Source organism: Anguilla anguilla, chromosome 11 (assembly GCF_013347855.1).
Source record: "Anguilla anguilla isolate fAngAng1 chromosome 11, fAngAng1.pri, whole genome shotgun sequence".
NCBI classification, from domain to species: Eukaryota; Metazoa; Chordata; class Actinopteri; order Anguilliformes; family Anguillidae; genus Anguilla; species Anguilla anguilla.
This window is the reverse complement of record NC_049211.1, coordinates 20,748,361-20,809,308: the sequence shown is the minus strand read 5'-3', so window position 1 is coordinate 20,809,308 and position 60,948 is coordinate 20,748,361. Positions and strand designations below refer to the sequence as shown.

At 40.0% G+C, this 60,948-nt stretch overlaps 1 protein-coding gene across 1 annotated transcript; it reads left to right on the top strand.

Moving 5' to 3' along the window:
* The first annotated feature begins 11,521 nt into the window (after positions 1-11,521).
* opn7b (opsin 7, group member b) lies at positions 11,522-45,535 on the top strand. The gene is made up of 6 exons (XM_035381196.1): positions 11,522-11,837; positions 34,186-34,267; positions 34,664-34,826; positions 35,339-35,466; positions 41,648-41,982; positions 42,336-45,535. Exons 2-6 carry the CDS (start codon positions 34,186-34,188, stop codon positions 42,822-42,824), a joined length of 1,197 nt encoding a protein of 398 aa, XP_035237087.1. The 5' UTR covers positions 11,522-11,837; the 3' UTR covers positions 42,825-45,535.
* Positions 45,536-60,948: the final 15,413 nt, after the last annotated feature.

The window sequence follows — 60,948 nt, the reverse complement described above, 5'->3', positions numbered from 1 at the left end:
TCCAGTACATTTATGGTAATTGCGATTTACATTATGGTAAATATTGGAGTATAAAAACAGAACGCACATGGGGTTCCTCTAGATTACATATGCTGGCATAAAAAATTATATTTAATTACCATTTTAGCTTGCTGAAACTCCAGCTCTTGCAATATTCTTTTCTGTCATCTCTGATCTCTTTGGTTGTTATGAATGGTAATATTTTATTGTTTAATTTAAATATAATTTTACATATATTACTACATTACTTCCTAACATGATTAAGCTCTTCCAAATGGTTTCTTGCTTGTTTGCTAGTTTTATTTTAGAGCCACTTTGAATGACAAATTGGCAAAACATTCCACAGAATATACCTAAATTAATGTGTGTGTATGTATGTGGATGTATGTTTATGCATGTGTGCACACATTATTGTCAATCAACATAAATATAAAATCATTTCCAACATGAATGTATCACGTAAAATAATTGTTTTTGAGTCAGGCTTGCCACTGGGTGTCCAGACCAAGGGGTGGTCCAACATTTTTGGTCATATAATGTACATAAGGTGATTGGCTCACTTGAATGAGGATGGTTTTTGGAATGTGTGTCATTTGATTGTAATAACCCACATCACAGTCTCTGTAGGGGTACTTTGAAATTTCTGGGATTTGACCTTGAAGTTTCTTGGAATACAAATATATGCTGTTTTTGTCTTCCCTGTTGCCAGTGAATGCACTTGAGTTGAAGAAAAATTATTAATCTCATCCCAACCACATACTCATTGTATTTCATACTCCTGAGCCGAAGTTAGCAGGTGCAATCCAATTAAATCAATTATTCCCCAGGTATGACAGCTATGTTATGTTTGAAATTAAATCCTATAACCATCTAGGCATGAGTCCAGTATGCTCAATTCTGCACCACACTGTTCACTGTTTTCCTGGGGGGGGGGGGAGGGGGGAGTGTATGGAATGCTGTAATGGAATTTTCCACATGGGTAAATAATGGGTTGAAATTCATTATTATCAAGTAACAGTGAATAGCGCTCGTGTGGAAATGATGTTAGTGGCTGAGGCACGCCTGTCAGACGATGGAAGTAATGAATGAGGAAGAGGCCTGAAATCCCTGACTGTTCACATGGCACCCAGCTTAAGAAGGATAACCACATAAAAGAGCTAAATTTGGTTGACTGGAACAACTCTTGGCTGTGTGTTCCTACTTGTTTTTTTTTTCTTTTGCAGAAAAGGAAAACACTTTTTCGTTTGACTCTAAATGGCAACAGAAGACTCCATCCTGGTGTGCTCTCTTGTTCACCTTTGAGGTCCTGTAAGACATACCTCTCCCTGAAGCAAGGTGATCAAACCCACCAGAATGGCTTTGATTCTTCTTGTTACTCCAACAGGAGAATATGCTGGAGGCTGGAGGAAAAATAAGGTCTAGGGCTTGCAACCATGTGGACGTTGCTGCTCAATTCAAGGGAAGCAGGTGTATGTTTTTATCCAGTGGAACCTTTCATGGATACAAAAAGTGACTAATCCTTCAGAGTAGATCAACAAAATGAAATAAAAGCCACAAAATAGAATAATACCAGATCAGTCAGGTGTATCATGCACATCTGTATTCTGAAATCTGAATTCTACTCCTGAAAATATGAATAGTCTGTTTTTCTTCTAGCTAGTAAAGGTAGTGATGCCAAATTTAGTGCCTTTTGTTGTACTTCGGTTGTTTGTTGCTTGAATTATGCACCATACTCTGCAAGAAAGTGAGCAAATACATGCAAAATAAAGACCCATCAACAGCATCTTCTGACGTCGTTTGCTGTGGCAAACTCAAATTTCAGCATGTTTTTAGCGCTTCACTTAACTACTGTCCTCAGCTTTGAGAATCTGTCGAAATGCATGCAGTATAGGATAAGTTAGGAATGTGTTTTCATTTTAATTAGTATTTTACAGTATTTATTAATTTACAGTAGAGTGAACACGTAGGACCAAAAATGCAGGATACATACAAGTAAATTTCACAGGAACAAAATTATATACATAACGCAACAAAATTAGTAAAGCATTTGCTATAGCAGTAGCTACAGGCAGTCAGCAGCACAGGCTGACAATGGTCCATTTTATATTAAGAATAATAAAAAAGTGATATGTGAAGTATTGCACCAATGTATGATTAAAAATAATATACTCCGTCCATAACCAAAGAACCCCCGGGGAATTTTTATTTTAGTCAGAGAACTGGAAGCATCTGACATAAACAAGACAGATTTGTAATGGCATTTGCTGGGGTTCCTGAATCCATTGACATTAACCAAAGCCCCGGGACCAGTAAATGCAAACAATCTATAACATCAAAGATCCACTGCCAAATTTCATCATAGGTATGAGAATCTTTTCACCGTAAGTATCCTTCTTCCTATGGCAATCCAAACAAAGATGTGCATTCAAAAAGTTCTATTCTGGTCTCACGTGACTATGATACCCGTTTCAAATCAAAGTTTCCATGCTGATTGGACCCAGGTGCCATGTTAACATGAATGGAGTCACTGAACTCCAACAAGTACTATGACATTTTGGCCAAAAACTTGGCATCCCCCTGCCAGGAAGCTCAAAGGTACCCACAAATGAATCTTTTAGCATGACAACAATTCCAAGCATGCCTTAAAATCAACCAAGAAATGGTTAACTGACCACATAAATATTTTTTGAAATGGCCATCTCGGTCTCCACATAAGCCCAACTGAAAACTTGTGGTTTCAATAGAAAAGAGCAGTCCAGCAAGTGCACACCAAAGGATCTTGAAAGATTCTGTAAATTGGAATGGTCCAAGATCCCAAGATGTACAGCAATCTCATTAAATGCTATAGAGGACAGGAAAAAGGAGTGTAAATCTTTGGAAAGAAAGGGTGCACAAAATACTTAAAACAGGGATGGGAATATTTGTGTCATCCCATTTGTTTTTGGAAAAGAAAATACTTGTTGATATATTTTTCGCTTCACAATTTCATTAACAAAGAAGGACAGGATTTTCCTATTTTAGCATAAAATACAACTTATTACCTGTTTTGTTTATTTTATGCAGTCTTTTATTGCTCCTCTTTATCAAGAGATGTGAATAATTTTGGCAATCCCTGTATGCACCTTCAAGCCATGGCTATGTACACAGTTACAAAGACTTTAATGTCTTTAGGCTCTCATTTGGAATCATTTGCAAAGAGATGCCTCACCAGTTTAACTGGTTTAAATCCTGCATGTGGTCATGCCATATTAAAAAGTCAGCATTGATCATGGATATTACTCTGTCTGTCTATGCAAACATGACCTGCTTTCGTTCACAAAGAAATAACACACATGCACACACAAACAAGTGAATGCAGAGTTATTATTGTATATTGCACTGCTTTTTCATCAGAAGTTACCGTTCTGACTTTGTGGGTGTTTTTCTGTGCTATTTCTGGTGAATCCACACTCAGTTGAAAGAAAAAGCACCTAAACATAGGGATATTGCACTGGATGATGGCAGTGGGTCCCGACATCCCTTTTAGTCAATGGAAATAATGAGAGTTTGGCCAAACAACCATATTTACCCAAAATTGGTTTGTCACTTGAATTTTTTTTTTTTTCCAGAACATACACGGCCTTCAGATCCTTTTAAGAGGATAATTCATGCTGCTTCAGTGGCCATGGAGAAAAGCCAATTATGCACATATAAATAACAATTATATGAGGCTTTTAGTGACAGATTTATTTTCCTCACTAATGAGAAAGGGTGGAAGGCATTATATCAGCTGTATATATATATATATATATATATATATATATATATATATATTAGTTGTAGCTCCCTTCAATAATGGCATAGTGTGGCTGTGCTTAGATGAGCAAATAAATCATGATAATAAATATAATACAGTAAATATAATATTGTGGAAACTCACCCATCAAATTAGATTTGAGCTTCTGCTCACCTATATTAAAGAGTCTGTTCTGCAAGACAAATTCTCTTTAAGTCTCTTTAAAATCTTTAGAAAATGTATAGTTGCAACATCCAACGAACTATAGTGACGTTATGTGGTGAGTGGTGCCAATTTATTTTTCAAGAAACAAATTTTTTATTAAAATGCACTACGATAAATTTAAACAAATGTCTATGATGATACTATGGTTATCCTATACTTTAGTTTTGGGTATGATGCAGTAGATTGATTCTGACTGTTGCCACCTTATTATACATGAACAAAACAACACAGTAAATACACACACACACACACACACACACAATACATGCTACATTTTTGCTTGAACTGGCACTGTATTCAAATATTTTAGATTTTCAGTGACAATTCAAATGCGGTTATCATTCACATCCTCAGCATTTATTAATAGGCATTTTGGTTTCAGCCTGTAGAAATGATAGCACTTTTTATAGTCAACCCCACTATGTTTAAGGATTCCGTCATTCGTAGTGTAACCACACATTCTGTGGGATGGAAATTCAATGAATAGATACAAATTAGTTTTGTGACCAGGTTGTGCGTCAATAGTTTGTTCCCTTTAGCGATCTCCTTCACAGTTTAAATCATCTCCTGAAGTAGGAGAATCTCACGTTTCAGTTCCCCATTTACTCTCCCCAAAGGTCATCATTATCATTGAGTGAAGCTCAGCAGAATTATTAATAAGGGTGGGAGGGTTTCACAGGGGATGAAAGCAGTGCTTACCCAGCAGCTGCCACCTTCATAAGCCCTCCTTCCAACCCCAGGGTGAGCAGAGCAGGTTTGCTTCCCTCCAGGGCAAGGGCAAACGTGCATGATGACTGGGTTAGTGGTGCTTCATCGTGAGCTTGGTGTGACTGTATCATGAGCTTCACTGTCCGAGCTTCACTCTCCCGTTGTGGTATTGAGATGTTCTAAAATGCACCTGAACAGCAGTTGTCCACTAAGTAAGGAAGTAAAAGAAGACAGACAGCCCATAGATATATTAAATGCAACAATAAATAATGTTTTCTAGTTAATACCTCTGTGCCTTCATTTAACCTACGTCAATGGGTGTTTAGCTGATTACACAAAAACATGGCACACCTATTTTAATAAACTGCACCCTCTCTAAAGTGGTGTCATTATGTACTGAAAAGATCAGCCACATCAGAACAGGGCATTTGGAACCTCATCACCTCTGATATGGCAATGATTATTTTCATTGTTATTGAATTGCTTACCTACCCAGTTTGTGAAAGGGGTTGTTTGAATGTGGATCAGTCCGGTCAGCAAGTTACGGCACATGTCACCTGACCATGTCGCCTCTATCACCATGCACTGCATTTTTTTTATATTTTCGTATCTATATATTACCCTCTGCACCCAGTTAAGTAAAATGCAGCACACCTCCTGGCAGCCATCTTTAGTTTAAATGGGCACTTGATGATAGATTCAAATACAATACAAGCCTAAAAAAGAACACTGTTGGACAGGGGCTACAGATACAGGCCACACACAGACTATGTGTGCATAGATATACCACCATTCACACATAAATGCGCGTGCACACACACACGCACACACGCACTCACTCATGCCCTTTCTTTCCTGTGACCTGCTCTCCTCTCCTTATATCCACATGTAAATCATGCCTTAAAGTAAAAGGTCAATTCCCAAATTCACTGGAAATTGCAGTCTGTCATGTAAAGTGAAGTGTAATTCAGACTCTAAAGGTACATCTGTAGGACGAAGGAACTAAATCTACACGATTGATTATCCTATTGGCCCCAGGCTCTGCCAGTGACAAGAATTCCCAGATGTATAGTAAGCCGATCCACGTCAACTACAGAGTGATTGCTGGAATCAGTGCAGGTGCAGTAGTGTGTTATTAGTGGTTAGGGACAGAAGCTTTATTCACTGTGTTCCCTTGTGCATCAATGAAGTTGGATGCTTGAGTGAGTCCCACCATACATATCTTTGAATTTTTCACTAATAGCATTTAAACTCATAGAATTGTGATATTTAAGCATCATGACAAGCATTCTGTGCCATTCTGCAGCAACACTTTGCCAGGATTGCCATACACATTTAAAAAGCAACAAAACGTTGGTTATTAGCTAAAGGTTATTAGCCAGAGAGGCTAAACACATGGCCCTGAAATACAGCACAGCGTGCATACCCCTACTGAAGAAATTCACTTAACTTTACAGGTTTGATCAGCCAGCAGTACTTTCTGAAGATGTGCCAGCAGTGCCGGAAATAAATAAATAAATAAATAAATAAATTCTGTCAGCTGGAATTCTTTCATATTTATTCAGTGATGAATAATGAACATGCTGAATCTCTTGCTGTCACAGGTTCGTTCAGATATCTGCCTGCCTGTGCGAAGCTTTTTCAGAATGAGTCTGATTGAAACTGAGTACACGCTGTTTATTATTTTAATACCACTCCATCGTTGGAGGGCATAAAAAGGATAATCAAACATGCATATGTAGCAAATAGTATAACTGAGAAACTGTAATGCATATACGCACTGTAAATAATGGTTATAGTCATCACTAAAATGAAAGCAGAACTTTTTCTACTTCATTTATTTTAACAAGATGAGCTCTGTTTCTCAATCATTTGACACAAGTCAGTAAGATCACATTATATGTTATCACATGTTATAACAGGTTTGCAGAAGGTGTAGCCCAAACAGTGGTGACTAAGATGGCAGCACGTTTCTGCTGTTCTCTGTGCGAATGAAAATGTGACTCTTTTCCTTTCCTGTTCCTTTGCACCTTTGATGCATTTGCAAGGCTTGTGAAAAGCTTGGGCTGATTTTCCAGCACTTCTTACGGTAAGTGTACATGAGTTAAGGTGTGTGGTGGGGGGGTAGACCAGGGGAAGACTGCATATACACTATAGAAAAGAGACCCCTGAATGATGTGTGACTGTAGGCACATATTTCAAATATCTGTTACTTTTATCTAAGATGGGAAGCCGAACATAGTTTCACCCCTATGGACTTCACCTACCATATCCCTCAGTTGGGTCTGCCTGTATTTAGCAAATAAAAACAATTTGTGTCATGGTTTCTGTGCAGGGTAGATCATTTTTCCGTGCCTGCACCGGCTCAGTGGTAAGCATTCCGATTAGCCACTCGGCTAATCGTTATTTTGGTGTGTGGGGACGATTAGTTTCGAGCTTGCAGATTAGCCACTCGGCTAATCGTTATTTTTGGTTCCTGTGGGATGATTGTTCCTGCTCTAACATTCCTTGCATTCCTGCAGGATTACCTCTGATCTGTTTCACCTGTTGGTTGCTCACATCTTCCGCTGATTACCAGCCACACCTGTGGCTGGGTATTTAAAGCGTCAGTAGGCAGTGGAACGGTGCTTGAGTGTAACGTGTTTTGCTCCAGCCAGTTCCTGTCGCTTCTCTGAGCAAGGTGTAAAGATTATAGGAACCAAGGAATTTAAAAGAATTCAGACTTCAGTTTGTTTTTTTGGGGGGGAAAAAGGTATTAGGACAGGATTTGTCCACATTCTGAGGTTGGCGGTTTTAAGGGGTTATTGTGTCACCTTCGGGGCACAAACCTTTCTGCCTCTTACTAACCAGTTTTCCCCCTGGTTTTAGTTGGCCTCAGAACGTCTTCTGTTTGTTTTTGAAAAGACATTTTCTTTTTCTCAGCTTCGGTTCGAAGTCGTTTATTCTTCATTTCTCATTTCCCTGTTCCTTTATTTTCTTTATATACTCCTTCTTCCTCAGTTACCCGTTTAGGGGTTTATTATTCATTATTTGGGATACGTCCCTTAGGAGTATAGCACCCCCTTATTTCGTCTCTCACGAGACTCAGTGGTTACTGGAGTGCCCTTTGGTAATTTATAGATCCCCTGTTTGGTCGCGTCTGGTCTTCACACTTCCCCTCCCTCACAATTTGAATGTCATAGCAAATGGCATCTGATAGAAGTCAGCTTCTGCCCCTAATTAAATAGTTTGTCTTATTGTTTTTGTAATAACTGTCTGGTAGCGTCACATTCCACAGCTTTTCCCTGGAATACAAACACAAGTCATTAATATTTCACTTCGGTAACACACCGATCACATTATTTCAATTGATTGATCCTTCATAATCTATTCCTTGTGATGTTCAGTCAAGATAAAGTCAAGCCAGGCATTTTTAAAAGCACTTCAATCTCAGCTCCTTATGTGTAACAGTTCAAAATGCCTTTGTTTTTATATGCTAGTTTGAATAAATATCCTTTGAAAACTTTGATGCAATTTTCAAGGGTTTTATCCATATCAGCTTGGCTCATCTACATGTCCAGCCGAGTCACCTTTTCATACGACTCAAAAAGACCACAGAGCAAAAAGAATGAATCCAAAAGCAGCACTGAAGCAGCAGGCTCTTTTCAGACACCGAGGAATTAGCCTGAGTAGGGCTTTGGTGCTTGATAGTCACACCGGCTCACAAGGCACATGACAGTGAGTGAGAAGTGCATACATATTAATAAGGCATTTGGACACATCACGGGTGGCTCTGCACCTGTAAGTGAGGCTCACACTGCCACTCTGAGGATCATCGGGCCTGCGTGGTCCTGGGGCAGTCAGATTGTAAATGACCCCTGATTTTTCCAGTTTCAGGCTCATTCAGCCCTGAGTGACGGAGAAGGGTGCCTGCTACATCCCACTCTCTGCTGATCCTGCACATTGCTTCTCCTAGGACTGTGGGAAAGCAGGTGAGAAGAGACCCATCACTACGCCATGCAGTCAGCTTGTACTTGAATAATTGGTTCCAGTACCCTCAAAGGTGTCTGTGTTCTCTTACTTTACTTTTAAAGTGACTGTTATGTGTGATCTTGTGCCTATTCTGGTTATTTTAAAATGTTTTTTTTATTGTGGCAGTCATTAGTTAAAGATGATTTGTAAATTTCAATTGTAGTCCAGCTCCCATTGTTTCCTCTTGGTGAAAAAATATCCAGAGACAGGCACACTGTGGGGTTGCGGTCTATTGTACAGCAAGATGGAGTGTACATATGAGGCCAAGTAGAGGTTGTTCTTGAGCATGTGGTTAAAGCTATATAATTATCTGATAAAAGTACTGATCCAAACTTCAAAATTCAAGATGACATTCAATTATTAACCTTACTAGAGTGGATGGATATGTTAGATAAAATAGAGTATCAAGTGCAGATAATACTAAATTTCCAGAAAACACTCCCCTACTCTGTGAAACTTAATAATGAGGTAAACTATTAAACTAGTAAACTATAAAATATTACAGCGCTGTGACATGCACCAAAGATTCTGTCTTCACTGTCTCTACCTGCACGTCTCAATAGTAACCCTTATCAACAGAATGTAACCAAGCTAGCTCACACAAGTAGCATCTTCGTGACGTAATTGTAAGAAAGTATTAGATCTAAACATGTCTAATAAATGTAAAGGGGGTTATGCTTTGTCAGGGCAAATAAAGAAGGTTAGACTGTATATGGAGAGCTACCTTAACGTTGGCTATATGGAAGAACAGGACAGGTCTCGACCAGAAATGGGTCATTTGTGGTGAGAAACTAGCTAATGGTAGCAAAACGCAGAGCAAAAATCACATCAGGAAATAAAACATATTTTCAGACATCAGAAAATTGTTTGAACCAGGCAATGATTTACACATAGCTAAGGAAGCGTCTTTTGATTGTTCAATCTTGATAGCCAAGGCTAAAAAGCCACATAATGTTGGAGAACAACTTATCAAACCTGCTTGCATTAAAATAGTGAAGAGTGAACTGTGTAGTGGATAAAATGAAGGCCGTCCCACACTCTAACAACACTATCAAGGACAGAATTGATGGAGATTGACAAAACCAATTTCACAAGAAGCGTAGGAAAGTCCCCTTTGCTGTTCAGTCGGATGAAACAGCAACAGTGACAGAGAAGGTCTGTGCTCATCGTTTATGTGCAATATATTGACTGTAACGACTTGAAACAGGACATTCTTATGCCTAACAATTTACAGGCAAAGATAGCATTTTACCATGTATCCTTGTAACAATCTGCCCTATGAGAATCTTGTTGCAAGCTGCACTAACAGGGCTGTGGTGATCATGGGAAATAAAGGGATTTAATAGCCACTTGAAGAAGAAAGCCCCGGGGTGCATAATTTTCCACTGCATGATATATCGTCAGGCACTGGCCAGTAAAAGAACTGTCCGAAGACCACAGCGACACCCTAGCAACTGTAGTCAAGGTTGTAAACTTCATAAAGCGTTGCATTGTCAACAAGAGACTCTTTCCCCAGTAGTGTGAAGATGAAATGCATCAAAGCCTGCTGCTACACAGTTTCGCTGGTTATTGCATGACCAGGTGCTTGTGTGTTTCTAGGAACTGTGAGAGAAATACAGAAATCCAGCAAGACCACAGTTACACACTGTCAGAGCAGCGTTTTGGATGAAAACAGCATACCTAGCTGATATATTCACTCTACGATCAAATAAATAAGCGGCTGCAGTGTTATGAATCCAACATTGTGCAGTGTAAAGATGCTCTTGACACTTTCATGTGCAATAATTATAATATTTAAGTGCATTCATGGATAAAAAACTGTTGTGTCTTTAAGATATTCATAGTGGCAGTGGTGAGTATATGGTAGGTAGTTGTAATAAGTAAACCTTTATTTGACTAGGAAGTCACATTGAGATTAAAACCTCTTTTACAAGTGAGACCTAGCCAAGACAGGGCCAAAGCAGTATAAAACAGCATACAAAACAACAACGACAACAGTAGCACACAGAATAAAACAACCAACATGATAAAATACATAAAATAGTTGGCACTGTAACTGAAGCATGATGGCAACTGTGCATGTTCCCTGTAAAATACCCACATAATCTGATTGTTTATCAGTTAATAAGCCAGTCTGGTTTGTGATTACATGGAAGCAGTGTTCCACCTATGTCGCTGTCAGCTACTGTGGGGAGTAAAGTTTTGCAGTTAAAAAATGGCCGTATGAATAGTTCATGGGCTAAGAAGTGAAAGTGGAGATGTGAGACATGCATGCCATTGCTTTGTGGTGACATGCCACGTGTCACTGCTGGTGGCAATGGCAGCCGCTGATTTGCCAAGATTAGCCCTGACATTTATTTTTGCTCCTGCTTCAAAGGCAAAAGCCCCCAGTGTCTCCCAGTAACCCTCAGCCCCCAACACCAGTGCGACAACCTAGTTTCTTTCCTCCTTCTCTCTCTCTTCTTTCTCATTTTGAACAATAAAGATGTGGGGTTCCAGAAAAAAATAATAAAAATCAAATGACGTTGTGTAAAATTTCCAATGGGAACGTTTTTTTGTGGAAAGGAAAGATGAGGCAGTGCAAATGTTTTCTGTCCTGACCCATGGGGTTTTAGGGGGTTAAAGTGCCTCTGGGTGAACTTGCCACTCCTTTTGTCAGATTATTTAAAACATCAGAGTTATAGAAGGGGGCAGAGAGAGAGAGAGAAAGAGAGAGGACAGAGAGGGAGTGGGGGTGGGGGTGGAGGGGAAAAGAAAGAGAGAGCAGGAGAGAGAGGGACAGATATGGTTCTGTAGCAGAGAGCAGCGTGTTCCTTCCAGTGTTTGTCCCTGCCCCTAGTCGGACTGCCACTGAGCTTGGCTGAGCTCTGCCTGTTTGCTACTCCTGGATATACAGCCCTACCCTGTATAAAGTGTCTGTGTGCATGTGTGTTTGTGTGTAGGTGGCTGACAGGATTCTGCAGCATGAATCCTTGCCCTTCTTTCATTTTTTCTCTTGTTTCTGTTGTTTCTGGTGCCCCTGAAATGACACTTTCACCCAAGGGCGAAGGCACACAAGTTCTGGACACTGTCTGTCATCCACTTTTGCATAAAAGGACCCGCATCTCCTCGTTGTAAGGTAGGCACCCCAATTTGCTTTAAGGTATTTTACTACCAAGCCTTTTTTCCTGCAACACCTGGTCTGTCCTCTGTGAGAAGTTTTTTTATGAAAGGCCAATGTTGTTTGATCATTAAATTGTGCATTTTTACTGCTTCTGAAGTCAGCTTTGTGAGATAGGAGATTAGACTTAGTAAAACTAAGCTTTTATTAATCAATTATAATTATACATTGTTCCATGTGGCTGAAATTTGCTGAGAGAATTGCCCAGAGTTTTAATTATGATGTAGCCTATAAGTAACAAAATGCATATTTGGCTGTATTTATTTGTATTGTAATTTCACGATAACACCAATTTTAACTGGAATTGGTAAAGTGATAATAACTGTACTTCCTTCCATGGTTCATTAGAATAAACGCGATCCGTAATGTAGTACATATAATAAATAGTACCCTTCTTACAAAGCATCGACATATGGAAGGTGCTGTTGTTACTTGCAGTCTGACAATAACAGTCTGCAATATATGAACATCACGTAAGTTTTCTGAAACGGTGAATTAACGGTGCTTAGCTATCATCAAACAGCTCATACGCTGCAGCAGCCTTAAGGAGGAGAAGGAGAAGAGGAGAGGAGAAGGGGTGGTCTCCGTCCGATTTAACAGTTACTACTGCCAGCTATAGATTTTTTTTTTATTTTTAAAGTGGGATAATGGTGTAACGTACAGATCGTTCGTCGTCCCAAATGTAGCTGAACAGCTTGAAGCCGATCGAAACCCGTTCTCTCTACCGTAGCTCTGCAGCTGGCGAGCAACTCTGTCCAGATCCAATGGACGGTAGCGTTTGTAGTTCGAGCGATTCATCCCGAGACTCCTCGTGGCGCGCGCGTGTGAAGTGTTTACGTTATGTTCGATATTAAAGTTGAGTTATACTAGATACTAGATATACCAGTGATGCCCTATCTACGACAGTCCAGAAAATTATATTTGAGAACCATTCAAAAAAAGCCATTGTCAGGTTATTGCAATATCTATATACATGCAAATGTATATAGGGTTTTGCATGTGCCAGCCGTGAAAAAGTCAGCTTTAATCTACATAGATTTATCGATTTTATGGACAGTTTCAAACAATCCACTATTTTATAAAACATTTTATATTGTGTTGTTCAGGTGGAATCTACCTGCTTGGTGACAACTATATATCCCTGCTCAATGCAGTTATGCCTACTGTACATAATAAGCTCATTTTAAAAATGCAGGCTATTTCCATCTAGTCAGCTAGCTTTATAAAAAAATTAAAATATATAATCTGCTGTGACAATACATCATTGCATGCAAGAAGAATAAATTAATCAGGTGTGAAATACTGTTTGTAGCTCATTGACAGACTTACTTATATGCAGTATTTCAGTATATTTTTTTCATTGGTGGCTAGAGTGCCTGGCGTATCAAAACATTTTCAGTGTGACTTTGTTACCTACAGCAGATACCTAGTTGCTGTGACTGAAAATACTTACCAGCAACTGTATGCTACCAGTCGCAAAACCTGCCCATGATGGTCAGAAACACGCCCGCCCCACAGATGAAATTGTTGACCGGGGTGAGGTTGCAGTTGGAGGAAGGAGATCTGAACAAAAACTTTCTAGTTTTCAGGCACCTATTGTACATTACAAGTGTCTGAAATGACAATACACATTTTTTTGCACCTTACATTGTGCCTGAACATAGAGTAGTATCTGACTGCACAACTATTACTGCAAAAAAACATCTTCACCCACGGGTTCATCTTCAAAGTAGCCCAGGTGGCACAAAAAATCAACACTAAATGTAGGTTGAATGGTATTGTCATTGCCTATTGCTATCTACATAAGAGAATGACATTAATCTACACGTTACAAGTAGCTAATTTAATTTTAAACCTTTGCGGTAAAGTACTGAACAGATGGATATTCAAAATAATTACAGCTATATTTTTGCTAAAGTATTTATAGGATAAGTATTTTATTATTTTATGTAATTAGGGGATACATAAAATAGTAAAAATTGTATTATTTTATATTCATTTTGTGTATGCTGAATTTCAGATGGTGTTTTGCTAGTAACTTTATAGCCTGTCAAAATACAGAAAGTTTCTGACTGATATTGGCCATATGCCAGAGGCAGTCTTTTTCTTCACTCTACAATTGGGAAAATTCCTTGGAACTGAAAAGTGTATTAGCTGGAAAGCAAAGTTTTAAATAGCATTTTAGCTTTTGTGTTTAGTATATTCATTTATTTATTGAGTAGCCTATACTCTTATGAATTTATTTTGTGTTTCATGTTGGTGGATGACATATTGTTATTAAGGTAATGCCTAATGCACATTATACAATTTTAGCCAGGATTCTGTAGTCAGGCTAATTTTCCGGGTCTTAAGTTAATCTCAACAAAATTCCCCAGTCTTTGCTTGATCAGTGCACGTGCCCATGACCTACAGTCCTTCAATGGGACATGGTCAGAGACTCACCTGACACAGTCGTTAGCTCGTCTGCAACACTTGCAAGAATATCAAACTAGTTAGATTTTATCTTAAGTCTTTAGACATGGTTCGTGCAGTGTGTGATACACAAACACTCGTTTTTCCATGTGGAACCGTCAACAGCCAATGAGCTTTCGGCATCACCACAGCTTCAGGAAATAAACATGGCGAAGAGGACGAGCACGCCGTGTAAACGAAAGTAAGCGATAGATAGCCATAACCTGGAGTGAAATTTATTTACAGTAAAATGACTCCTTGTATAGGGGAGAAGGGGTTGAGCCAGCAGCCATGTGATGTAGCCTATAGTTATTGGGTTACATGGTGAATCAACTAGAGACATAACTGTTTTTGCCATGTGGAGTGATTTTATTGAGCTTTAATATAATGATTCTTGTGTCTGAGGGGACGTTAAGGTGATATCATATCATTGCTGTAGCCTATAACATGGTTAGTTCAGATGTGATATTTTATGTTTACATCAGCACGTCTGGGTTTCTGACTCTTATTCCACAACATCTGTGGAGCAGTATGTCAACCCTAACTCCATCAATTCCACCGACAGAAATAGTTTTCCATACGTGGTGTTACTGTTGGTTTTTCACTGCATTGGTTGGCTTTCACGCTAGATTAAAAAAATAATACACTGTGTTCTAGTAACCAATACCTTATGCTAAATCCAGCTTGGTCATTCAGAAAATATGTAGGTAACTCAGTAAATAAATAAATAAAAATAAAATAATAATAATAGTAATAATAATACAACAACAATAATGTGATTCTTGTAAATTATTGTTTTGGTTTGGGTCATTCAGCGTACCCTAAACATACAATATGTGCTCATGTAGTTTTGTGTGTCCATGGAGTGTTTGTGTCTGTGAGTAAGCCTGTACTCTTGTAAGAGAAAGGGAATTCATATGTTTTCCCAGTAGTTTTAAGCAGTGGTTGAGGTTTATGTGTAGATGCCATGTGATGATTTTAATGAAGAGTAAAATTGACTGTTCATGATGGCAGAAGCCTCTGCAGTGAAAGGTAGTGACTTTTACCCACATTCTCCTCCTTTCATTTTATTCAAGACAGGGTTATATGTAATATCACATACTTCAAAGACAATACAAAACAAACAAAAACAAAATATAGGATTTAAATGTCCTACCTCTTGACAAAGCATACCCAGGTGCCTTCTGGGAAATCTCTCCAGGATAAATGGCAGAAGTAAATTGGTTACAGGTGAGCAAGTAGCCTCCCACCTCTGGTTGTTAATAATGACTAACGCCAGATGAGTACCAGGCAGCACTTGTCAAATATGCATCATTGGCTTTTCCAGGTTGCACTTTGATCTCTCAAAAGTGGTTCAATGCTTTTGGCTTAGAATTTTGAAATCCTGAAATTACATTGTAATAGTGATCCCAGAAATGAAGAAAAATGTATTACCCTTGCTTTAGAATAGGTAGGACATAGATAAAAGCTATTTAAAAAAAATTCCTTAAAACTTATGAAAAGCATGCAAGCTTGTAAAATATATTGTGGACGCTGAGGGGCAACAACACTAGTGACTACTCAACATGATATCCCCAAAATAGGCTTATGTTCTCATGTTCTGATGCCACTCCCCCACCCCCTTGGTCTGTACTGTCCTGGTACTCTGATTGGGTCAGTGCTGAGCTGGTTGTGGCCGAGAGTCCTGCAGGGTGATGGATAATTAGCCATATCATCACCCAGGAGGGGTTTCAGCAGGCTGTAACCCATCTGATTATTAAATGATGACTCTTGTATTGCATTTTAACTGGATATTGTACTCACGTATTTGTATTGTATGACAGTTGTATTTGTTTTTATTCTTGTGTTATTGTTGTAACAATTTTTATGCTGCTTTCTTGGCCAGGTCACTCTTGAAAAAGAGATTTTAATCTCAATGAGACTTTTACCTGGTTAAATAAAGGATATATATTTAGGGTGATCGGATGCCCACTGTCTGCCTGTGGCAGTTCTGCAATAACTCAGCTGCTGGATTGTGAAGTTAAAATAAGTGGGTGTTGGTGTTTCAGTGGATGCACATGTTCTGCACCTTCCCAAATTATTGGGTGCACATTATTGAGGGTTATTGGGTTGTGAAGTCAAGTTGTACAAACAATATTCTGCCCTTCAAATTATTAAGCCTCAAGTTTCAGGATTGTGTTCTTGAATCTTTTCAGATTTTTGAATTGAATATAGCAATGGATAAGTGAAGTGTGAAGTGCAAAACAATATGTATTCTCCACAATGTTTGTTTACAGCCACATAGACTAGTGGTTCTCAAGCTGTTCTCTTACATGGGTAAGTTGTAGCTAGCCAGTTTGTTGCAAGGCTTTATTTGAGCAAAGGGGTGATTACTAAAAATTTTCTATTATTATTATGAATTGTATGTATGTATGTTTTGTTGAAATATAACTGTTTGGTGGTCCAGTGAGAGCCATCGTCTCAACTGACATGGGTGGACTTTTTGACCTCTGGATGGACACCATGGGGAGAGATGGTTTATTGTGTAAAACAGAAAAGGAACAGAAGCCACTTGTATTGGTGTAGTTCCTAAACATAGCCCCTGGGTAAGGTTGCTTTTTCACAGATAATGACCACTAGGAACTGACTTAAGAGAAAAAAACACTTATCTTATAAACTATTGTAATGCTGGTAATACATTTTCTTTAGGGACATCATGTGAGAGCATTTACTTTAGTGACGTCATGTGAAAATTGTAGCGGTATGTGTACAGGTCAAGGTGAGAGGTCAGCTCAGTCAAATCAGCTGTTATTGTAGAGAGTACTATCTGCTCACACATGCATTCAGTCTACTCCAAACCCTTATCCTGGTGTTGTATACTGTACATCCTTGGCTATGATTGGAAAAAGAAATCTGGTTTCGCCCAGTAGCAGAAGTACATGTAACCACTACAGGATTTCTATGTTGTTTTTCAGAATACGTATGTCCTGTTTGTTTACTGAGTGAGACCCCTGTAGGGGTCAGGGGATTTGGACCTATTTCCAGCTTCAGGCCATGTCTTTACTGAACATAGTTTTGGAGATAACAGAATTTATTTAAGACAGGGGATTCTTACAAAAAGCCCCGGGTTTTAAGGGGTTAATTGCATGGCTGTTAATGTGCAGCCTGCAGGTGCATTCATGCACTTACAATGTCATGGAAGCCAGAACACTTTCGCATTTATGTTCCCTCTGTCAACTAATAAAATATCTTTATAGGGGCAATCTTGAGGTTTGTTCAATATTTGTTAAGTATCATATTTGATCCTTTTTAAACACACAAAATGTTCCTCAGTTACATAAAAAGCAGCCCTTAATATAACATTCTAACATTCCTCAGATTCCACCCTCCTCAACAGAAAGTTAGCTGTTGTCTGATGCCATCTTGGTCATATGACAGCAGCCGGGTAAAAAAACAAGCCAGTCCAGGCAGGTGTTTGCACCCAGAATAATCATGGCTTTACTGAGTTAACTCCTGCCATGTTGGCCGATGGCCTTGCAGCAGAAAGCAATGCAACAGCTGCTATTTTATGTGTTTTCTTGCTTATGCTTGCTTATGCTACTGGACAGTGCTTAGTGCTTTTGCTTTATTGGAGAATAGAAAGAGTTGAAAGAGGTGTATGTGTATACACTTTATGCACAGTGTCTGTGAGTGCAAAATGGCTTAAAGGTCTATTTTTTCTACCTTTCTGCTTTGAATTGGGTCGTAGGGTTCTTCCTTTTACTTCAATTTAGATACCTCAGATAAAGTTGTACTTATATATTGTAGTGATTCAATAGTGGGGCTTCCTAACCGCTCTGCTAAATGGGAATTAATCTTTAGCGTAGTAGTTTACGTGTGAGGGGACCCAAGTTTGAGTCTTGCCTGATCATCGGTCACCACTATTATGGGGGGACTCAACACAGAAACAGCTGTTCCTGCAAAAAGGTAAAACATAAATGCATGTACATACCATGAAACAGAGGCTGATAATCAGTATTTTTTTTCTCATATTCATCTTTTAAAATTAGAGGCCAACAGTCACTCAGTTCAGTGGCTGAAGTGGAGTAAAAGGTGCCCCAGTCAACAATATTAAGAGCGCTGCACAAAACTGGCTCTGTATGTACCATGTAAGAAGCCGCTAACCTCAATTTAAAATAAAAGTTACACTGACATACTTCCTGACACTTTTAAAAGGATACAGTACCCCTTTTCAAGAATGAATGGCTGGTGATTTGAACCCCTAAAATTACACTAAAATACCATGCATACATTTATGCTTGCACATTAATGACAGCCTAACACTTACTGAGATTCATTTTGCAGCATCTGTGATGATGATACTTTGTAACAGTGCACGAAAAGTACCAGCGTAGATAAATGCTGAATTATGGTGAAAGGTCAGGTCAGCTTTTGCAGGTATGCCATTCATGCAGAGAGGAGATTGCTGATCATAATTCTTCTCCTTAAAACCCACTCAAAATGAGCACTCTCTTTATGCTATAAAAAGGGCATAAAAGGGCATTACTTAAAGGGCACCTCAGTCTCTTGTCAACACTATAATGGCATGTTGAGTCTATTAGAAAGAATGACTGCTGCAACAAAGTAGAATGAATGACCACCACATAAGGTGGTATTCTGTGTTTTGTGGCTATTGTGAGAAGGTCTTTGTGCAGGCACCCAGGGAGTTCACCCATTAAACATTACATTCACTGAAGAATGACTACTACAGCAAAGCCCATAGTTTCCTCTACCTCTGCTCTTACACAGGTAACATTACTAATCATTCATACAGAATGCACTCCTAATACACTGAGACACAAGCAATGGCTTCAGTCTACAAAACCTGCTGTTTTCATCTTAGCATATTCTGTTTATTTATCACTGTACTAGCTGAAATATCTCTCTCTCTCTCTTTCTCTCTCTCTCTCGCTCTCTCACACACAGACACACACACACACACACACACACATCCACATCTAAACCGGCCACCCCATACCATATCAGCATTCTATTTCATTAAAAAACATATAATTAAGAGGGAGACACTAAGTCATTCCTGGCTGACATCCAAAATTCAGCCGACTTAATAAGCCCCACATCAGCTCATACTTTCATTTCATTAATAATGTTTCTGTCAGTCATATGCTGTAAGACTCCAGGGACACAACCACAGAGCAGCAACCCTTTCATGTGCCTGGAACACACGGTGGAATGTGATAGAACCGAGCCCTCCTTCGTTAGAGTGATGTGCTCTACCTGTCAATGAAACTAAAGCAATGAGATATGCAAATGTTGTCTTTTGCATTTATGATGTCACTGATATTGCTGCCTTGCACCCGATGTTGTCTTCTGCCTGGCTTACACCAACATTTGGAAAGCTGCCCAGCGACAGAATGGTAACAGATTGGGTATTGAATCATTATGATCCCACCATAGGGGACATTATAGAAACGGGATCTTACTGTCATTCACTAATTTTTAACCACTATGACGAACACAAAATTGCTTTTTTAATGTGTATGTAATGCCAGTATGTTGTAACAATAATATTGGGCATAATTTGGAAAGTTAGCTGGTTTTATACACCGTGTTGATCTATCCCACAATATCATTAAATAGTTAGTTCAGTCACGGAAACCCACGTATTTGAACATTTAAATTCATATGCAATGTGGTTATTTAGGTTTGACGCTGAATGGATCTGCTTGGGTACTTGTGTACGCATCAGCGAGCACTGACCTGTCAAACAGAGAGCACAATACGCCTCTGCTAGTAAATAGGAGATATACCAAAGTACCCTAGTACATGTAAGCTGATCCAAACACAGCTGCTGTGCGCATGTACATCATTCATTGATGAACTGGTGCTAAGGACAGTTTTTATTTTCCATGGGAATGATCACTTTCAATTTAGCATTAATTGTATCCTGGTGATGGAATTCAAAGTTGAAAAATATAACAGGACATTTTTTAGTTTTGGGGGACACAAATGTCAGCATAAAAAATGACGTTTGGCAATAAATCACTTGGCTATAAGTCTATATTGCTCCCCTTTTCTTTGCCCTCAGGTTGGCATAAATTAAAAATGTTAGTGAAAATGAGAAGTGCCAGAATGGCAAAAAAAAGACCTGCAAAAAATTCCATAACTGTCTTTTAGTGAAAGAATGCCATACCTTAAGTCACATGTGAGTGTACGTTTGCGCCTGAAACTTTTACAGCCATATGGCTTGCAGAATCAATTTCATGCACTGCAACACACACTTTAAGAGTACATAACAGAACAGAATAATGAATAAACCCCCCCCCCCCCGCCCTCCCCTGTTCCTTCTCTTCCTCGGTGACTGGTGGGTGTGGAATCCCAGACAAGTGCCTCCTCTATTCTATGGACAGGGTTCAGTAGGAAGGTATAGAATCTGAGTTGGTACACTGAAATGAAAAAGGAAGGAGAACTTTCCTTTAGAAGCCATCCACACACAAGGACAACAACCTGCATTAAAACAAGGGGGTTTCGCTCCTGTTGTTTCATGCATCAGGTAGGGAGCTGGCCTTAGCTGATCAAATCCATAGGATCATATGGGATGTGTTAGGACACTGTACTGTGACTCATTAGCAGGATCCCTTCTGACAGTTGCAGTGAATCCTGACTCCAAGGCGAATGCTGATATAATCAGCATTCTGTGTATTGTGTTTTATCTCCTTGTCTGTTTGTGCAATTTGGTGGTATTTGATGAGGAGGGTCTGACTGGAATGAAGGAAAGAGGAAAACATGTTATTCTAAACTTTCAGTTTTTTCCCCCTCATTATTTTGGCCTATTAAACATATGCAGTGCATGCTTAATGAAGTGAATATAGTCCCCCCTCCTTTGTCATATGCAATTTCTAGTGTAGCGTTGTCTCAAATGTCATAAATATTTACAGAATATTAATTAAAAATAAGTTCATGGCCATTATAAAAAGTATGTAAAATATGTAAGCCATGTAATATATTTAGTAGTGACAAAAATGGCACACAATTACATTTCTTCATATAGAGCACCATACAGTGTCTGACTAGATTATATTTGTTGTTCATATTCTGACACTCCAGACTTAATACAGACAACTGCAAGGGAATATTTATTTATCTAGTATGCCTATTAATTTAATTAACTAAACAATGTATCTGAATTTGTGTTAAATGTTCCTGATGCATTATTCTATCAATCTATTATTTAATTGAGGACCCCAGTAGAGTCACATGTTGAAAACAAATTAATTTCCTTTTCCAAAAATATTTACCCTAAACATCACAACAACGGAATCAAACTTTGGAGCAATTGCAAAGAGTTCTTGCAGGCTTGCTATGCAACATTTGCCAAACTAAAGAGCAAGGTGATACTGGAATGCATCTGTAAGAATCTGACCGGCCAGTGGCTCTCACAGCCACATAAATATAACACTGGTGTCTAAAAAACTGCGGCTTTCTTTGAGAAACAGCCATTAGCAAGCACGTCACAGAGGTGCCCTCCAGGTGTCCAGTGGGGTCACATCCTTGCAGTACACTTCAGCTTAAGGGCAGCTGGAGGGGGTAGAACGTTGTATTTGTCTCTAAGTGATTTGGATCAGCCTGAATGTCAGTGGAGGACACGCCACATGGCATTTCCGAGCTCCAAATGAAGCTGATCCAGCAATGTGTGATGTTAGGGCTAACATTAGGGCTATCTCTGATTTGCGGGTTTGCCTTGAGGGAAGCTTTGTCAGCCGCATCTCCGGCTCCTTCATTGTAACTGGCATGTTCCGGTAAGATGGCCTTGAAGCCAAACGCTCTGCAGTTTTATTTGTTTTACACCAGTAAAAAACAAATAAAAATGAGGCAACTTTTAACGGCTTGTCTTCTCCAAGCCCTTGACACAATAATTGTCTTTTATTTTGTGCAATTGATTGGGCACTTTCTTACAATGCATTCCATGCACAGTAATGAGCGATCAATAGGAGACCTGCTGTAAATCCGCATGGCAGGCCAGTGTGAGGTTGTGAACAGAGGGTGAAGAGAATAATTGAATATGTCACCCCAGCCTATCAACTGTGAGTGACATTTGGGGGAGGGGCAGGGCCCATGTGCTGCACGACAAGCTGAGTTAAACTGGAGAGACGCACGAGTGTATTTGTGTGTGTTAGTTTGTGAATACCGGACTTGGATCAAATACGTATTTGTTTTAGATTAAAATACTTTTCTGTGCTCTATTGATCTTGCCTGGTGTAATTGAGCCTGCCAGTATGACCAGAAGGCGGGGTTTGCACTTTTTGGCAGTATTTAATTGGTTTCAATACACCAGACAAATACATTTCTAAAGCGTAGAAGAGTATTTGAATGCAAAACAAATACGTATTTGATCCAGGTCTGGTGGATACATGTGAGTATTTTTGTTTGAGTCCTATTCTACATCTAATCCAAGGATTTCAACATGATTCTCCTCACCCATAATCACTGTTATATGAAAGAGCTATTTCTTACTGTACCCAAACCTAGAACACCAGTCGAGATGTAGCCATTTGATTTGGTTACCTACTGTAGCTGAGACAGCAAAACCATAATTCGTACCTCCTGTCTGCTCTGTTCAAAGAGGAGATGCTCAGCCATGCCTCCCGCGGACATCCTGGCATTTAAAAAACTCCATAAGATACTAAAGGGCGCTAATAAAAAAGTTTAACAGAAAACATACAGGGAGAAATACCATGGACCCAGTCACATTCTTTCACCCTTCTTCTAGTTTTGGGCCTGAATATAAGAACACTAACAAGGTTCCTTTATGATTGCTATTGCATGTTTTCTCCTAAAGTATCTGCCCACCTACAAGAGCAGCTACTCACAGGCCCTTTCATAACAAATCCAGCATCCCAAATTCAGGCCAGAATCCCAGGATGGAGACATATGTCTTCATAAATTAATCAGCTCATGCCCTTTGACAAACCAAAATGGAGGTTAAATGTTAAAATGCCCATGCGCAGGCAAGAAGGGTGCTGACAGCAGTGAGCCCAGCTTCCACACAAATGATAAGCAGAACCATTAGTCAGGGTCAAACTCATTAGAGTCCGCAGGGCCAGCAAGTCATCATGCCTGAAGAACTAGCCGGCTCCCCTGTGAGGCATTACCACACATCTCCAAGCACAGTCTGATTCACCCCGCCCCACACTGGGAAGGGAGAATGTTTCTCAGGCACTGCCTGTAAAAGGAAGGTGAGAGGGGCAAGAATCAATGCTGGCTTGTGCCTCACTACTGACAGCGAGAAGCCAGACTTCTGAGCAGGCTTACAATCCTGCCATTGATTGCAGATTATGTGGAATCCCCTACCCGGGCTGCCATTTCAAACTTGATCTTGATCTTTCAGCTGTTGCCTTAGGTGTTTTCATCCCAGAAAAGAACATTTGGACATGCAGAACAAATGTGGACAAAAGACCGCTGAACTCTCAATTAAAAGATCATGCCTGTAAACAGGGGAGCCTCTGTCCCCACCCGTCTCATCCTCAGGGGTCCTAAAGGACCACGTGTCATCCCATGGTCTCAAGGCCTTCTCTGAGTCACATGGTGACTGGAACGCAGGCAGCCCTGCCCCTCCCCTCCCCCCTCGCCAGGCATGCCCCCCTCCCCCCCCTCCATGAGAAAGGTCAGGCAGTCGGGTACTGAGGAAAGCACTGACAAGGCTAGAGCCAGCATCCCGGATACGTCCCATCCCCTGGCTCGCATGTGCAACAAGTGGCACTGCACTCACCTGCTGCAAGGTCAAACGCTACAACTTCACAAGCTTACACGTCCGGACAGCATGCATGGCACCAGCCGCAACTTAACTGCCAGATAACGCAGCAGCTGCATTTTAAGAGGACTGTGTGCTGTCTGGGAGGTCACCACTGCAGTTTGGTTTCAGAAAGGTTGTCCAAGGACAACCAAAACCAAAAAAGTGCTATATAATACATACAGGGGAAAAAAAGACAAAACAACGTTCAGGGTTTGTTCTCCCGAATCTGGACATAGAGTTCCCTCCCCCTCCTCTCTTCCTCCCCCTGCCTTTCCTCTTCTTCCTCTCTCAGCAAATGCAGCCTACATTTCTGCTGAAGGCACAGGGCTCCAAGGTGACTGCTCAAACTCTGAGGCGTAAGAGTTCTGGATATGCCATCTGGATATGCACATCAGGGATTGTGAAAATGAGGGGCACAGAACATCAAAAAACAATGCCCTGTGATCAGACTGCACATGTGCCACTGCACATCCAAGCCTATGTGTGACTCCTGACTAATGAAAACGGTTTCTGACAGTGATGCCAGTGCCGGTGAAGCTCTCTTAACTCTCCATCTTTCCTTAATTAAAATGCAATAAATAATTACTTGTGGTGTTGTGTTCCAGAAAGTCTATGTTAGCAAAATATAGTTATGAAACATCCGCTCTAGATGATTGTTATGCATTGTAAGTTATGTGGAAATTTTCAGTTTTTAAATACACTAGGGGCTCATATACAGGTTTGCCCTTCAATCAGGCTCTTCTGTGAACAGACCATAGCATTGCAAGAACTTCTGAGATTAAACAGGCTACTGGAATAGAGAACCCCACCTCCCTATGTTATGAAATCATTCTTCAGGAAGCATTATTTTATGATACAAAATAATTACCAATTCATTTTTAATGACATGCTCTTAACATTATGGGTTGTTTTATAGAGGTAGATGTAACATTCATATTTGTATCTTTTGGAAATTAGTGAAGTTCGTATGTACATTGAATAACTTTTGGGCTGTAGATAAAGACTTAGCCACTTACATCTTCAGGAATATCTGCACAGAACATTCTGGCTTTGCTAGACATGCAGCTGGTGGGTTTGATTCTAATCCTCAGACTAACTGTGCTGAGCATGGCTTTCCAGTGCAGTTATCATTATTCAGCTGCCTTCATTGGCTGTCATTTATTCATTTTCAAATAGCCTTGTAGTTTTTCCAAAGGACTACAGCAGGACATTTGCAGAATTGTCTATGTAATGTGACAAGTAAGTCCAACCAGTAATGTTTAGAACTGGCAGGAGATTGAGGCATCTGGAGTTGTGCAAGCATTGACTGAAACTATTTTACCCTGCATGTCTCTGATGCACAGTAAATCAAGCTCACTTTTTTATTTGTGTCCCCCCCCCCCCCCCCCTGTCCAGTTGACTTTGTGTGAGTGACTGCAGTCAAAGCTGAATCATCAGTCATTTCTGGCTGCAGATTAGTAAATTGGTGTCCAGTGAAGTTCCTGCCTGGCAGAGATAGATGGCACAGCCATACCAGCACGTGTCAGTTGGAACGCAGCTGTTACAAATTCCTCTTCAGATGTGAGCACAATACCCCCCACCCCCTGCTCCCTTCTCTGTCCCCTCCAACAGCTTCTGAGCTGCAGCCAGTACCATCAAGTCCTCTCCATTATCCCTTATCCCTCCCTTCAGCATAGAAATTACAGTATCCAGGACAGCAGTCGGACAGGCTCCCGCTCTTACTGTATGCAGGTTGTTGCAGGAGGAATCCCTTATGAGGCCCCCGACTAACATGCTTAATTTGCCGACTCCTTAACAAGCACATCATTTGCATTGCTTCAACAGCCAGGCTGTGAGGGATACAAATTTAGATGCGCAAACACTACAAAATTTGCGCTTTTAATGTATGTTTATACGTAATATATGTATTTGGGTATGACTTGAGTGCATGTGTAAATTAGCAGATCATTATGGCTAGCTGCAGTCTCATTACATAGATGTGCGTGGAGAAATGAATGAGCTCCTACTACCTTTGTATGAGGGAGATCTCTGGGCATGTCCACGCAATCCTTTACTCTGTTAGTGGCTGTGTGCTTTATCCTTTATTAAGAAGAGTCTCTCCTGGGTCTGGGCACATAATGGGAAGCAAAATGCCGTTGTGGAGAGTCAACTGCCTGCAAAGGTTTTCTGTCCTTACAGAAGTGTAATTATTTTCCTCTTTGGATGCATCAGTTTTGATTGGCTGCCTGGAGTCATCTCATGAAGGATGCAAGATAATTTGCAAAAGTTAATTAGAAGATATGAATATCTGTGAAGATGTTTCTGCTGAACAGACTGGCTAAAATAAATGGTTGGCTTTGATGCTCAGGGTTGCTGCCAGATGTTGAGAAAAGGGGGCCGTGCTCTCACTCCCATTTCTGCGAGCGTGTACCTCTGCCACCAAAGCGAGGAGTACATGCAGGTCTGCAGTATGCCTGATCAATGACAGGCTGCTTCACATACAGAGGTGCCCGAAAGAGATCAAAGGATCTGTGGTTTAGGCCAGAATTACTATGGAGGGTTCGTGTAGCAGCGGAAGTGGCACAGAGCCCGCTTCCTTTCCGCGCCCGAGCTTGTGGATTACAGCTGTTACACAAGACATGGTCAGGCACGGCGTTTCGACGTGTGCACAATATGTAGCATATTTGACAGGTTTCTGCGATGTAAACACTCCACGTCCCGTGCAATTCCAGCCTTACTTGGAACAAAGAGTCTTCTTTACTCCCAGGAGTAATGTAAAAAACGCATACAACAATATGCTAATTGTGCCAACTGGTACTGTGGGGTACAGGCTGTGGTGTATCAAAAAAGTGTTTCAAAAAAAATGTAAATAAATAAATACCATGATATTGGAGTCACAGCTGGTCAGAACCGTTGCAGATTAAATTATCAAATTATTTATAATTTTTTGTTAATTAGTTCAAAGATCTAAACCCTCATCTTACAGTTTATGTACTGGATTACAGAAATTCATGAATCTTTCTTTTGAAAAGTGAAATATTCCAGTTGCCTTTGTTTCTGTGACCAAATGTGTATAGCCTCACAGTTTATTGTTATGTTTTATATAACAGCCTATTGTGGCACAGTTTGCACAGTTTTGAATGCATAGGCTACATAAAAATACATTCCTTCAATTGCTTTTCTTTATGGAATCCATTGCATGTGCATCATCTGTTTGACTGAGAATTCCAGGCATGTAGGCAAGTGCAGGTCTAATGGCTCCTTCTCATTGCTCCACATAAAGCTATCACTGTCATTATTATGTCATTACAGAGAAAAGGCCCTGTCAAAACGGTTACATAGAAGTTAACATCTTTAGCACTTAGCATTTTTGTTGACACCCCACTCAGATCAATCAGGAAACAAAGCCTCAGTGCTGTGTAATCCAGACACAATTAAACCTAGCTCATAATGTGCTCATTAAAGTGCATTTGAAGTCCATGACAGTAACTATTAGAGATGAAGTACATCAGACTCCAACAGAGCGTCTGTGGTATTTCATTTCAATAATTGTGACATTGCAAATGCCACAAGAAGCAATTGTTTCATTCAAGTGTTGTGGCACCATTATGACATGGGATGTTTAGGTGCAAAGAAATGACACACCCTCCTGTCATTCGAATCCTACAGGTGCAATGAGTGCTGTGGCTCCCATGTAGAGGTGCAAATGTGGTCAGGCCACAGAGTAGCATTGCAGATGGCTGAGCAGACATAAGCCACTGAAACCCGTGCTCACTGGCAAGGGAAGACCAAGAGCACTCAGAGCACCTGTGGAGGATCATGCATGATTTCCACCACATGATAGAAGAATTTACACACATTGGGCCTGAAATTGATATTTTTGATCGATCTTGCAGAAAAAAGTCTGGCCATCAACATGATCCTTCTTGAAATTGTTAATATCATCTATCTGATTGTTTAATTCTGTAGCATACTCAGCACATACTTAGGTATTTGAGATTGTGAAAGATATGCTATTACTGACTATAGGCAAACAAACTTGGATTTATTTGTTTTGGGATTGTAGTGCATTTATGTTAACCTTGTGAGACCCAGTGTTGCAAAAAAAATATTTTCTTGCACCCTAGAGACACCTTTTGCCAAATAGCGGTTTAGAACAACATTTTACAGTTCCACAGACCATATAATATATTTTAACAACGTATTTGAAGTCAGACAATTTCAACTGTTACACAGAGTCTCTAGAGCACACACAAGATTCTTCAAGCAGATCCTCTCTCATAACATCTGGATTTTCTACCATTGAAGTAAATTACCACCAATATTTTTTATTGGGATGCCAAATAGTAGTGTAGTATATGTGGATTAAACAAAACCATGAAAGTCCAATCTTGGCCATGTAGCAAAAATGCAACATTGGGTCTCACTGGTAGCACAGCCATTTGTGTATTAGCAGGGAAACGGCTTACTATTACATTTTGTCAGAACTGTATGTCCGCAATGTTCCATGAGTTGTGTTGACTGGTAAGCTGGTGTCGTTATTGTGGTAGGTTGGAGGGTAACCAGCACCTCCCTTTGCTGCCCCCCCCCCCCCACCTCCCCTTCAAAATACAAAAATGATGCTGTAGTATTAGCCCACCATTTTACAAGAGTTGTAGTGCATTTTAGATGCTTGTGTCATTGTGTTATGTAGTTGGAGGGTAACAATGCCCCCCCCCCCCCTGCCTTTTTTCCATTTCAAACACTATATGACTCAAAACAGCAAGACCACTTGTTGTTCATCAAGAATTCAGTCCTGGCAAATTATGACTAGAGCCCCCTCAGAAGCAATAGTTTGGCGGCATGTTAGTTAATCTATATATCAAAATTTCATTAAAGGAGTCTTTGTACCATTGAATCATGTGGAGCCAGGGGAGTGATTTCAGTTTGGTAAGAGGTACTTTGCCATATGAGGCCAATTACATGTAATACATTTGGCATTGTTTCAACTGGTTCTGTGTTTACAGCTGGCAAAGAATTTGTGTTTGGGATATGGTTGGCAGGCTAGATTAATATCATAAATGCATTGTTTCAGGGATTTCATTTACATATAACCTTAGTTTTATCCCTCTCTAATGGCAATATGGCTGATGCACACAGCTGCTGTTGTGTACTTTTTAAGATGTTTTTGGGCAATGATCTTCACAGAGAAATTTAATTCCCTACGTCTTGTTTACATAATAATGCTAATTATGATTAAGTTTGTGCATATATTTTTTGCTTTTGCATTTTAAAAATCCTCATCTTTTCATCAGATGAGGTCACTGGGAAAAGATGTGCATGTTAACTTTTATTCTGACATACTGTATCTCTCAAACGAGCTGTGAACAGACACAAGGGATGATTTAAAGATTCACTCAAGACATGCCCCTACAGACAATATAGGGGCTTTTGATTTGCAATTTAAAATCCTTTTATGTTTTTTTTTATATTCATAAGTCATGCATTTAAATAGCCACTTAACTGTTTTCTCTGTTTTTTTCCATCCTTCTGTGCTACGAGTCCCTTGGCTGGGTTGTCACTGTGTGGTAACCAGTGTTACAATTACTTGCCCAATATGCCCAAGATTAAGGCCAAGAGGTCTGAAAGCACAGCCAGGCCAACACGATGCTGAAAGGAATTTACATTCAGAGCATCTGGTAGACTTTGGAGGTAATGGAGGGTTTCTAGATTGAAGGGAATTGATGTAATGTCGTCTTGGGTATACTACAGATCCTGGACAAAATTGCTTTCTGTATGACTCTCAATCTGAAAGGAGAATAGTTACATGTGTACAGCTGCCATGATGCCTGGCTTTGCCAATTTTACTGCTAATTTTCAGTATTGAGCCTGACATGTCAACTGCCAGGCATAGAATATGTTATACAATTGGCACAAAGCTTCTTATCCCAAGCAGAGTAGTTGCCAGTTCCAATCAACAAATTTAAATAATTGCTTAAAGAGGTATTCAACCTTGCAGTAATTGTATTTCTGCACCATTAAATTTCTTTGGAATGTAAGACCAGAAATTACCCACCAAAGGTCATCACATAAAACTTTCATAATGCTGTCTTGTTAAGATTCAATAAGTTCTATTCATTTAAGACAATTTAAAATTCAATAACATGTTACCAGTAGGCACCAGAAGAACATCCAAACCTATTCCAATACACACAATGCACTGATGAAAGTAAAACTATTGAGAGGGACCAAAGATTTCAATTTCAAAGAATACATTTCCAAGATCAAGCCTTGCTTGAGCACGCTGCCCTGAATTCAGAGATCAATTATCATTCACACATCACTTCAATCCAATGCCCTGAATTCAAACATTAATTATTCTTAACTGTGACTAATAAAATAAATGCACTTGTTATATTTTCAGTACAAATATATTTTAAAAATAATTAAATGGATAAATAATTATTGCAATGCATAATTATTTCATTTTTGAAGGTCAGAGAGAAATTACTCATAAGTCTTGCATCCATTTTCTAAACAGTGCAGGCCAAGACCGATGCAGGCAAGCAGGCCATTTATAACAATTATGCTTTATTTTTACTACTTACTTCAAGAGGTCCAGATATGTTTTCCTTGTGATTTCTCACAAGCACGGTCAGGCTGGGTATGTTCAAAATGTGTCTTCTTACATGACTTTACAATGAAGGGCTAATAATAAACCAACACATTCATAAAGTGTAAAAGTCTATTAACATAAAGGCATGTCACTACCTAACTGACTGCTTGTGGGTCCATAGGCCATTCTCCTAATATTATTGATCATTTTCATTTTGGATGTTGGGGAAAACAATGTTTATATTTTTAAGGAAAAAATCTCTCTCTCTCTCTCTCTCTCTCTCTCTCTCTCTCTCACTTTCTGTCAAAAAACAATCAGACTTTATGCATTGTTACCATGTAAATTTGTCAATGAGTCTCATGCCATTGAAGCTGGGCTGTCTGCTGTCTTTCCAGGAATGAGGGGTGATGGTATCCAACAGCTGTAAAATGAGCTGGGTGAAATATTCAATCTGTGGGATGAGGTTTTAAATCTCTGGGCTTCCCCCAGTCTCCAGTGGCCAGGACATGATCCCTGTGATTTTGAGAGCAGACTGCATCGATGCTGTGTCCAGTGGGCGTAAAGTTGTGGGGAGGGGGTGCTTGGCGTTTGGCAGGGCACATGATTGTGGCATGCACAGTGCCAACACTTTCACACAAACACTTTATCACAAATGCAAGAGTATAAGATTATTCGTAGAGTTTATGATTTCCAATATCACACCAAACAAGGCTGGGTTTTTCTGAAACATGTTGTGTAACTCACAAGCAAGGTGTGTCATTCATTCTTCAGAAGTATGAATGAGAGTAACCACTTACTGCTGGGTCCCTCCCTTCCATCCATAATGTCAGTTTTTCCTATGATTGGCCACTTTCTGCTGAAGGGCAGTTGTTTGCAGCAGCCCCCCTCTCTCAATTACTGTTGCTTCTCAGTGGTTTCTTAAATTTATAGCTGTTTTAAGTGTTCCAGAAATGGAATGGAAAACTCAAAAATTAAAATTCTGTCCACTGTTCTCTCTCTCTCTTTCATTGTGCCTCTCTCTCTCTCTCTCTCTCTCACCTTCTGTCAAAAAACAATCAGACTTTATGCATTGTTACCATGCAAATTTGTCATTGAGTCTCATGCCATTGAAGCTGGGCTGTCTGCTGTCTTTCCAGGAATGAGGGGTGATGGTATCCAACAGCTGTAAAATGAACTGGGTGAAATATTCAATCTGTGGGATGAGGTTTTAAATCTCTGGGCTTCCCCCAGTCTCCAGTGGCCAGGACATGATCCCTGTGATTTTGAGAGCAGACTGCATCGATGCTGTGTCCAGTGGGCGTAAAGTTGTGGGGAGGGGGTGCTTGGCGTTTGGCAGGGCACATGATTGTGGCATGGACAGTGCCAACACTTTCACACAAACACTTTATCACAAATGCAAGAGTATAAGATTATTCGTAGAGTTTATGATTTCCAATATCACACCAAACAAGGCTGGGTTTTTCTGAAACATGTTGTGTAACTCACAAGCAAGGTGTGTCATTCATTCTTCAGAAGTATGAATGAGAGTAACCACTTACTGCTGGGTCCCTCCCTTCCATCCATAATGTCAGTTTTTCCTATGATTGGCCACTTTCTGCTGAAGGGCAGTTGTTTGCAGCAGCCCCCTTCTCTCAATTACTGTTGCTTCTCAGTGGTTTCTTAAATTTATAGCTGTTTTAAGTGTTCCAGAAATGGAATGGAAAACTCAAAAATTAAGATTTTGTCCACTGTTCTCTCTCTCTCTTTCATTGTGCCTCTCTCTCTCTCTCTCTGTCTCTTGTGTTATTTTATCTCTTTGACGTCAATCACCTTTAAGACATAAGCCACATTTCTCTTTTTCATTAGCAGTTGCTATATGGCTGTAGACGTACCATCTTTTCATCTGAACGGCCCTGAGAGATGCTGTGGTTTTCAATGGAGGGCTCACACCTCACTGAACATATTCTATGTGTTCTGCGCCGTGCAGGGCTCGGAGCCAGGCAAATCCCTGGAATCCCAGGAAAGCTCCTGTTGGGTTATTGAGCTCATTGCATTGCCCCTCTAGCCTGCATGCTTCACAACTTTCATATCACCCTGTTTTTTTTTTTACCTGTGGGCTCTATCAGCAATAAAAGAATCATTTATAGAAAAAACTGAAAGAATTGCTTCCAAGGCAATAAGTATTACACCTTTATATTGGCAGAAAGAAAGACACATCTTGTTTTTCATGTATAACTGAGTATGTGTGTTTGCATGCGATTGTGTTTTCATGTTTCATGTTTTTACTTCAGCTAGTAAAATGGATAGAAATTATATTGCAGGCATTTTATTGCATTTTGCTGTTATGACATTAATGTAATTTCATCAAGACAGCATTTGTATGAAGGGTAAAGGGACTTAACTATAAATAATTAATTGATTATTTTATAGTATAATTTTTATGGAATTTCAGAGATATGCCATCTAGCAGCTGTATTACAGAAGGTAATACTGCTGCCTCCCTGACCACTCCCTGACCTGTCACATAAATATTTTAAGTTAGGTATTAGCATGCAACACATGATTGTGGCTGTAACTGATGATAAATAAGAACTTCAACAAAAGGGGATTTATTTCACTGGCAGAAAAAAAATATATATATTGGGCACTTTAGCACTTTAACTCACCACTCAACCTCCGAAGGTTCTAAAGAATCAGGTGTTCTTAAAAAGTAGAATATGAATGGGAATTGTTCATAAGAATTTCTGTGTGTGTGTCACACTACACTTTCTGATGTAAACAGTTTTATATGTAATTTAACTTTTTTTACTTGCCCTTGGAAATTCCCCTGTTCCATTCCTTGAAGTCATTGATTCATGTCATTTATATTGGAGCACCAGAGATTAGCACCCCCAGATTCTCACTCCAGTTGACTTATTTGTTGATAAATAGCCCACGATAGCACGAGGTGGCACAGTGCTGTTGGAGTGGACCATCAGGGATCAGATTGTTACTCATTTTTCAACTTGACCTCACATGAAATTTTTATGTAAATGCGGGTATTTCTATATGTCTTGTAGAAAATTGATTTATGGTAAATGAAATGAAGCATTTATTTCAGGCTTGCCATATCTCCTTTCAATTTGCCAGCATCAATGAAATAGGGTGTATGTCAATGAGATGTAGGGAACCTTAGGGGATAGCTAGATACTGTATATGATTTAAAATTGGAAATAAAGGCGTGCACTAATTATACATGGTCTATGCTTCCTGTTTTTCTTTCATGTACAGCGTTATTGGTTCTTTCTGTCTGAGAAATGCCTTGCAGCTTATCTGATAAAAAATTTAATAAATCAGTGCTGCACTGAAAAAAATAACAGCCATTATCGCAAACCTCTTGAATTTGACAACTTGTTTGGCAAGTCCAACCTGACTATTTTTTTTTTTTTTGGTCACCATGAATGACCAAGAGAGAAATAATATTGAGTGTTTGAGCAATAATAAGTTCAGGTTTTTATTTTTTATTTACTCTCTCTCCATTTTTTTTCCAGATGGGAAATGCCTCGGATTTGTTTGTTTCCAACATATCGAAAGAAAATGACTTCCTCATGGGATCTATCTATACCATTTTTGGTAAGTTTATGCTGATTGCTTGCAAGTAAGGTAACACTGCCTTATTCTTTGGAACGTAAATGTAACTGTCTATGAAAGTAACGAGGCTTACTCTCCTATTCCCTTAGGTAATATACATATTAGACTATGCATCTGTACTGTTACTGATTTTGGTGTGCATCTGTTTATCTTATTGTTCAATTGAGTTTTTAAAATTTTTTATTTATTTCTTTTTTCAAGTACCAGTATCTAATGGACCTGACAGCTTTGTTAAGGTGGCCTTAATATTGTGATCTGACAGCAAAAAAGGTGTGCTTGTCCTGATAATGTCGTGAAAATGCTTTTTTATTTTAAACTGACAGGCTCTCCATGTGAATGCATCATCTGTCTCTCTCGCACTCTCTTTCTCTACCTCAGGGGTCCTATCTCTTCTGGGCAATGGCATTTTGTTGTTTGTTGCCTATCGGAAAAAGCCCTCCTTGAAGCCAGCCGAGTTCTTCATTGTCAACCTATCCATCAGTGATCTTGGGATGACTATGACCCTATTCCCCCTGGCAATACCCTCTTCTTTTGCACACAAGTAAGGATCGTGACTGGCTTAGCATATCAAGGCATTACACATGGGTTGCAAAGGCATTGCTTAGATTATATGACAAACCATTCATAGAAAGTGCCATCACATTTTCAGTGATCATGAAACTCTATCTCGAGGAATGACTGAAAGATTTGCGCAAAGCATGGTGAATTAACACCAGAAAAATAGTTTGTCAGAAGGAATGATGAATTGTGCTTTGAATGCTACTCCAACTTCCTGCTTGTTGAACCCTGATGATTTATTTGCCATTTGGCTTCACAGTTTTCACCTGAGCTGAAATGGTCAGGGTGGCTGTTTAATGCCAGGGGAGGTCAGCCATGATTCTCTAGTGCATTCTTCATGTGTGTCCACACGTTCTCTGTGTCAACCTGGTGGGAGAGAATGTAAGAACAGCAGGGGGAATTGTGTCACTGGAAAATAATCTGTGCTGTGCATGTGCTTCAGCTGATGTCTTTCTGTCCATCCGTTTGCCAACACGTGTCTGTCTTTCTATCTAGGTGGCTGTTTGATGAAATCACCTGTCAGTACTATGCTTTCTGTGGAGTCCTCTTTGGCCTGTGCAGTCTGACCAACCTCACAGTCCTCTCTTCTGTCTGCTGTCTGAAAGTCTGCTACCCTCACTACGGTAAGCACTCACTTCTGAGACAGTATCCTAAATGGGATTAAGTATTGAGTATGGATTTCACGCAGATGTTTTCAAATGCCTGTCAGATCATCATAATTTATGATGAATTTATAAAAGAGCCCACAGCATATGAAAGATAAGGTGGTTGTTGGGGATTTGTGGTCTTTCATTTACAGTTAGGATTAAGCCTTGACCTAGGGTTCACCCACACACCATATTTGCACTTCTTACATATTGCCTCACTGATGTAACCATCATGCTCACTGATGCTGTAACCTTGTATTTAAGGAGGTGGGACTTCCATTCCACCCCCACCAGAAGCAAGCTTGGTATGTGCAGATGGCAGACCTGGGGGCTGCTTGGACACTACCTGTGGTCATTATTGTCCCCTTATGGTTGTGGAAAAATTGCACAAGAGTAACAGTGAGTGGCTTGTTCAGAAGTGTACTCCACTCTATAGCTGCAGAATCACAGGCAACCAATTAAAGATCTAAAATTTGCCAGATCTAGAAAATGCAGTTAATCTTCTTGAGTAAAGGTACTTGGGCTTCTCTAAAATACAGAAGGGAGAAAGGAAATGGAGAATGAAATAGAAGAATTGGAAGTGAAGAAAATCAAGCAAGAACAAGAGGGAAACACTATCTTGAAGTTGGGTGTTGCTGCATTGGAAAGTGTGAATTTGAATAATTGCTAGGAGGAGCCTGAAAGATGAACCAACTAATGAGAGGGATTAATGTTCATGCCATTCAAGTCCCCAAAGAATATGTTACATAATTCTAATCTTTTTTTCTGGGGGGTGGGGGATTCATTTCGTACTGGGAACACCACAGCCTCCCTTCACAAAGGAGATGGGTGAAGAAGCAGAAACAGCAAAATAAATAAAAAAATTTAAATGAATAAAAATACTGATGATCCACAGCATGTGCTGTTCTGCTGAATCATTTTGCTTTTAAACATTGGTTTATAATTATCAACTAATTACAATTTGCATTAACCAACTATTTTTTTTTCTTCAGAAAACCACATTTAAAACACACTTGTAATTAATCATTAAATTGACATATTTCCTGAGTGACTTGCTAGCTATGCTATATAGGAATCTTTTGGTATTACACCTTTAAACCTAATATTTTTCCCCTCTAAGTTTAATTGTTTTAAGTTAAAATGTTTAAATAATTTATACTGAAAACTGTTTTTATTTTTTATTTTAAACAGTGCCATATGGTATTGTAACATACAGTATATAACTGATATATTAACATATACAAGCAGAACTGTGTAGGGTTAATGTTTGCATGTAACCCACTTGAAATCTGTAGCCTGTTGGTGAACCGGTATAAATGTGCGGGAATAATATCAAATCTGATTTGCTGAAAAGGAGGGCGTTTGTAGAAAGCAATGTATATGCCCTCCACAAATGGAAGTTTGTAATGAAACCCAGAAGAGAAATGTTTCTTTCAAAATCAAACCTCTATGCAAATGAGTACAAATGATTTGTTTGCTAGAGTTGTCATGCACACATAAACTCCCACACACAAGCACAGATCAGACCAGTAGGGGACATGGGGCTTTCTTCAGACAGGGGCGAGATGGGGATTTGCGAGGGGCGAGCATTTGTTTGTTTGAGCATGCATGCATACATGAGCACGTGTGTGTGCCTGTGTGTGCGTTCTCCCTTCACACTCCCTGTCAGGTTGGAGTCGTACGGGGATTTGTTTACCTAAAGTATTAGAACAAGAATATAACTAATCAGGGAGCATTCTGCCGTGGGAGGGTTCCGATTACAGACATAAATTGATTACACAAGGGTTCTGCATACAAGTGGTATCAGATTCTAAGGACAGGCACAGTGACTGAAACAAGATTATACAGGAAAAATAGTCATATGATATGTGGGGCTATCAGGGTGGAGATCTTGTGCAGCAGCTTCACAGATTATGTTGGATTGTTGGTGGAGCCAGGGCATGTGAAAGAAACTGTTGCCAGTGGAAACAAAGTTCGCAGAGCAGACCTGGGTCAACTGTGGATTGCACATTACTTTAACTTCTTGCTTGTAAAATTTTCAAAATGCTCCATAAACATCCTGATAATTAATCGACAAAATATGTCACTAACCAAAATTGTACAATTGTGTGAAGAAAGCTTTTGAATATTGGCCAAAATAGAAGCTTCTTTAAAAAGTTGTTAGTAATCTGAAGGTATTTACTGGTGTCTAAAAGTTTACAATATTTAAAAATATTTAACCTATTAGACTCAGGCCTGGTGGCGATGACAAAGTGAAAGGTCTCATCAGCCCTCCACTGTTCCAGCAGTTACCCCTGGGTTTAGAGTAATATTGCAATCCCTTTCACACCCCTTTAGTCAGGCATAGGTTTATTGTATGATCAGCCAAACATGCACTCCCTTGAGTATAAGGTAGTTACATTCCCATAGTGACCCATACAGTAATTTATTATTTTGTCCTCCAGCCCAAGAGCTGACGTCCATTGTGCTATCCACTCCCCCAACATCTGCCTTGACATTTATCGGCACCACATTTATGACCATTTTCCTGCTTGAGTTCTCTCTCAGGGCAAATTCCTCATGGAAAATTGAAATTGCAAGCATTCATAAATATTGTCTTTATTCCTACTGCTACGAAAAAAGAGCACACTTTCGGGTGTGAATCCTATGGATGATGACATATGATTACCCTGAGTGTGAGGTGTGAGGGGAGAATACATAATAAATTGTATAAAGAAGCACAAATGCGTTCCTCTCCTGGGTCTCCTTCTAGCTTCTTGATGACTTTGTGTGCTGCTCTGGATCCCGTTTATGTAGCTGACCCCCATCTCAGAAGTGAACCCTGTTAAACACTGGTCATTAACAAGGGCTGCTGGTGAAATTGTCTTTTTGAGGTGCTTTGCTCCGGATTGCCCTTCTGTGGTTTGACTGATGAGAGAGGCTCTTAAGTCACATGATATGGTCCCTCATCTAGATCACTGTACCCTTCAAATCCAACATCCACAGGGCCTACAATCACATACCAATTCAAATTGATTCAGAGTGCTTATGATGGATCAAAGAAGTGTCGGCAAAGAGAATGTTATAGTCTGCCCTTCAGGAAAAAACTCAGCTAGTATATTACACAGATATTTTCTTGTGTGTGCGTGTGTGTGTGTGTGTGTGTGCGTGCGCGCATAAGACAAAATCCTTTAACTTCTGTGAAAAACCAGTAATTCTTCATCAGAGCTTTCTGCAGTGTGCGGCTAATGGTGACAGCCTGAAACACAGCTTCCCGAGTGCGCACAGCGGGGGGTTCTGCAAGATGGCAGAGCCCACTCAGCACCGCCATGCTTCCTGGTTTCACAAGCAGCCCTACTTTCAGAGGGGCTCATCTGACACTCTTCTTCGGCTAGCAGAGGCTCCGTATCTGGATCAGCTCAATCACTGGAGTAGCCCATTGTGGCATGGGCCCCTATCCAAAGCAGAGAGCTGAGAAACACAGGCATTAAACAGCATCTGTCCCTCCCGCTAACTCTCTCACTATCAGACAGGGAAACAGATATAGCACATCAACAGCAGATCCCCCCTCGGGCAGAATGTCAATAACATCCTCAGTGTCTTTAGGCTGCCGGAGGTTCACCATGTGGACCTTCAATAAATCAGTTAGCTGCAGAATATGGCGTCACTCCGTTTTTCCATTTTCTCATGACGGCCTGAACACGTGCAGAGGTCACGTGATTGGCTTTTTATTCATTGTGTCACTGAAAATTAACTATGGGAGTTGAAATGTACTTTCTTTTAATACATGCAGTAAGTGCAGGAATTGCATCTGAAAATGTGTTATGCTCATTCCAGGTTTTTGAATTAGCTTTAAATCAGCTGACTGGACCTTGGCTTCTGTGCTAATTTTCAAACCTCTGCCAACATGGATGGTAATGACTAAATTGAACAAATGTGAATGCTGGAATGGAGCGTACTATGGAAGCTGAGAAACAGGGTTGTGCAATGCGTTCCTCCACAGTATGTTAAGTGTAGAATGAGCCTAACATCTGAATCTTTTCCTGAGAGTCAGAATGATTAGTCCCTGCGTCTATATAAGCTTATGTCTAAACATGCACATGAGAAAACTTGAAAATTATAATTGCATATGTTTATTTATATATTTTGCTCATCCTATGCTGGTGCTTCTTTCACTGGCATATCAGTCCCTGGAACTATGACATGTTTGCTTCTCAGTTAATAAACCAACACTGATCCACAAATCACAACCCACAGCCTGATTTTGTTTGTTTATCAAACACAAATATTCTGCCTGCCACAAATTAATCCAGTCTCACACTGTGTTCTGTATCTTCTCCAATGACTGGCCCCTGAGCCAATTTGCATGTTACCCTGACCAGATTATTTTTAACCCTTCAACCATTCGCCTTGAGTGTAAAACGATTAAATGTAAACAGGGCTTGGCATGAGCTTTTTGTCTCACTAGCCACTGTGGCTGGTGGTTTCCCAAAGTCACTGGCTATATCTGATGGTATTGAGCATCATGTGACGTTTGGTGAAACCCGGCTAGATTTAGTTGAAAAGTGAAAGTTGTCTGGCCAGCTTGGACATAGACATAGAGGGTTCGACATGGTATGGCTTTGGTATGAAAGGGGGAGCATGGTTTACTCTACGCAACATAGCTACGGACACTTGATCTCTGAATCGACACCCCAATGTGGTCCTCCAAGTCTGCCCTCATGTATAATAATATTATTAATAATAATAATAATAATAATAATAATAATAATAATAATAATAATAATGTTGTTTAATTTTTAAAATTTTAGTTTTCAGTCTTCTGTTAACTTACATTATTGCATTTTCTTTCAAGGGGAAGGTCTCTGTATAAGCCCATATTATTATTATTATTATTATTATTATTATTATTATTAGTATTAGTATTATTTTTAGCTCTCCTGCACATTTCTCTTTTTGTTCTGTATGTTTATTGTTTTCTGTTTTGATTGTGATTGGGCACCTTGAGTTTGTACTAGTGATTTGCCTAAGGCCTCCAGGATATATATAAAAGGTGTTCTCAGCTGGCATTGCGACCCGTTCCTGAAGTTTAGTTAGCCGTGGTTCTGCTTTTCTTGTGTTTTGCATGCTCAAGCTGTTACCAACTTGAATAAATGAGCGCAACGGCCAAATCTGCCTGCTCTGTCCCTCACTGAAATTGAAATACTGAAATATTTTGTTTTCCAAAGCATTTCTGGACAAGATCCATAGCCCAGCATACAGAATATCCTCATACATAAGCAAGTCATAGACTTTCCCAGAACATTGCCTCTAGGACCGAGTACATTTTTGTCAAAAAGCATTTTATGATGTGGGCACTTGATTGGTTTACGCATTGTGGTATTGATTATTCTGCTTGTCAGCCGACTAGAATGGATCAAAATGTCTTTCCATATTTTGTGCATGAGCATGCATTTTCTACAGAATAATCCCATGTCCCATTAAATAATTTTAAAGATTTTTTTAACCGATTTTTCAAATTCTGTATAGAAATGTTTTGATTGATTGCATGCTGTCTGTTTGTTAATTGTAATGTGTGCCTGAACTGTATCTGTCTGTTTCTATGCCTGTATGTGTTTCTTACCTATGTATATAGGTTTCACATGAAAAAGAGATTCCAATCTCAATGTGATCACCTATTTAAATAAAGGATTAGTAATAATTAATAATAATAAACACAAACAATTTTAATTGTTTAGTTATGTTCTATTCATGTCCGTTCTGTGCTTGTTGTCCTCAAATGCTAATGCAACATAGGTTTATTTTATTATGCCAATTTTCTCTTTGAGATTGAAATCAATATGGAGTCTACTGTACCTATAGCGTGTCAGACATATGAGTTTGCGAATTAACATTTATATTTACACATGCATTTAGCAAACACAGTTATCCAGAGACACACAGCTTACATTCTTTTGCATGAAATTCATCTATATAGCTGAAAAATATTGACTTCATTATTGCACCCTTCTCTCCATGTGACTGTTAATGTACTGTGGGTTCCCTAATTAGGCCTTTGGGTTTGGACAAAAACCCAGCAATATCTAAAAAGTCTTTGAATGTTAAGAGTAGTCTGAAGTTTCTTTAAAACAAGTTCACATTTTAATTGGTCTTTTTGCCTCTCATCGATCAATGTCAGGTAACAAGTTCTCCTCCTCTCATGCCTGCTTCCTGGTGGTGGGGGTGTGGTGCTACGCCTCCATCTTTGCCGCAGGGCCCCTGGCCCAGTGGGGTCGTTACAGCCCCGAGCCCTACGGGACAGCCTGCTGCATCGACTGGAAGGCCCCAAACACAGAGCTGTTAGCCATGAGCTACATCGTCAGCCTCTTTCTCTTCTGCTACATGGTCCCCTGCACCATCATCTTCGTCTCCTACATCTTCATCTTCCTGACCGTGCGCGGCTCCCGCCAGGCCGTTCAGCAGCACGTCTCTCCGCAGAACAAAACCACCAACGCCCACAACCTCATCGTCAAGGTAACGCTCGCAGCCTCACTGTGGACATTTCGCCCACATGCTCATTGTTAGGCTCATTGTTAGGGGCAGGAGATGAGGAGATCAAAGGGAGGGGGAGGTGTGCGGGGTGTCGAGTGTGAGTTTACGTGGGTTTTGCATGTGTTGCAGCTCATTCTTTGACAGCTTTGATTGAATAATTACTAAATTACAGCTATAATTTAAAAACAACAAAAATCCCTGAAGATGTTAAAAAGGTTGTACTGTAAAAAAAAATTACGAAGGATGAAGGATAATACAATTAAGTATGAAGTCATAAGATATATTTCCACACCCTTCTCATGCTTGTCTCTATCCACACGCCTGTGCCCACGCAGCTGTCCGTGGCCGTGTGCATCGGTTTTCTGGTGGCGTGGAGTCCTTATGCTGTGGTCGCCATGTGGGCGGCCTTTGGAGACTTTGGCAGAGTGCCGCCCATGTCCTTCGCCCTGGCCGCCATCTTCGCGAAGTCCTCCACCCTCTACAACCCCATGGTCTACCTGGTGTTCAAGCCCAACTTCCGCAAGTCCCTGTGCCGGGACGCGGCTCAGTGCCGGCGCCAGCTCTGCTCCTGTTTGTGCAGCTGTGAGCCCAGGTCCCCGGAGAGGGGCTCTTGCAACCGCTCTCAGCACAACAAGGATACCTGCAGCTCCGGCCGCCTCTCAAACGGCCTGCCCGAGTGCCACCAGGCCTGCCGGCACTGCCCAGAGGCGGCGGCGGGGTGCCTGGCCACGCCCCAGAGAACTGCGCGGATCATGACCGGCTCCACCCACAGCGAGGTGGCCGTCAGCCAGCTCTCCAATGAATTTCAGAGTGACTTCCTCTAGAAACCCTCATTGATACATAGGGGAGATGGATGGAGGAGTGTGTGTGTGTTTGTGTGTGTGTGCCTGTGTAGTTTGTGTGTTTGTGTGTATGAGAGAGTGTGTGTATGTGCGTGTGTGTGTGTGTGCGCATGCATGTGTGTGTGTGTGTGTGTGTGTTTGTGTGATGACAGCAGCAGCACTTTGCCATATTCAGTTACCCAGGGAACCCGCACCCGATAAGCCATGTGGCAAACACGCCAAACTTACTGCAAAATACACAACAGACAGGGAAACATTGTTGATGCACAAGTTTGTGTTGGATCAAATACACAAAGTTTGATTTGTGGGTGTGTGTGTGTGTGTGTGTGTGTGTGTGTGAGAGAGAGAGAGAGAGAGAGAGAGAGAGAGACAGAGAGAGAGAGATGATGCATTCACATGGACTCACCTTCTACTACGACCGAGTACAGGTGTTTACATATATATTTTTTGCAGACCACAAGATCTGCAAAAAATGTATATGTAACTAGGATTTTGGTCCTTCCAGAACATTGATTCCCATAACAATTTCTGATCAAACTATGGAAGATGATCTATGTTATCTCAGAAAACACTAAAACGCCATGTTTGTGAGATTCTTAGTTCTGTAAACCTAAGAAAACTGAAAAACCATTTTATGTTCGACTGTCAATTTAAATGTTTCTCTGTGCAATCCTAACACGTTTATGATTAATAAGAGTGATTGGTTTGAAGAGACCAGAAGTAATATTTGCAGTAAATTATGCTTGTTATGCAGAGATCTAGTTTATCAGTAAACATTTATTTTCTGCCATTAACTATTGGAGAGATGTAAATGTGAGCTTCAAGTGAACATACTGTGAAATAAGACACTTTCCAGCTATGGTATTTTACACAGGATTAACACACTTGTTTACACTCATACATCCTCTGGGCTCAGGGCAAAATTACTATTGCATGTGAGGATGTCCTGGATCCAAACTATTATGCTGTTGACCCAGGTCATTTTGATGTAGGAAACCTTTAGCTCACCTCAGGTACAGCTGACCTAAAGCTAAATTCAGTGGAAAGCAACATAAACCTCAGCTACCTGTTGCGGGTGATATCTTAAAATCCGTTAAAAATTTACACTTATTTTCCTGAGCTAAAAAAGGTGCCAGACTACCTCCAGCAAGCAATTAGAAAATTACTCAGAAGATGAAAGAGGGATGGAAGGCTGTGATGTAGGGCAGGGGTTACCACCAGGCTTTTAACGGGAGTGCTTTAACTGAATCAAACCATTATGGATGAATGCAGGAAATGGAAATGCTAAAATTGACCCATGTTGTGCATTGATTATATTGAATTTTGTGTCGGTGACTCATTTTGTGGCAACTCCCAGAGAAAGTCTTGACTTCATCACTGCTCAACTGAGATATATCTAAACCAGTAAGAACATATACTTAAGATTGCATTCCCCACACACACACACACACACACACACACATGCAGACACCCATGCATCGAATTGTGGAGAAAAGCAGTGTTAGAAATTGTGCTGTAAGCAGTCTGGATGGTGTTGTAATGAAAATATTTATTTTTTGTCCTTTTATTTTGACCCAACGGTTTTTTTTGTTTTTGTTTTTCAAGAAAATGAATGCTTGTTATATTTTACAGGAATTTGGGGATGCAAAAGAAAGTGTTACCTGCCCAACATATTTACACAGTGTTATGAAAAAATGGCAACAAAGTTTAATCTTATCAAGTAGCCTTTGTCTAGCAAGCAATTTTTGTATGAATTTTTGAGAGGTGATGGTAATGAGGGTTTCAGTTATGTCATGTTTGAAAACGGAAAGTATTTTTAGATATTGCTCGTTAACATTGTAGCCACAAATCAGCTTCTGCAATTTTCCTGGCATGACCAAACTCCACTGTCAGAATCAAAACCATAATCATCAAACTTAAATAACTGAACAAAAAAAAAAATGTCAAATTGGTGAATTCATGTGAAAGTTGTGTACATGTTTGAACGTGTATTTGTTTTATTTTTGTAGAATCTTATTTACAGCGGTGAAAAACCAAAACAAAACCTTACTAAAGTATGTTCATGGTCTAACATGTCAGAATCTCAATATTTATGCAATGGTGCTCCAATCCTGTTTGGTAGCCTGGAGATCCATCATCGATAACTAACAATGCAAAGCATCTACTCATCAGTGACAATCAGGTATCTTTTTGAACTTTTTTTGTATAAATATGTTAAATGAAGATTTGTTTTTGTTTCCATGACATAAACACTTTAATGCTATTCAAAATGCCTTCTCAATGAACATGTATAAAAATGTATATAGTTATATTTTTAAGTATATTTGGGGGAAAAAACTAGTCCGCTGCTGTTACTGTGGTGTCTGAAAGCTATTTCACCTAGACCAAAAATAAATAATAGTGTAGATATATAAAGCAAACATTGAAGCTTTTAAATTGCTTTCAACAAGGAAATGCATGAGGTGAGACTAGCCTCTTGCTTATACCACTTCTTGACAGATTGTAAACATTTACTGTGAATTTCTGTGTTTACCATCATTGCACTTTGTTACATGATCATCTCATAATCATCCATTCAATGCAATGCATGTTTCAGATTGAAGTCTGTGGATAGTCTTGTATTTTTACATATTTCATTGATACATATGTATGTTTTGGTGTGCCTGTGTTTATCATGTAGATAATTATTTTCCTAAAACGATGAAAAGATTATTTAAAAACATAATATATAAGATTCATTTAAATTTGTGTTTGTCTATTTTCATTTGAAGAAAAGTCATTTATATTTCTTTCCCAAATGCATTTTTTTATAATGAAGATGTTTTAGGGAGCCATCTAAGAATGTATGTACAGTGCATACAGTGCAATCCAGATATGTTGATTGATGGACTATTTACAAGTGTGAGTGAAAGGGGGTGATCATGTGTAGGTAAATGAAATCCTAAAAAAATATTTATAACATCATAAGGCTACATTCTATTTATCTATCTATTCACATTATCAATTTACTTTGGACACACCCATATTCAGGACAACTTTAAATATTAGCTGTTAAAAGAATATGACTGATTGACCTCCATTGACATTTGAGACAAGGAAACTTTTTTTCATTGATTTGGCTCTGTACTCCATAATTTTTTTAATGAGGGAATTAAATGTGTGCATGCAAAATTTCCATCACTGATAGTTAAGTTGCTATTGACATGACAGCAATATCTTGGTAAACAGCAATGCCTTTAACACCTTTCACTTCATCACAGATTATGTTCTTATCTTTATGAGATTCAGGCAACAGTCTGTCTCTGGGGCATATTTGCAGATAACATTATTCTTGCTTGACAAGTGCAATTCCCAGGTGCAATTCAAACAGTCATGTACTGTCAAGGAGCATGTGTCCCGGTGTTTGATTTGTGAGAACTGACTCTCGCTTAGTATCGCTCCTCATGTAGCCGGTGTCACGTTAGTCCACAAGATTAACCCGCACCAATGTCCGATTATATGCACAGATGGACGCTGTCCACGCTCTCACCTTCACACAACATAACTGTACAGGCCATCTGCTAGACATGCAGGTTCGAAAATTAAACGTGTCATCAAACCGACCCGGTTTGAAAAAAAAAAAAAGATTAACGTGATATTGACAGAATTAGAACAAGAGGTTATGCACAAATAAGGATATCATTACTATAGCATAATAATAATAATAATAATAATAATAACAATAATAATAGCCAGTTTGCTTTTCAAAATGGTATGTAATCATTGAAAAGTCCTTGCTTAATGACAATATGTTTTGTGGGAGAAAGTTCTCCTGAGAAAACAAATAGTGAGCACAATTTTCTGCCCATTTAATGTTTTTTTTGCATTTGTTTCTTTTCATTAATAAGATAAATAATGCTACTCTGACTCAAGCAGTCGTGACTGGTGAAAGAGCCAATACGTCTCATCCATGGGGTAGATAACGTACAGTAAAACAGTTATTTGAAATTAACTTACAATGAGGTTGAAATGTGCTCATGGCTGTGCATGCTACAGAATCAATTTTCACTTTTGCTGAGGAGGTTTTTTTCAAAGGCTTGCCATTTTAAAAAAAGTCTTCATCAATTAAATGGCAGAACATGTACCACTCTTTTGTCATTGTGGTGTAAATTGAAATCTGCTGCCCTCTTAGAAAGACATATAAACACAGACAGACAGATAGACAGAGAGAGAGAGAGAGAGCGCATTTTTCAAAGGGATATTTCATAAACAATGCATAAGTGCTTCCCTAAAAATACCAGGAGTGTCAAGTGTTAAATGATTATTGTTATACATCTCTAATCAGAATTTTAAATTATGCATTTTTTTTTAAATTTATGCATGCCAAGTGCAAATCCTCTTTCCTGCACACCAATAACAGTCATATAATGACGACCCTACTCCTCACCTCAGACTCCCATCACTCCAGGCCATGTTTTCTCTAAATGTACAGCTACTGTACCATCATCAGGCCTTTCCCATATGTATCTAAGGGCAATTCACTTACACAAGCAGTGTCCTAACTATATTCAAACACTTTACAGACTGTTCTTCTGCTGTTGTTTGAAATGTTCAAAATTGCAGCATTGCATTTCGTGATCTTGAATATACGCTACAACATCTTTGTCTGTTTCATCCTCTGGTCTTTTTTGTTCACCAGGATTCTTAAAAAGAAAAAAAAGAGACTAGGGTGAATAAATGGCTGCCTCCACCCCCCTTTCTGGTCAGTGTGCTCCAGAATGGCAGAACTATTGGATAGTGGGACAACAGACTATGGGTCTACTGAATGTTCTGCAACTCATTATGTACATTGTCAGGAGCCTCTGTTCATTTTCATGCAAATTGGACATGCACATCCCTGAAGATCTCATGACCTGGGTTGTAATTAGATGAAAATAATGTAGAGCGGTGCCACATTGTTTTGTGTTGTGTTTCTGAGGCACCGAAGAAGGTATCGTGTCTTGTCCTCTGCAGCGTGTGTGTTTGTTATAAATGTTCTGACAAAGCATGCACACCCCAGAGTTTTGATATGATGTGGATCCAGATGCAGTCTAACTCAGTTTTACGTCACTGTTCTGAACCTGTTGTTCTCCTGCCTGTCTCCTCATTATGTGCTGCCTGCCCTCCTGTTTGAGTAGATCTGGTTCCCTGCGGTTGATAATGAACTTACGTTCCTTTCTTTACTTCCACACCACCTCCCCTTTTTTATCACCCCCCCAACTATACCCTAAGCCCTGAGACCCCACCGCAATATAAACGCAGGTAATTAAGTCACAGCAATAACAAAATATGCAATAACAACAATAGTCACAGCAGAGTGGAAGAACAAGTGAACTACAGATACTGTTCCCTCTATTATCCTTTTGTTGTATTGAACACTAACAGTCTCTCCCTCTCTCACTCTCTCTCAAATTCAAATAAGCTTTATTGGCATGACGTACATATATATATATATATATATATATATATATATATATATATATATATATATATATATATATATATATATATACATATTGCCAGAGCATAGCTACAACAAACAATAAACATATAAACAGAGTACAAATATGTGTGTGTGCGTGGTATTTGTGTAAGTTAGCAGGTGTAGCGTCAAGTGTAAATTTGGCGAAACTGAATATAAAATTGAACAATAATGAAGAAAACTACAAAAATAAAAAATAAATAAAAAGATTTTGTAATTGCTTATGTGTTGTAATTACTTACTGTCCCTCAGTTTGTGGCAAGTGGCAGTGTATTGCGCAACCAAAGCCACATTCTCTCCTCTCCCCCAAGAGGAATGGCAGCTTCTCTACCTCTGATAGTGTCTCGAATTGAGGGCAGATTTATTTTATTTTGAAGAATTATTGTCTTCTTGCCTCACTGTATTTTTCACATTGTGTCAGGAAATGCAGCTGTCTCCATTGCCCCCTGATCGCAGTGGGAGCACAGCCTGTCCTCTCTGGGCAGCCAGGTCTGCCGGTGTCTACCGGTCTCAATGGCCAGGTTGTGATCACTGAGTCTATATTTTGTCAATGTTCTCCTTGTTTTTGTTTCTTTCACTGTGGTCAGGTAATCTGCCACAGTGTACTCTCTTTTTAGGGCCCGATAACATTCTAATTTGCTTTGTGTTTTTGTTTGTGTGTCCCAATAGGTGATGTAATTTTCTTTATGTTTTGCTATAATTTGTTTAACTCTAATTAATTGTATAGAGCTGTCTTGAGGCTGCTTTGTGTTAGGGGTGGTTAGTGAACTAAGCCTCAAGACCAGCTGGCTGAGGTGGCTCTTCTCTGGGCTCATCTCTTGGTATTTCAGGGCCTTGTAATGATACGAGTGGGGGTCGCTGTTTTTGAGGTAATTCCAAAATTTAACTGCCCTTTTTTGGATGTTAATCAATAGTGGATATTGGCCTAATTCTGCCCTGCATGCATTGTTTGGTACTTTTCTCTGGACATGGAGGATGTTTTTACAAAGTTCTGCATGCAGGGTTTCTATGGGGTGTTTGTCCCATTTTGCAAAGTCTTGCTCTGTGAGCAGACCCCACACTTCACTGCCATATAATGCAATTGTTTGAATCACTGATTGGAATAATTTAAGCCAAAATTTGATTAGCAGTATAATTTGGGTATTTCTCTTTATGGCATAGAATGCCCTGCGTGCTTTCTCCTTCAGTTCATTTACCGCCAAGTTAAAGCTTCCTGTTGAGCTTATATTCAGGCCTAAATAAGTGTAACTGTTAGTGTTTTCTATTGTTTTATTTGCTAATGTGAATCTGTATTTGTTTCCCTGAGGTCTGGATCTTCTTTGAAATATCATAATTTTGGTTTTAGTCACATTCACTGTCAGGGCCCAGGCTTGACTGTGTTTCTGTACCAGGTCCAGGCTCTGCTGCAGTGGGCGACAGCAGAACCAGGTCATCTGTCTAGAGAAGGAATTTGATTTCTTTATCCTCTCTCTCTCTCTCTCTCTCTCTCTCTCTCTCTCTTTCTCTAAAAAAAACAAACACAAACAATTACAGAGATTGTAAATTGTCAAAGTGAGTGGACAAGATTAGACACTTCCCCCAGTAGCCATACCCCCAAAGTGTACGTGCTTCTAATGGACAGACAGAAGCATTACATCACCCCAATTTCTCTCATTATTTCAAACAGAATCATTCTCCTTTCAATAAGATTTGTAAATCATCTTTCCCTTTACACATTGGGCATTTCCTGCCTGTTATGGGATCATCCAATCACTACAGGCAGAATAATATTGTTTAGGGTAACTGGCAACATGAGAACAAACATGGGGTTTTGTCTACACAGTTATTAACTGTGGAGATTTTTCAGTGGGTAATTGGCTTAAAGGAATAAACATCTTTTCACCCAACCTGAAGGGAAGTAGTATACTGTAATGATTAAATAATAAATCTAAATAATTTAAGAATTTATTAAACATGCAGTTTACCTAGGACTGATTCTAAAAGGTCAAAATTGGAATAGGCAACCCTTACTGACAACCCATGCACACTGATAATATTTTGAGACTTTTCTCTCTTTCTTGGGGCATCCCAGTACTTGAAAAATGTATCCTCCTTTAATCCACTACCACCTCATCTCCTCCGTGCCCCAGACACCGATCTTTGTGTCCTCCCTCCCTCCAGTGTCCCAATATTGGAGGAAACTGTGAGGTGGTGGCACCTCTCACTCATTGGTTTCTGTTGGTTAATTGTCCCTGATGAGGGGCAGGTGTGTGAGTCCTATTGTGAGGGGGTGGCACCTCACACGCATTGGCTCCTTGAGTTAATTGTCCCTGATGAGGGTCAGGTGTGGGAGTCCTATATCTAGCCCCTGGTTACCGGGGTTCAGCGCAGACTCATTGTTTGTCATGTTCTAGGTGTGTAAATATTACTGCATCGAGCCTATCTGTGAGATTTGACCACCATTTCTTTCTTCTCTGAGCTGATTCACTTCTAATGCTTTGGAGGACATTTTGCCCTTGTCTCTTTAGTTTACTTTTGCCGACCCGCCGGGCTGCAAGTGTCATTTTCTTTAGTAGTTGGCATGGGTTTGGGGTGCAGTTCCGTTTTTGGCCTCCCAGCCTGATTATTACCTCATTGGATGCACCTGTTTCCAATTATTTCTCCCTATGCCATGATTTTGGCCACCTGCGTCGTGCAAGGCTATTTAAAACGCCGTCTGACTTTCAGTCCTTGCTTCAGTGTCAACTTGCGTTCACATTGAGTCAGTAAGGTATTCAGAGCCTGTTTAAAAGCCTCCTATTCTCTCGCTTCTCTAAGAAGTGTTTCCCCCTTAGAAGGTTTGTATTTCGGTCTGTGTTTCTGGGCTTTGTGCCGGCAGACCGTTAGGGCTTTACCATTTTGTTTTCCTAAGCTGCGTCTTAGGATCTTGGGTATCTCGGTGTTCGACCCCAAGTTTTCCTTTTTGTTTTCGGTCTGAGCTGTGACTCTGTTACGTTGGGTAACCCTAGTTTCTATCCCAACTAGTTTCGTTCCTGAGCGGTGCTCAGTGTTTTTCTTTCTGTTTCTCGCCCTTGTTTTTACAGGGTTGTTTTCGGTTTGGCTGGTTTTTAAGGCTTGACAGGGAGTTTGAGTTTTCACTCCTGTCATTCTGTTTAATTTTTCCTCTTCCTTGTTTCCTCTAGCCTCACCTCGGTGATAAGCTTTTCGAGTCCCTGTAGAGTTGCGTGTGGTCCTCAGACACTCCCTCCCCCCCTCCCTCACAGTAGGTTACTCTGTTTTCCTATTGGGTTTTTACACTCTAGGTAGCTACGCTACGGCGGTGTTCAGTTTTTAGTTTTGAGTCCACTGACAACATTCGGTGAGTAGAGGGAGCGATTATTTTGAGGTCTTTATTTGGTGTTTCCCCTGTCCTTTTTAATCACTTGGTGATTTGTGGTTTCCCCTCAGGGTTAACTTTTAGATCCCCCTCGGTCCACAATTGCATCCCACCTCCCACTACCGTGATAGAAATGAATGAAGAGGCTTCAAACTCAGCTCCTTGTCTCCTCCCAGTAAAGGCTACATCATTGTATGCTACTGCGGAAATCTTTTCATATTTCGAGGTGACATCATCCTGCTCACACCCACAGATTGAAAGCTCGTCCCATAGAATCTAATACTATCCAAACTTTAGAAAGCAGAGTTAGCTGAGAACTGGAATTTCCTCAACTAATAAAGATATTTAGCCAGATTTGTGTGTGGTTCAGTCAGTTATTATACATACTATCCTACCTGAAGGCTATATTGCCTACAATTGATAAAAACATTAGTTCATTTTCGTGTCTCATAAATAGCCAAATTTGTCTGTTGGATAGCTTAAGATGGGAAAGCAGGTTTTACTTGTTCACGAATGTTGCATAAATGAACATGACTCTAAACATAAATAAACATGGCCACTACCATTCTTTCAGTATGTGAATAGTATGCATGAATAAATGCATTTCACCATTTCCAAAGGACATATATTACCAACAAATTTGATTTTAGATGTTACAGTGGGAAATAATTGTTTTTCAATGTGAACACTGAGCATTTGAGACAATGACTCGGATAATATGAAGCGACAAATTTGTTTCACCAATCAATCAACATTTTTCTGAATTTGAAAATGTGAGATGCAATGAACTGGCCGGCAATAGAATGTAGGCTGTCACAGCATATATCGTAGGTCTATATGAGGTTAATTAGTGCTCTGTATGTTCAGATATCGGGCAAATTGGCATTCTGGAATTACAGTAAATTGCTATGTTTGTATACTATGAGTTTACTTTGATCTAATGTTGCTGATTACATATTAATTGGTATCTCATTGTGAACTGTAATGTCAGGTTCATGTTTGTACTGGCTACTGTACATGCAACTACTTGTACTTGAAACTTAATCTGATGACAGAGAAGCAGATAAGCTGTCGCAATTTTCTACACGCAACCTCATTCTCCCCTTTCCTCCACTCGTCTCCTCCCCTCCTTTCCTCCACCTACTTCTAGGTAGGAGATGCATTGTAATGAAGGAGTAGAGGAAAGGAGGTGAGGACTGAAAACTAATGGGATGCGCCCTATCTCCGTGCCGACTGCTGTTCGCTTCCCTGACAGAGGACACGCTGATCTGGGATCAGTGGGAACGCTTAACAGGTATCCTGCTGTGCCTTGTTCACAATACCATTCTCCTTGTCATTGTCCTCCAATCACTTGATCCTCCCTGAAAGGGAACACACTCTTAAGCTTCTGCTAATGGAGATCTTTTTTTTTTTTTTTTTTTACAAAAGAAACTGTTACAAGCAAGTTTTCTGCATACAGTATGCAGTATTTATTAGTGTAAAGAGATATTTAACTGTAAATGTGTGATTCCTTCTGATAGCCTCCCTATTGTTGAAGCATTACTGAGACATGCATTTGTGAATGTAATGTGAGATTCAGCCCTTCATCAGTGCAACACTGTATTTCCATCATCTTGATTTAATCTTAATGTCTGTATTAACAATGTTGCTAATAAAAATGGATCAGTGATTTTTTAAAATTGTGTCAATGAAAATTCATGCACAGATAGGCTTCTCTTGTGGGCAATAAAAATAGACTTTTGTTCACAACGGTCACATTAAACACTGATATGAAATAACATAGTGCTTGGCTGGGTATAGATTGGACAAGGAATTACATGATAGTCTTACAAAATCCCCTTCACTCCACAGACTGATCCTCAAAATGTATGGTAATTGACAGAGTCCTGTTGCACATCATTAGCGAGATACAGTATACAGTGTGTACAGCCAGTGATGTAAATTAGAAGGGACAGTGCACAAGTTATGTAAGATTGCAATGCGGAGTCATGTGTATTGTGTCACTGTGACTACATTCAAAAACAGAGATAATGCATGTGCTATGCACTGCCACTGGCTCACACTTGAGGTATTACTGAACAGGGAGGTAATGTTAGAATTAAACAGCCAAGCAATTTCAAATCAGGTGTATAAAACTCAATGTTTGTTTCACATCCCATTATGAGAATTCACGCGAGCCGCGCTCACAGCCCGGAAACGTTAGCGTTGCGTGTCGGCTGCCATGCCGTGCCATTTGTTTCTGGTCATTAAATGGGATGCTTGATTTGAGGGCCCCCACAAGGTATGGTGATGGACTCATTACAATAATGTATGTTTTCTTCAACTGCTTTATATTCCCTGCCTTTCGCATGGAACAATTTAAACATCCTTTCAGTACTGCTACTTCCTTTCTAAAGAACATGCTAGAAAGTTGCTATCTGAGGCATTCAGGAATCCAGTAGTATCATATGACAGCGTATTACTGTGTTGATATTGTATCCTGGGCTAATGCAGTGTGTTGAGTTGATGTTTGTTGTTACAAGAATTCTGGTCATAGGGTTATGTATAATATTTCTGATGCTTACGCATGGTCGCATAAACCCAATAAGATGATTTCAGGAAACAGACTGGGAACAAAAATAAAGGGGAGTCATCAAAAATTCCAGCCTCTTTCTCAAACTAATGTAGTCCAACTGCTTATCAGGACAGGATTAACAATTTGTCCTCCTGTCACTTTAGATTTTATAATTGTATAGCTGTTTTGCAAATAATAGCACTCACGGTACTCAATATAACTTGCCTAAGGCAATGTGGGCTTTGATACAGCAATGCTGAGAATTTATAGTCAGATTTATGCAAACCATCTTTGAGATTTAAGAAACAATATGAAAAACAGACAATGCATGTGACGAGTGCTTCGACCTACAGTTCTAGAAGGGATAATTTGGTTGAAGGTCACTCAGTCCACTGGACGTTCTCTTGTGTTTTATCCCATGGCTGGCCAGACACTTTCCAGGTCACTTGTTCTCTAACACATGAACATCCTTCCTTATTAGCCCGGTGATCCTGATCTGGCCATATGTGTACCCCTCTCTCATCCTTTTATCATTCTCTGCACATTGGGGCAAATCGAAATGTTTTTGTGATTAACAGTTTTATTTATTTATTTTATTTTTGCCTTACGGCTGCTATTACAAAATAATGTAGGAAACTAATATCTAAGTAACTGAGCTGAGAAAAAGCTGCATTTGAACATACATAAATATGCCTGGGGTATCCCTCCACAGAACCTATATACAGATTCGAAGGAAAGACCCATGAAAATGGGAAGAGTTACAATTCACCAAGAAGCTTACCCCACACTGTAGATGCATTCAAAATATTCTTACTTCAACTAAATAGGTCACCACTGAACGTATCATGTGAAGAAATTTGGAAAGGCCAATCTTTGTGGGTTTTTTGAACACAAGCAAAAACCATTGTCTAACATTCTAATGGAACGACAGCAAGTCGTGTTTCACTCACTTTTCCAGAGTTTCTTTAACAGCTAAGGATGCGGAAAAGCTGCTTCCTTCTGTGATATATCACACCGAAATATCTTGCCCTGTGGAGAAGCCATCTGTCCCAGAGAAATGAACATGGCTTCAGGGAACCATGCCACCAAACGTGTCTGCATTATTGTTTTGCGCTGGAGAAATGTGAGGCCCCTGCTCTCACTAAAAACTTAGATATATTTCATCCCCACTTCTACTCTGTTTTATCATTAACTTTGTTCCATAGCAGTCTGCCCTTGTGCAGCACAGAGGACTATTTCTAATTAGCAGTTGCTGCTCTTGTCCCAGAACACAGCAATCGCTTTCGGAGATTACTTCCGAAAGAGTGCTGAATTCACAAGATTAATTAGGAAATATTAATTAAACTATTTTATAACAGTCATACACAGGACCATCTAGCTCTGATTTACAATCAAGTGACTGAACTGCTTACAGAGAGAAAGCTGGCAGTATGCCATCCCAGCCTGTGTGTAGAGGTGAACCACATGTGAGTCACATGTAACCCTACAGCTGTTTCAGAAGCTCCTGTTGCTTCCAGCTATTGCACTGAAGCCGTACCCTTATACATGTTTGGTCCTTGGGCTGTCACTGCCCCAATCCCTCCACCCCCAACCAATGCTTAAAGGCTTTTTTCTTTTGAGTTCTCGAACAGGCTAATGCAGAGTAGTGTGTGCTCTTCCCTTGAACTTATGTAACATCTGGTTATGTAAGCAACTACAATTGCATGTTTTTTTCAAGGCCTTATGCTGATCTGTCTTTATTTGCTCCTTTAATGGCTGTCCTGTCATTCTCAGCCAAACATCAGTTTTTATTGTTTATTAATTGTTCACTTTTTTTCTATGCTTGTCAATATGAAAAATTACCATTTCAGAGAGAGAGAAATCTTACACAAAATGACCTTACCGATATTGATGAATGAGTAAGAATGAGTAAGAAACTTGTATTTATACCACAATTACACAGGAGGCGCTGGATGGCCTAAAGACTGAAAATACACAGATGAACCTTTAAAAAGTAAAATATAAATGGCACTACTTCTATTAGACTCTGTTCATAAGAATTTCTAGGGGTGCCAATATTTGGAAAGTGTTTTTAGAATAGTACTTATTTAAACTTAAGGTCACATCACCCATTTTAAGTGCAAGATCAAGTGAAATGATGTTTTTTCATGGCCTTTTTTGCTCATGTTTACCAAGAGTGCCACCAATTCTGGAGGGCACTGCATATATATACTGTTGTATTATTAAAAATCATAAGTATCTATAGATCCCTGAGGACAAACATGGACCAGGCCAGTGACTTAGTGGCAGCAGAGTTTTTCTGGCTGAGGGGACCAGTGAAGATATGTGAGAGCTAATATCTTTTCTGGCCTAATGAGTAAAGAAAGTAGCCTTATTAAATTAGCTCTGAGCCTGTACTGTCTTGAGAACTGAGCACATTCTGAAAGGGAACTGCATAACTGATGTGAGCAGGTATTTAATTAATTATAAAAATCCAGTATAAATGACTGTCCCAGCATTTGTGCTTTTTTACCACAGAGATCTCAAATATTGCTGCTTTCCTTCTGGAGGGATGAATTTAGATTTTGGTGAATGTATTGTAGACTCAGAGAGAGCAGAGATGTGCTGAGCCTACAGCATTCACTGGTTCGTTCCTCACCTAGAGTTTATTTACCGCCATCACTGTGTTGAGAGTGTTTAAGAATCTATACCCCCCGACAACACCCTCCCTTCCTATAGCAGCTTTAGCTCCAGCACATCGGGTGTGAGTTTTTATGTAATATCCTGAGGGATATTGTACACGCTTCAGGATGTGGGCATAGATGTGTCAAAGACGACTATAAAGAAAAGATTACACCATATAACCCCAGAGGGTTCACTATAAGATGCAAAACACTGGTAAACCTCAAGAACAGAACAGCCAGGTAAGAGTTTAAAGAGCTTTAAAAAAAAGTACATTAAAAAAACTGCTGAGTTCTGGAATAACATCTCAGACAGATGAGATGAACAAAAATACAAATTTCCCTCATCTACTGCAAGCAAATGTGTTGTGCTGAGGGAGACATGTGTGATAACGTGTCTTCAAAGAGTGCTGAGATTGAAGCAGATTAAGAAGCACTCAATTTTGGATCAGATATTCTCAAGAGGGGGATTGTGCAGATTTGTAAAGAGTAACTTGAATATCATAAAAAATAAGCAGCATCCTATACCAGAGAATATATACTGTATTTCTAAAAAAAAATCTATTTATGCACTTGCTTGTATCTTTGGAGAAGCAGTCATGTATCTGGGCCCTGTCTGATGCAGAGAGAAGACTACCTGTCAGGCTTAAAGAAATCAGATGTGAAAGCACTTCTTTTGAGAAGTAGTGGATCAAATCAACATTCACTAAGGTCAACAGCTGCTCTGTGTAATTCCCTCCTGCTGTTTTATCAAAAGATATTCCAGTGCTTTGTTATTTTCCCATAATATTTCATGAAGGATATGGTGTGCAACTGTGTAGCAGTACATTACAATCAACACAGACACACCATCTACATCTCTTTGTTCCTCTAGCTGCTAGTAATCTCTCCAGACTCTCATTTGTTTCTGCTGAGGCTTTTATGTCTAGAAGCAGAAAAGTGTTTTTCTATGCAACAAACGTCGTTGGCAGCAACTCAGTTCTAGCACTTTCACTCATGATATGCTGCCGCAGATTAAACTTCAATAACAAAAGGCTTAACCAAGACAGGCAATTAGGAGCACAGTGGCTATTGCAAATGAAAGGACTTGTTAGCTTATTCCAAAGATACCCCAGTGTCTTTTTCATGCTAGCATATCTTATTTCCACCAGGGGAACGTGTGGGCAGGGATTACTGGCAGAAGAATTGCCCGTGGTTTCAGCACCTCTTGTTGAATCGAGTGGCTTGTGCTTGAGCCCGATAATGGCAGAGTATGACCCTTGTTGTCATCGTATTTCAGCCTCCTACAGCACACTGACCGTTAGCTCACTGAGTCCCTGTGGTCCTGTAAAAAGTTAATTGTCCCAAATTCCTGGCAAATTCTACACTCAAAGATTAATTGTCCTTTAACAACCTGTCATAATCGCAAAGTACAACTGTCTAAAGATACAGTTCTGTGAGCTCTTGGCAATCACTGACTATTAGCTTAGCTGTTGATATTCATTTGAATACAAAAATCCGCTATGCTGTACTGCCACTGGAATATTGGCTTTTTATGCCTCCAGTGCAGTCCTCCTTGGGATTGCACATTGACTGAATCGCCAGAGGGCTGTTTTACTGCAGCAGGTCTACGCCGTTCTTTCCCATTTTAGATTTTATTCCCCTCCTGTTTGTTTTGTTATCAGCACCTCCACGGCTGTCCGGCCCAATTAACTGAAGGATTTATCTTATCTGCAGCCCTCCCACACCAGCTGTGTTTCCGCCGTTGTCACGCAGCTCAGCGGCGGGCTCACGCAAAAGCCGCGGCCCTTGGCCCTTCACTCGCGCTCCACAGCCCCGCCGCCCCTCTGCCAGGGGAGGCGCCCGCAGGGACGCCTGCGTGGAAAAGGGGAAGCCGATCCTCATGAAGCACAGCCAAGTCAGTGACATGGCTGTGAAGCCTTGGCTGACAACCACATAGACCCCGATGGGTATTTTACTTCATGGTGTACTGCACCACTACAGTCATATTTCTCGGTCAGCTGTGAATCTGTGTGCATAGTATACATGTGTGCGTGTATTTGGACAATGCACACACACATACACACACACCCACAAACCCATACATTTATTTTAGTACACCTTTTATATCACTTTCATTGCAAGAATTCAGGATAATTCATTTTCATACATCTGAAATTATACATTTTGTGAACTGAGTGTCCATGTGACAAATAAAACAAACAAGAAAAAGAAAAGAAAAAAAAGAAAAACAATAACATTTCAGCATGCTTCCATACATACTTATTATACATCACATAAATTTGTTACAACTGGGAGATCCCCCCCAACCCCCTGTCGCCCCGTTTTTTTTTTTTTTTTTGGTTCAAAGATACCAAATACCCAGTACCATTTGTTTCATCTCTTCCAATACCATATCTTGTTTCCTAATGTTATTCTTTCCATTTCCAGTATCTCTTTTACTATAGACCTCCATTTTGTAATGTGCCTGTGCTTGCGGTGGTGCTGCCACTGGGTGACAGCAGAGGAGATTCTCCTCGCTCTCTCATTCCCTGCTAATTGCTGATTCGGGCCACCTGGAGTCTACCCTTTATAGGGACCTCACTCCCTCTGCTCGGTGCTCTTGCATTTTACAAGCAGCCGGTAACGCTCTGGGTATTTCGAGCGCTAGATGTGACTTACTCGATGGCTATCTGGTACGGGAGCTAAACACGTAGCAACCAGGGCACTTGAGAGTTGTCACTTTTCATAGAAGGTATTTGTGGATAGAGTTATCTCCAGCTAGTCTCAGGCTTGAGCTGAGAGATCTTACTTACCTAGGCGTGTGTTGTTTTTGGTTCTCAGTCAAGAGACTTTCGTCCTGTTTTTGAGGATTGCCTTTTGTTTGGCCTTTTGCCAGGGTTTATTCCCCTTTTTCCTTTCTCCTACCTCGCTCAGTGGTTGACTGCTGTTCGCAGTCAGCTTTTAGACTCCCCGTTGATTTATTGTCCCCTTCTGACGTTGCTCGCCAGCCCCAACCTTACACATTTTGTATTGTTGGAGAAGTAGGTTTCAGTGTCTAGACATCTGCTTCATCCTTCCTTGATTTCATAGCAGCACTTTGATTTACTCAACCACATTTTATTTCCATCACATATGAAGGGGCAATGTTTTTGCTGAACACCAACCCAGGACCATTTAGTAGAATGTGGTGACTGGGACACACAACTGCGATGCACAAAGGACAAGCTGACTTTAACAGCTTTTATTTTTGGAGAAATGACTCTCGTAGTGTCCACATGTTTTGATTGTCAGCTTCATTAGGCTGATGAGCCAGAGGCCGGACACTACAGCTGTCAAGCAAATGGTGGCATCTGTTTATGCTTCTGGACTGCATTTATATAGCGCTTTTATCCACCGTGTGCTTTACAATTCATGCCTCTCATTCACCCATTCACACACACACACAAGGTGAAAGGCTGCCATGCAAGGTACCAATCAGCTTGTTAGGAGCAATTAGGGGTTAGGTGTCTTGCTCAGGGACACTTTGACATGCCCAGGGCGGGGGATCGAACCGGCAACCCTCCAACTGCCAGACAACCGCTCTTACTTCCTGAGCTATGTCGCCCCTTCTCACCTCTGGAGCCAGGACATCATGACACTCAGAGAGCCTGATCTGTTCATTGTGAAAACAGGCAAGAATGTGTCACGCATTAGTACACCCATTTTACTCCACATGGGAGGGTGATTTCTGGTCCCAGACAGATGATTATATGGACTGTACAGTGATAAAACACACTTGTCCGATGTCATAATGAAGAGCAGCCACTTTCTATTTAAGAGGCAATTTGAAGCATCACAGACCGACAGTCATGAACGGTAATATTGTATGAAATGCTTTATCCTTGCTTGACTGAAGATTCAATTGTGCATGTCACTTGAATATGTCATGGAAAAAAAACATCATGTCAGTTTTACTGCTTAATATTTCTTTACACCAAAAAATGCCTGAGAGCTCTGTACATGTTCTGAGCATGTTCCTTGGGCATGTATTAAATCTGTCTTTTACGCTAGAAATA

What these genes read in the sequence shown, in the direction of transcription:
- opn7b (XM_035381196.1), top strand. Translation starts at nt 34,186, where the DNA reads ATGGGAAATGCCTCGGATTTGTTTGTTTCCAACATATCGAAAGAAAAT. An exon ending in ATCTATCTATACCATTTTTG is followed by an intron (nt 34,268 to 34,663) that starts GTAAGTTTATGC and finishes TCTCTACCTCAG; the next exon opens with GGGTCCTATCTCTTCTGGGC. An exon ending in CCCACAACCTCATCGTCAAG is followed by an intron (nt 41,983 to 42,335) that starts GTAACGCTCGCA and finishes GTGCCCACGCAG; the next exon opens with CTGTCCGTGGCCGTGTGCAT.